The sequence below is a fragment of the Peromyscus californicus genome, unplaced genomic scaffold, assembly GCF_007827085.1.
Source record: "Peromyscus californicus insignis strain IS unplaced genomic scaffold, ASM782708v3 Scaffold_4__1_contigs__length_199733344, whole genome shotgun sequence".
NCBI lineage: Eukaryota > Metazoa > Chordata > Mammalia > Rodentia > Cricetidae > Peromyscus > Peromyscus californicus.
Window position 1 is genome coordinate 178,324,739 of NW_026294562.1, and position 72,089 is coordinate 178,396,827.

General features: G+C 41.4%; 2 pseudogenes; both read left to right on the forward strand.

The window, feature by feature from the left end:
• The first annotated feature begins 3,997 nt into the window (after window positions 1-3,997).
• Window positions 3,998-19,316, forward strand: LOC128124124 (uncharacterized protein C2orf78 homolog; annotated as a pseudogene).
• Window positions 18,039-20,601, forward strand: LOC128124125 (uncharacterized protein C2orf78 homolog; annotated as a pseudogene).
• Window positions 20,602-72,089: the final 51,488 nt, after the last annotated feature.

Consider the following 72,089-nt stretch of genomic DNA (forward strand, 5'->3'; position numbering starts at 1 on the left):
GCCACACCACCATAGGTGCCTAATCAAGGATACAGCCTGGCACCTTCCTACCAGGAGGGCAGCCAGGTCTATTACAATGACATCAACAGCCTGGGTCCTCTGATGGCTGGAGAACTCAGGCAGTGCCTGCAGGCCTGTAGCTCTGTGTCCTTTTCTGGGGATCAGTTCTCTGCCCTGCAACCAGGGATGGTGATGATGCCAAAGAGATTCAGCCAACGAATATCCAAACACCCTTCTCTACCTCTGCCATCTACTATCCCACACCTGCTCAAGACATGCCAGACAACAGTTTTCAAGTAAAGCCAGGAGGGAGGACTGAGATCAGCACTCAAAGCAGACACAGTTCGACCTTTCAGTAGTGGATGTCCTCAGGGAGAAAAAATGGGACTCCTGAGAGCTCAGCCTTGGGTGTGGCTGACCATCTCCATCTTCAGTCTCTATAATGACTCACAATTCAGTGCAATGAGTGGCACCCATCCTCCATTAAGACATGTCCAAGGACACCACAACAGACACACACATCACTGACCTAGCTTATCAGTCCCATTCACCATTACACAGCAATCACCTGCAGGAAGCCTTCCTTGGCAGTGGATGGGTTCTGCAGAGAATGTAAGGAGTCAGCAGTGAAGGAAGTGAGCCATGCCATGGTGGTTGGGAGAATCTTGTAGCCTGACTAACTAGCAGCCAGAGTGTTTTTCTTTATTTATACAGAATTTAGTTAGCAGACATTCATGATGTTCCAAAACATGGATCATATCTTTTTTGGTTTTGGACACTTCCTTTTGCTCATCTTTTAGTCATCATTTGTAAGCTATGACCAAACAGAGTTATTATTTCCAATCACTTTCCCTCAAGTTTTGACATCATTAATAAACAGAGGAATCATTCTTACTCATTAGCCCCATAGCCCTATTTTTAATAATCTAGAGGCATATGATAGTCTGTGCTCAGGCCTGTTGCTTTGGTTACTTCAAGGACACTAGACCAAAACAAAATTCTCAAACATCCTGGGCATTTTGTCATGTCCCAAGAAATGTATTAATAACTCTTAGTGGTCAGAGTGCCCAGGAGAAATCCTTAGCCTAAGATCCTGCAGTTATTATTCAAATTCTGACATAATACAATCTATGTTCACATTTATCTCCTTATAGAATTTCTCTATATGTTTAATCCTGGCATTCTGTTGTTCCTTGGTCATGTGACTTTATAGTGGCTCTACATGAGCTAACTTCTAAGACAAGGTTGTAACACCTCATACTTTCATCATCTTTCCACTCCATACTTTACTTATCAATATGTCTCTATGTAGGGCAGAGTTGTATGTCACGTAATTGTCTGAGTGTACAGTGGGAAGAGCCTTGTAATCCGAACCCTGGACAATTCCTCTAGCCCACCGAATTTTGTTGACTTTTTAAATTTTACTTTGTTTTGAATAGCTTGTTGTAGCTGGAGCTTTCCTGCCTGGCCCACAGTCAGGACAAATCTCTCTCACCCGCCAGTCCCAAGCCGCTCAAACCCGAGCAAGTAAACACAGACACTTATATTGGTTTCAAACTGTATGGCCGTGGCAGGCTTCTTGCTAACTGTTCTTACAGCTTAAATTAATCCATTTTTATTAATCTATACCTTGCCACGTGGCTTGTGGCTTACCGGTACTTTACATCTTCCTTGTCCTGATGGCGGCTGGCAGTGTCTCCCTCTCACCCAGCTTCCTGTTTTCTCTATTCTCCTCTCTGTTAGTCCCACCTATACTTCCTGCCTGGCCACTGCCAATCAGTGATTTATTCATTGACCAATCAGCAACACATTTGACATACAGACCATCCCACAGCAGCTTGTCCCTGTGTAAGTACAGGGACAGATGTTTCAAGAATATCTAATAGCCTCATGAAGAAACCTCTGGCTTCTTTATGTGTCACAACATCCAAGGTGAAAAGAAGACCTTCAAGTAGATAAGGATATCTCCCTCAAAATGTGTGTGTGGGGAACAGTATGTTCAGGCCTTCCCTGGGTAAGCTTAGAAGCAGCATGCCTGGGAGAAGGCATAAATGATTCATAAGGAATTTTCCATAGATCCAACATACCCAAATTGTACAAATATTAAAAGTGCATCATTAAAAGTGTAACAGGTGAAAACCAAAGGTGGCATGACAGCCATCATGTGGCTCAGCTGTGCTGGATCTTTGTCAAGCAGCAGTTTTAGCTTTATAAGTTCTGCCATTCCATTCAGATATGGCTGGGTCAATCACCAACTTCCTAATCTGTTTCTCAGTGCTATAGAGGACACCAAGGCATTTCTATTTGGTAGACCTTTATATTCTCTGAATTCTAACTTTAGAGCAGGGCAACTCCAAATCTGTCCTAGAAGAAGTATTACTCCCAGATTCCAAGTGCTGGCCCTGCTGTTCTCTTATAAGCATAAGTGCATTGAGAGTCCAGTATACCCAGTGTACCAGTGTACAACTGCTAAGTTGGGCAAAGCTTCTCTCTCTCTCTCTCTCTCTCTCTCTCTCTCTCTCTCTCTCTCTCTTCTCTCTCTCGATCTATCTTCTCTCTCTCTCTCAATTTCATTGGCTCTGTCTCTCTCTCTTCTTTTTTTTTGCAATGGTTATTCAGAGGTGAGCCAAGGCTATGCATGATAATTAGGATATGTTAGCTACTACACAGTCACACAAACCTAACATTTCACCTTCTTAATCCAATTTTCATATCATTAAAACAAGACTGTAAAATGTGGAGCTGGAGGAAATCCAGGGTTTTAGAAATTATTGCCTTGCAGGAGTGAGGAACTGGGTTTGGATACCTGAACCCATTTAGAAAGTCAGGCAACTGGGGGCATTTGAGTAATGCCAAGAGTTGGAAGACTCCGGCAATTTCTTGAAAATTATGGACCAGACAAGCTGCCTGATAGCAAACTTCCACCGAAATGAGGGTCACTCATAGAGAGACATGGGAAAGGAAAGGGAGGACCACACCCCAAGGGAATTCTGTCACCTCCCCATGATCACTATGCATGCACATAACACACAAACACCGAGGAAAACACAAACATCTGAGAAAACATGGTATCACATGGTTACCAGAAATAAGACAGTGGTTACAAGTCTCCCAACACAGATGCTGCCTGTGCTACTCAAGCAGAGCTCATAGGAATGCCTTCCCCACTGCTGTAGGGGTCTGAGTACTGAGGTGAACTGAAAAGTGGGGAACTGAAAAGTGCACTTACCAGGCACTGACTTCTTCCTTGACTCTTTTTCAGTGGTGAAAATGGAGACAACCCTGGGAATGACAGCTTCAGGCCAGACACTCTGCTGCAGAGTCCAGACCTCTGCAGTGCTTGCACCCAGGAAGTCCAGAAGACACCACCTGTCCATGGGGACTGGTCATTAACTGCCCCCATTGACATTTTTTTGGAATTCCTGCTCTTGCCTCCTGCTCCAAGCTTGGAACAAACAGAGAATAACGACTTGGATTTGATGACAGCTGATCTATCAACTCCTCTGGATGCCTATGAGGGCATAAAAGAAAACCAAGACCCATCACTTCTTCCTTTAACACATGCCAACATGCAGCAGGCCCTGAATTACACTGATTCAGGGAGCCTAAAACAGAAGGTTTCTCCTGACAATGCCACTTTGGGAAGCAGCAGCCTTGGTCAGGATGAGCCTGGGGTGCTGCAGAGTGTGATGGACTCCAGCATGGACTTTGCAGACATGACTACGCTGGTGGCAGATATTCACCTTCCTCTACTCTTCCACTCCCTCACTGAAATGAACCAATTCCAAGATCCCACAGCAACCCAATCCAAAGACATCAGGAGGGATCAGGACAAGGAAAGCATCATCAGTGTACAATTGGACCACGTGAAAAAGAATGGCCAGAAAGTCTTTTAGATGCTTGATGGACCTTCTCAGGCCAGAATCCATTCAAGGACCTGGTGGAGGAAGAAGAGGCTGTGGGCAGTGATGGGTCCAGTGAAGGGGCTATTGACAACATGCCCAAGCACATGGAGGGCAAAGCCCAGAAAGCCACACCTAGGATGCCCAGCAGAGCTATGGCTGAGGGGCAAGACAAGACCAAGGGTACCAGAGAAAACAACTCCACGAAAACAGAGGAGCTTAAACAGTCAAGGAAGAGTCAAGGCAGAAGAAAACACCACCAAGCCAAAGAACCAGAGGAAGAGGAATCCACCCGAGCTCTGCCATGACAGCTTTAAAAAGCCTCGAAATCACCTCGGCATTTGCATGCTAGAATCCATGCAAGTCTTTCACCCACTGGGGAAGAAGAGTGAGAAGAAAACTGACATATCCTCCTCCCAGGCTCAGCTAAACTTTAGCAGCAACAAAGATCCCAGGATAGGTCCACTCACCACATCCCTTCTGGATGTGCCATGTGATGTGCTAGGCCCTGGTAAATCCCCGAGCAATGCTCAGAGACCAGAGAGCAGTGCTCACAGGGAGTGTCCATCTCCTTCCCAGCATGAGCTGCCCCTACCTGGGAAGGTCAAGTTAGTACCTCTGCCTTTTCCAGCCCTGGAAAGTCCGCAAGCCAGTCTGGTTTCTAGAAAGCCTCTCTCCCTGGCTTCATGCAGGGCCCCCTGCCCACCGCAGTATACCCTGTGGGCCTCATTCCCACTTGGCTCAGCCTACCACACTCAAGCCATCTAAGCCAGCTCTTGCCAGCACTTCTCTGTTGGGCTCTGACAAGCAAGTTCTGCCTATTGCTACCAGTGCCACAAGAGCTAGCATAACCAACCCCATCCAGTCTTGCACTGGGCCTCAGCGATCTGCCTCTAGGCCTGGAACCTACAGGGCATCATCTCACACTTCACTATAGAGGGAGCTTGCCTCTGCTGACAAGAACAAGGCCCCATCAACTCACAAACCTCAAATCCAAAATCTGCTGCAAGATTTCAGCCATCAACCAATTCCATGTAGGAAAGTCCACATTCCAGGGCCAGTCTTCTCACAGCCCATCACAGAAGAGCAGAGACCAGACCAGGAGGCCATGAAGAGGCAGGCTCAACGGGAGAGAGAGAATGCTGCCAAGTACACCTCTCTGGGAAAACCACAGCTCTTCCTTCAGAGGCAGAAGGATAAGGAAATTTCCAGATATTTTGGCTATGTCATGAAAGGGCTGCCTTGGACTTTGGAACACAGTACTATTCAACATAGACAAGACTAGATATAGACACAGATATACAAGTATATATTGGATTTAAAGACTTGGATGTATGTGTACATATGTAGGTACATATGGAGTTAAGGAGATTAATATGTACATCCCCGGATTTATATATAAATGGTCAGACATAGTTTCTATACTTACAAATATTTGAAGACACTAAAAGTGACTGGAGAAGCTAAAGTCAGTTATATTTCACCCATGAATAATTATATATAGAGTGATTTGATGGTTTCTTCATACCTTAGCTATTATTAATTTATATTGCCAAAGTGGAAATGTTTTCCATAAGTATATCAAATGCTATCAGTCAGTGATAGTGTTTATTTAAGGTAAAAGTATCTAGCCAAAATCTGTAGTGGAATTAAAATTATTCTCCTTGACTTTTATTTTTCACTATACTGATTTGGTATGTTTCCTATAGTGTATACTGTATAGTGAACATATGCCTGCTCTTGCCACACTTACTCCCATTTGGAAACACTCACTCCAGCCCTTTAATCATCATTGGTCTGGGACTGAGCACCTCCAGGAATTTCATGATGAGATACAGGATTCCATGTATACACTATCAAGCACCCAAATTAAAGAGAAAATATACTATGTAGACTATCTTCCTGAGATTGATTTCATTTGATTACTATTTTTATCTTAAGTTGTATCCATCCTTGAAATTATCCATTTAATACTTTAATTCATTTTGTGTATGTGGGTGTGTGTTTGTGCGTTGTCCACTCGAATTTCTGTGGAACACATATGCGAGGTGCCCACAGAGGCCAGAAGAGGGCATCAGACCTCTAAGGTCTGGAACTAAGGGAGATTGAAAGCCACCAGGAGGCAAGCCTGGGGACTCTACAAGAAAAGCAAGTGTTCTTATCTACTGAGCCATCGCATGAGCTCAGTTAAATCCATATATTGCAAACAACAGGACTTCATTTTCCCTATGGCTGAAAAGACTTCACGTTCTACGAACATCCCATTTTCTTCACCCATGGCAATGCTGTTGGACACCATGCTTGGTACCCTAATGTTCTTGAAACGGTGCTGCAGTCAACACTGATGGGCAAGTACCTCTCTAATATATTGAGTTCTTTGGAAAGGCATATATGAACCATGGGGTGGGCCAGGTTTAGGCTTTTGGAGGATCCTCCACACTGACATCCAATCAGGCTGGAAATCTTTCCATCCTCTCCAGCATTGGATCGCATTCCTTTCTGTGAACTCTCTCAGTGGTGGCTGTCATTTCTTTGCTAGTTGGCCTTGGATGGCATCTAGGAGGTTCACTATGCATTTCCCTGATTCCTCCTCCATCTGAACCTTTGTATGTCCTCACTCCCCTTTTTAAGAAATCAGGGAGGACTGTCTTTCTCTTTGTACTTTACTACATGGGTTGCCTTCCTCCTTATGATTTATGTATTTTATCTAATTCTAAATAATCTAAATATTAATCTTCTCACAGGGGTAGCAATAGCAAAGATGTCTTCCTGTTCTCTAGGACCCCCTCTCAAATAACTGTTTCTTTTTTTCTATCAACAAATGCTTTACTTCCCTGAGAGACCATCTGTCAACTACAGCCAGGATTTCTTGCGTGGCTGGTGTGTTGCTCCATCCTGGACTTTCTCTGATCATTCAACACTTTCGCATACTCTGTGCTCTGATATTATCAGGATTACTCACACTGTTGCCTCTGAGGCACTTGGAATTTCTTTGAGAGGGTGACACATAGGAAATATAACTCATTGATTTCTTAATTTTCTTTTAGTTTCTTGAGACAGGTTCTCTCTCCATAACTCTGCACGTTCAGGAACTAACTATGTTGATCAGACTAGCCTTGAACTCACAAACATCAGCCTGCCTCTACCTTTGCCAATATCTCTGCTTCTGCTTATGACTCTGCCTCTGCCTCTCCAATTGCCTTGGCCATGACCCTGGCCCTGGCGCTGCCTCAAATGTGCTGAAACTAAAGGAATGCTCACACAAACTAAATGGAATCAATTCTCTTTCTGTCTATGTGGACTTCCAAGTTTGCCAGCATGATTGGATGAAGAGGCCATGTGTAAGTCAAGGTGCATTTTTGGCATCTACTCATAATCCCAAGAGACTTAACTGAATGTGTTTATAACTGGAATTCAACTCAGACTGATGTTTCTGAATATCTGCAGCTAAAGCAGAGATCCTAAGAATGTCATCCAGCTGTTGTAGAGGCCTAAGTACAGAGGTGCACTGAGAGGAGGGGACATCCCACTTACCAGGGACTGACTTCTTCCTTTACTCTTTTTCAGTGGTGCAAAGGGAGACTTCCCTGGGAATCACACATCAAGCCAGATTCTCTGTCCGCTGCAGAGCAGAACTCTGTACTCCTGCAACTTGATTAGCAGATGACGACACCACCTGTGGATGTTGGCAAGTCATTAACTGCCCCCATCCACAACCTTCAGAATTCCTAGCATTGCCACAAGATCCATGCCTGGAACAAACAGAGAATGTCAACCTGCATGAGATGGCAGCAAATCCTTCAATGCCTCTGGATGCCTATGAGTGCACGAGAGAAAACCAAGATCCATCTCTCCTCCCTTTAGCACACCCCAACATGCAGCATCCCTTGCACTTCACTGATGCTGGGAGCCTAGGGCAGAAGCTTGCTTCTGATAACACCTCCTTTGGAAGCACATTCTTGGTCAGGATGAGTCTGGAACATGCACAGTGTGTTGGCCTCCAGCATAGACTTGCAGACATGACTACACTGATGGAAGAAGTTCACCTTCCCAACTGCTCAACTCTGTCTCTGAACTAAACTAATTCCAGGTTCCCACAGTCACCCAATGCAAAGGCTCCAGGGTCTTCAGGAGCGATCAGGCCCAGTAAAGATAAGGTGTCATCAGCAAACCCTTAAACCAGGTGAGGAAGGATGAGGAGAAACGCTCTAATCTGTTTCATGGAGCTTCTCTGGCTAGAATCTAGTGTCAAGATCATGTGGAGGGAGAGATGCTGGGGCCTGAGAAGGGGATATTGACAACATGGCCAAGCAAATGGAGGGCAAAGCTCAGAAAGCCATACTCTGCAAGCCCAGCAGTCCTAGCGTTCATGGGCAAGACCAGGCCAAGAGAACTAGAGAAAACACCTCCAAGAAAGCTGAATGAACTGAAGCCATCAAGTCACAGAGTCAAGACAGAAGACAAGCCCACTATTCTCAACACCAAGTGGAAGCAGGATCTATCTGAGCTCAGTCATGGTAGCTTTTAAAAGCCTCAAACACACCTCAGCATGTACATGCTGGAGTCCATGAAGGTCTGTTATTCACTGTGAACGAAGGAAGAGAAGAAAAATGGTATCTCCTGAGCCTTCAACACTATTAGAGCACTAATCTGTGCTCTAATAGCATCAGAGATTGTCCCACTTTAGCCTCTTACGCATTTGGCATTTCTTTTCCAGGGATACATATTGTAAACAGAATTCATTTACTTATTAATTCACTTTTAGATTCTTGAGACAGGGACTCTCTCCATAGCCCAGCATGTCCTGGAACTGGCTACATTGAACAGGCAATCACTGAGCTAAAAAGTCCTGCCTGCCTCCCCCTCTGCCTCCACCTCCATCTCAGCCTCTGCTTCCACCTTTGTCTCCTCCTCCGCTGCCTCAAGAGTGCTGGGACTAAAGGATTGCTCCAAGAAGCCAAGTGCAATCAAGGCTCTTCTGTGTAGGTGAATAACAACATTTCAGTGTATGACTTCATGAGGTGGACTTGTGTACTCCAGGGTCCATTTTTTTGATCATACCTAAAATCCAAAGAGATGTGTTTACAGATGGAATGCCACGCCCACGACGGTGTCGCCCATGTGACAAATGCCTTGGATGAGGTGGCTACGTGGGAAAGGGGGGCTCACGGCCCTCGGGTCTATGCCCCCGGCGACCTCTTATCAATCTGCCCGAATCATGGTGCCAGGCTACACGGAACCACACAAAATCTGCTTGCAGAGGCTGGCTGGCATTCTGCCTTTTTTTCTCTTTGCAGCTGTGACTATTGCTGTTTCCTTGTGTATTGATTTCAGGGAGTTAGCTCTCAATGTTTCTGATGTGCCCCATAAAGAGAAAAATGATTCCTCAAAAGTGGCCTCAATACTCCCACCTATAATTCAAGCTTTTAGGCAAAAAGTTAAAGAGGCTCCTAGAAATTTGAGGGAATTTATGAATGATTTAGAGCAAAAAGAACTTATGACTCAGAGGGACAAAGATTCTAGTGAGGAGAGAATGAAAGTAAAAGTCCAGGAACTCATAAGCAATCCACACGTGCAGCCAACAGCAGCTGCAAGGAAGCAGTTACAGGAACTAACCAGTCCTACAAGAATTATCCAGGGACAAATAGAGTTTCTCATCAAGGGTCGGTGGTGGCAACCCCCTAACTTTAATCCTAGATATAATAATTATTTGGAGCCATTGCCCTTTACGGGAGCTTATGATAAACATGGGAACCAATGGGTGACTCATAATAGTATGAAAACAGAATGGCATAAGTTACAGTTCATGGAAAGAATAGCTAGGTCCCAACCCCCCTGGTGCCTTCTCACCTGCAAGCAAAGGTTAAATATTTTCACACAAATGAAACCATGGTTAGAACGATGGTGGGAAGGGTGTAATTTTGATACAAAACAAAGGTCTAATAATTACATAGAAGGAAAACTTCAGCTAGGGCCGTAATGTTCTCTATCTGGATGAGGAACCACAAAAGAGGACATAACACCTGTACTCATGAGATCTGTTAGTCATTCTGAGAAAATTGTGTGACCACATTGTTAATTCTATGTCTATCGCCCCACTGGCCGATTGCCATGTTTCCTCAAATGAATGTATAAAAAACACTGCTTGATCTGAGTAAAATTGCAGCAGTTTCACAGCATACTCTCGTGTCTGTGTCTGTCTGTCATTCGCCGAATCTCACTTATCCTGAGTACCTTCGACCTGTTCTCCCTCGGTCTGGTGTTCCTACTGAGACCCAGTCTGAGGCAATGGAACTTGACTTGGATTCATTTTTCCCTACAATCTGCCTTGTTTCATTTGTAGGTTGTACTTGCTACAATGCCTGTGAAGTTCTGACCTTATGTGATGTGTGCTTATCCTATCCTGGGTATTTTGATCTTTTTGGTAAAGTTATGTTGCTTTACTACTTCTAGGAAGTGGGGCATTTGAATTTTACTGAGGAATTGTATTCATTCTCTCCATAGAGTTTCATGGTGCACCTTTCTTCAAAATATCAAACCCCCAACTATTGTGTAGGCCCCAAATTGTTCATTCTAATAAGGGCTATGTCCAGACTGACCCAACTAGAAAATGTTAACAAACCCAGCATGAAAAGATCCTACTAACTGTATGCAATGATCCTCACAGGGACAAATTCCAGTAGAAGAGAATGATGGATAGCAATGTCTTTGGGAGGCATCAGGTTTTATCACTCTCTGTATGTGGTTTTCATTATAGATTTGGGCACTGCCATGAGACTACTATGCTTCACTTTACATCATAGGAGCAATAGAAAGACATTTGAATGTATATCTTCTAACCTTGATATTATTATTTTAATCTTTATGTTTTCAAACTAAATGTCTTGTAGAATAATCCTTATTAAACAAAGCTCAGGAAACATTTTTCATAATAAAGCAATTCACACAATGCTGTACTTGTATTGAATCCTTCCCAATAACATTAGTTCTCATTGTACTATTCATGGAACATGTTCTTTTAAAACTGTATATTGTATAGTAAGCCAGTAACTTTGTGACCAAGGCCTACCCATTCCTTAACTCTCACCAAAAATCTTAGACATTGACATCGGCTTGACATTTCCTCCCAAGTCATGAATGGAACCATGGAGATATGTGTAAACTAGGATCCATATATACAAACAGCATCCGGAGATATTTGTCTGGGACTGGATACATATGGTATAATATGATTATCACGAGTTACAAGAACTCTCCTGCAATCACCTTGACTAAATTCATCACTTCAGCTGAAATGGTTCTGTTGTGTGTAGACATCACATATTCCTTCTCCATTGCTCTGTTATTGGACAGCAAGATCAGCTAACATAGAAATTCCTGAAAAATGCTGCAATCTATACTGATGTGCAAAGCAATAACATGTTTAATTCCTTGGAATAGTATAGATGGGAATGAGATAGACCAGGTGACGGTGTTTAGAGACAGTCCATACTGAAATACAGAGAATGTAGAATACTTAACTGTATAGCCACCAATGAATTGGTATTTCCTGTGGAAGAAATACTTGGAAGTCCCCTACTTTCACTTAACACTCCACTTCTATTCCCTAGCATCAGAAAGACCATTTTCCAATGGGCCTGATGGTCAAATGCAAGTAACATCTAGAATGACAAGTCAAGATTTCATGAATCTCCATGGCTCCTTCTACTATGTACAGTAAAGCTTCACAGCCACAGACCTATCACTGCATCCATCTCTTCAATTACTTTCTAAAGTCTCCATCCATCAGAGATAATCACTGCTAATGTATCACAATGGGATGTTCCTTTGATTTTGGAGTAAATGGGCATGCTTCTCTATTCTACCCTACTGCTCTATTCTACCTTACTGCTCTAGCTCTCAATTCATTTGTACTCCTACTTGAAGGACAATCCCTGAGCTTTGGATGGACTGCTTTGTACATGATCCATTTCTGAGTACCAGCCAGCCATCTCACCACAACAGCAGCCATTAAGTCTCAGCAGCTGAAACAATTACAACTCTCTCCATCAGCAACAGAAACAAATGCCAAAGGATGGCCAGCAAGGAAGCATACTGTTACAGTTACATCTGCACCTGAAACTACATTAATCTCCTGCAAAATTGCAAAGGTTTAGAAGGGAAACGTAGAGATCCAACAATTCCAGTCAACAAAACAATAGCAGTTGTCTTCCCTCTGGGATGTAGGAACTACTCAGTCACAGAACATTTTGTGGTGGACTGCAGTACAAGGTAAGAATTCCCTTCTGTGCATGTGTACACAAATCAAATTGGAGAGTTATTGCAAATATACTTAACAACTTTCCTTTCTCTTTACCAGTATATACATTTCTTTTGAAATTTTTCTATGTGGGGGAGACATCCAACAACCTAATAGCACAATTCCTGACCATTCTCACTCAAAATGATGGACGAGCCTGCTTGGTCTATGAAAGCAGGTCAACTGGCTATCAGAAAGGGGGTTCCAGCTCCGGGCAAGTCTGAACTTTTCCTATCCTGCAAATCATTCAGTTTGGCCCTTTTCTACTTCTTGCTCATAACTTACAACAGGATCACATTTACTTTCATATTTTAGGAGGTACTAAGGACCTTCATGGCCAACATATCCTGAGGTTGAAGCCCTGCTCTGGCACTTATCATTTAGCAGGCATCTGTCTTTAGGGAGTGCCATTTTTCTACCCATGCAGGATACCATCTTTCAAATTATTTAACTTACATTAGCTTTTCTTGGAGATGCTGTCCCAAAACAATATCTTATCATATTTTTTGTTATCTTTTGAAAGCTTTTTCTTTTGTAAAGAGGGACAGAAGGTTAGTAGGTACTGAGAAGTGAGGACTCAGAAAAGAATTAGAAGGAGTACAGGGTGTGGAAACTAAGATCACTATAGGCTGTTAGAGGAAATAAGTTCATTATTACACTGAAAGAAAAGTAATATGCAAATGTTTAAAAATAAAACAACAGAAATGATAGAAATTAAACACAGAACACAGTTCTATCTACCTATCTCTCTATCTCTCTATCTATATCTATCTATCTATCTATATTCATCTATCTATCTATATTCATCTATCTATCTATTCATCTATGTCTCCTTTTGCTCCACTCTCAGAATTCTCAAAAACACATGCCAAGTAACGTTCTACTCACTTGGGTCTAGGCTGCTAAAAGAGGGTGCTTTTTTCTGTATGGAGCTACAATCAGGAGCCTGGATGAACCTTCCAACTTTCAGTCACTGCCACTTGGAATGTGTCATATTATCTGACAAGTGGTCAGTCATGAAGGAAACTGCAAGGGTGAAAGACAAAGGCAGCCTGCTGGCCTACGAAAAAGGACAGTCTTATTGCAGTGTTTTCCCAAGCACTACAAAACATGAAACAATCTGTATGCAGGAACAGTTCTACTGAGCTGGGCGTGTAGATGCAAACTACAGCAGTAGCTCAGTGTAAAAGAGGTCCCAAGGGAAAGTGCTGACAGCTCATGTGAATGCAGGAGGAGAGCTAAACAAGCTCTAGGGTCATTTTCAATGAGGACTGACAGACACTGTCATAGTAGTTCTTGTTGAGGAAGTTAAAGTAAGAAAAGTCTATAAATGCACACTACACCCATGCCATAAGAAAGTCTATGAACCCTCCAGTGAGTGAACCCTCCAGTGAGTGAACAAAGAGAATGATAACAATCAAAACCAAAATGAGAGAACACACAAGATTTACCCATATTTTAACAAAATATCATATTCCTGTCTAAGAAGATACACTGAGGTGGGAAATGGGTTGTTGTTTATTTTTTTCAAATATAAAGCAAAATTGTAGGATAAAAGAGCCAGCCAAAGAAACACACAGTGACCCTGAAAACATGGCTCTAAAAGCAGAGTCAAAAGTTTAAAAAGGGCCAGTTGGAAAAAAAAAACACACTTTGGCCCTGAAACGAGAGTCAAAGAAACACACTATGCCCCAACACACTAATCAAAAAACAACAAATCCCTGAGCATAAATTCTAACCAATTTCTAAGTTATTCTAAACTGAGGGAATGGAATCTGAGCAATTCTCACCCTGAAAAACTTCACCCTGGAAAAACTCCCCTACTAAGAAGCCCTCCATAAGCCCTGTACCTGTTGAGTTGGGAACTGCCTTTTTCCACACAGGCAAAGGCAGCCACACTCCTGGATTCTACCCTACCAATAAATCGATTGAATGAGGTTTGGGTGAGACCTTCTTTTGCCAGAACAGAGCAGATTAGAGAAGTAATATTAGCTAGAGTGGAGCAGAGCAGAGCAGAAATGTTAACACTTTCCCTGGGGAAAACCTTCCCCTAACAAAGCAGAGTTGTTACATTGGGGAAAGCTTTCCCTGGAGCAGGGATGTAACCTGCTATGCTTAAGTTCACCTTGTGCTATTCCTTGGCTATCAACTGCCAGGATCACTTTTCAACAAGCTGCAACACTTACAAAAGCAACTACATTGCATTTTCATGTAACCCACCACCACATACCAACAAATGCCTTCCTCCTCCAGGTGTTCCATCTCTATTTAGCCTTTTCTCAGGAAAAGGCATGGCAGAGAATGCTAGAAGCCTAGGATTCTGCAGAGACTGTTGCCAGGAGGAAGAAGCTTCAGTAACTGTCACACTCATTATACTTGTGGATGAACAGAGAAAGCGGCCAGACTCAGTGACTAACAACCTCAATACTGTAAGAAGGGAGGCAAGATACAAAGAATGTCCATGTGTCAGAGACCAGAGTGAGATACAAAATGAGCACCCAAACAACAGGGGTTACCCCTCAAGTGCTTGCTACAACCAGCAGCATCAAATTACAAACATCTTCACGATGGACAGAAGACCACTGCTTCTGGAAGTTCAACATGATACTTTCTACCACTTTCACCACTAGGATACAGGTTCACCCTAGTCCAAGAATCAAACCCTACGAAAAAGGGATGAAAAGCAGAGAAGGGAGATGTGAGTCCTGCCTGGGGCAACACAGATTAAGGAAGGCATCTAGGAGAAGAGAAGATTCTTGGAGTTCATCATCCAAGTTGCTTTTAATACACTCAGCCCTGTCCTTCAACACAGTCACAAAGGAACCCTTTGATCTCTTCCTTGGTTTATGGACAGACAACGACAACTCATAAATCAGATCAACTAAAAAGGTTTCTCACACCAGTTCCATCCACCCAGATGTTACTCTCCTTCCTGCACAAGACTACTTACTGTATGTACAGTGTATGATGATGGGAGACTTTCTCGTGGACGGTGACAGCTCATAGGAACCATACACACATTTTCATCAGGGAACCTTTAAGAAGCTCTGCCAATACACTGGAATAAACATCAGGGGAAGGGGGACTTCCATGGCAGGATTGCCTCCTTTCACTAGCACATACCTCAAACTCCATGGCTATTGTTGGTCTCCTGGCATCCTATCCAACTAACTCCATCTATTACCTCAGAATTGGACCTTCCCATTGGCTGCTGTCCCAATTATGACATCATTCTCAGTCCAAGACTACCACCTCCTGCTTCTTGGAGTTTCAAGGGCGATGCTGGTAAACAAATTTGCATCATCACAGGTCCCCTGTGACCAGTGACCAGTAAGTGCTGTCTGATACCGGACACACTTGCCACTCAGGTGAGCTGATCAGACAAGGACAACCAATTGTCTTGCTCAATTGTTCTGTGGATTGCTGATACTATCCCTCCAACCATTGCAGGTAAGGAAAGAAACTTTTAAACATTTCTTTGGATCACTTCTCCCCTTATTTTTATTATACTTTTAAATCTTTGTTTAGTGGGGATAACATTGATGCTGATAAAGATATCTGGAATTGAATGTCACATTTAGATTTGGTTCTTACTGGGGTTAGAATACATGGAAATAAGGAAGATACACTGCAGAGACGACCCTGATGTACACAAAGGCAGTTGCGAACTGAATGTTACAGATAACCACAGATTAAATAAAAAGACACAAGACATTGTCACATCACAACCCATTATTATGCAGCCACACTGTTGAGATTAGTCTAGGTAAAGGTTTCCTGTCACATATAGAAAACAATATCCAGCTCTAGACCCTGGCTCTTACACTCTATCCAGCCCATCTTCCACATCATCCTCCACATCTTTTGGTTGTGTTGGATGTTATCAACATGGGCTGGGTACTCCATAAACAGTTGTTCTCTGGACAAGAACTGACACACCAGTGTGTGCAGGAAATCTCACAAGGATTCCCAACTAAGAGAGTTACAAGAAATTAAAAATTACTGTGGAAATATTCATTGAAGAATCGATTTAACCAACTATTAAATTAAGAAATAATCTTATTCAGAGATGAACTCCACAATACATTTGTAGTCCCAAGACATCATATGAAACACAGGCAATCAACATGAAATGTTATCAGCAGGTTGTATTCATTTAGTCATATATGTATATAAGCTGAATGGTTATATAAAAGAGGTAATGACTTACACAAAAAGTAGTGGGGAACAGAAGGAGTTAGATGACCAAGGGATTCTTAGCTAAATACAGTGCTTAAATATGAAATTCCTGATACATCATTTCATTAAGAAAGCTCACAGTAGAGCCAAGCTTGGTGGACATGAAAAAGAACCTACAATGCCAGCACTATGGTGCAGAGGCAGGCCAGTCTGTGTGATTTCAAGGTCATACTGATCTAGGTACAGAGACTCTGTCTCTCTGCATAGAGGATGATCTGCACTGAACAGGACAAAGGCACAGGCATGAGAAGCTGTCTAAGGTTCTCCTACTTTTAACACTTCTGTTCTGAGACACAGGTGTGAGAACAAGACAAAGCAGGGCAAAGAAGCGTGTTGTCTAGTCAGAGGAAGGGTCAACATGGATCAAATAGGAAGTGCATGCCAACACAGAATAGGCAGCTCATCAAATGAGTGTTATCCTATCCATTACCAAGAATCATTCTGAACCATTTGTTTGGGATATGTGAGGAAAAATAGATCTCAGACTCTCCCAAATAGTACAAACTGCAGATAACAAAGCTCCCCATGGGAAACCACACAGATTCCCTCTCACCATTCTTCCCATTTTCCTCTTGCTTCCTACAGAAAATTTCCAAAGTGCACCTTTCTTTGGGACAGAATGTGCTCTGCAGCTCCCTGTGCCTGTGCTGAGGAATGCCATGCCCATAGTAGGAAGTGTGTGCAACTTCTCCAGGGTCTCCACCCCAGCTGTGAGTTCAGCATGGCTCCTGGCATCAGACTCCAGCACTTGTTCCCAGGAGCTCATGGAGAGTGCCTACCCCTACCTACCAGCTGGCACAACCATGGTGACTGAACTGACTGGCCAGGGCCAGAGCTCTGCCTCAGCACTCTCCTATCCAGGTGTTCTCCAGTGGGATCCCACGGGAAGCACTGACAGGAGGGGAGCTGCACTCCAGGACTTCACTGTAACTGTCATTGACCAGAATACCACATTCTCCTCCTTGTCTATGACAGCCCAGGGTGATAATATTTTAGATCCCAATGCCATAGTCCCCTCCTATCCAATACTATCTGCCAGGCTTGTTCAGGCCACACCACCACAGGTGCCAAATCAAGGATACAGCCTGGCACCTTCCTACCAGGAGGGCAGCCAGGTCTATTAAATGACCTCAACAGCTTGGGCCCTCTGAATGCTGGAGAACTGAGCCAGTGCCTGCAGGCCTGTGGCTCGGTGTCCTACTCCGGGGGTCAGGCCTCTGCTCTACAACCGGACATGGTGATGATGCCAAAGGAAATTCAGCCAACGAATGTCCAAATATCCTTCTCCACCTGTGCCATCTACTATCCCACACCTGCTCAAGACATGCCAGACACCAGTCTTTCAGGTGAGTAAAGTCAGGAGAGAAGGACTGAGATCAGGACTCAAAGCAGACACAGCTAAAACTTTCAGGAGTGAATGTCCTCAGGGACAAAAATGGGAGTCCTGAGAGCTCAGCCTTGGCCTGGCTCACCATCCCCATCTTCAGTCTCTATAATGACTGACAATGTATGGCAATGAGTGGCACCCATCCTCCATTAAGTCATGTCCAAGGACACCACCACAGACACACACATCACTGACCTAGCTTATCAGTCCCATGCACCATTACACAGCAATCACCTCCTTCCTAATCTATTCCTCAGGGCTGAGTAAGACACCAAGGCCTTTCTGTTTGAGAACACTTTATTTTCTCTGGGTTCAATTCTGACTCTAGAGCAGTGCAACTCCAAATCTGTCCTAGAAGAACTATTACTCGCAGATTACAAGTGCTGGCCCTGCTGTTCTCTTACAAGCATAAGTGCATTGAAAGTCCAGGATACCCGGTGTACCAGTGTACAACTGCTAAGTTGAGCAAAGCTTCTCTCTCTCTCTCTCTCTCTCTCTCTCTCTCTCTCTCTCTCTCTCTCCTCTCTCTGTTACTTTCTGTTTCCAGTGTATAATTGCTAAGTTGGGCAAAGATTTTTCTCTCTCTTCTCCCTCTACCATTCACCATGCCCCTCCTTCTCTCTCTCACTCTCTCTCACTCTCACTCTCTCTCTCCCTCTCCCTCTCCCTCTCTCTCCCCTTTTCTTTTGCTATGGTTATTCAGAGGTGATCCAAGGCTATACAGGATCACTAGGATATGTTCTAAACTACAAACATAACACAAGCTAAAGATTTCACCTTATGAAACCAATTTTCACATCATTAATAACAAGACTGTGAAATGTGGAGCTGGAGGAAATCCAGGGTTGTAGGATTAGGAACTTTGCAGGAGTGAGGAACTGGGTTTGGTTACCTGAACCCATTTAGAAAGTCAGGCAACTGGGGGCATTTGAGTAATGCCGAGAGTTGGAAGACAAGGGTAAGTTCTTGAAAATTGTGGAGCAGACAACCTGCCTGATAGCAAACTTCCACGGAAATGAGGGTCACTCTTACAGAGACATGGGAAAGGAAAGGGAGGACCACACCCCAAGGGAATTCTGTCACCTCCCTATGATCACTATGCATGCACACAACACACAAACCCCGAGGAAAACACAAACATCTGAGAAAACATGATATCACATGGGTACCAGAAATAAGACAGTGGTCACAAGTCTCCCAACAGAAGTGCCATGCCGCCTGTGCTGCTTAAGCAGAGCTCATAGGAATGCCTTCCCCACTGCTGTAGGGGTCTGAGTACTGAGGTGCACTGAAAAGTGGGGAGCACCTCACTTACCAGGCACTGACTTCTTCCTTGACTCTTTTTCAGTGGTGAAAATGGAGACATCCCTGGAATTGACAGCTTCAGGCCAGACACTGTCTGCTGTACAATACAGACCTCTGCAGTGCCTATAACCACGATGTCCAGAAGACACCACCTGTCCATTAGGACTGGTCATTAACTGCTCCCTTGTACAGTTTTTTGGAATTCCTGCCCTTGCCTCCTGCTTCGAACTTGGAACAAACAAAGAATAACGACTTGGATTTGATGACAGCTGATCTATCAACTCCTCTGGATGCCTATGAGGACATAAAAGAAAACCAAGACCCATCACTTCTCCCTTTAGCACATGCCAACATGCAGCAGGCCCTGGACTACACTGATTCAGGGAGCCTAAAACAGAAGCTTTCTCCTGACAATGCCACCTTGGGAAGCAGCAGCCTTGGTCAGGATGAGCCTGGGGTGCTGCAGAGTGTGATGGACTCCAGCATGGTCTTTGCAGACATGACTACACTGGTGGCAGATATTCACCTTCCCCGACTCTTCAACTCAATCACTGAAATGAACCCATTCTAAGATCCCACAGCAACCCATACCAAAGATATCAGGAGGGATCAGACGAGGAAATCATCCTCAGTGTGCCATTGGACCACATGAAAAAGAATGGCCAGAAAGTCTTGGAGATGCTTGATGGACCTTCTCAGGCCAGAATCCATTCAAGGACCTGGTAGAGGGAGAAGAGGCTGTGGGCAGTGCTGGGTCCAGTGAAGGGACTATTGACAACATGCCCAAGCACATGGAGGGCAAAGCCCAGAAAGCCACACCTAGCATGTCCTGCAGAGCTAGGGCTCAGGGGCAAGACAAGACCAAGAGAACCAGAGAAAACTACTCCAAGAAAACAGAGGAGCTGAAGCAGTCAAGGAACAGGGTCAAGGAGGAAGAAAACACCACCAAGCCAAAGAACCAGAGAAAGAGGAATCCACCTGAGCTCAGCCATGACAGCTTTAAAAAGCCTGGAACTCACCTCGGCATGTACATGCTAGAATCCGTGCCAGTCTTTCACCCACTGGGGAAGAAGAGTGAGAAGAAAACTGGCATCTCCTCCTCCCAGGCTCAGCTAAACCTCAGTAGCAACAAAGATCCCAGGACAGGCCCAGTCACCACATCCTTTCTGGATGTGCCATGTGATGGCTGAGGCCCTGGTAAATCCCCGAGCAATGCTCAGAGACCAGAGAGCAATGCTCACAGGGATTGTCCATCTCCATCCCAGTATGAGCTGCCCCCACCTGGGAAGGTCAAGTTAGTACCTCTGCCTTTTCCAGCCCTGGACAAGCTGCAAGCAAAACTGGTTTCTAGAAAGCCTCTCTCCCTGGCTTCATGCAGCGCCCTCTACCCCCTCCCCCCCCAACCCTGCAGGATACCCTGTGAGGCCTCATTCCCACTCCTCTCAGCTTTCCACACTCAAGCCATCTAAACCAGCTCCTGCCAGCACTTCTTTGATGGCCTCTGACAAGCCAGTTCTGCCTATTGCTACCAGTGCCACACGAGCTAACATAACCAACCCCATCCAGTCTTGCCCTGGGCCTCAGCCAGCTGTCTGCAGGCCAGTATCGTACAGGGCATCATCTCACACTTCACTCCAGAGGGAGCTTGCCTCTGCTGACAAGAACAGGGCCCCATCACCTCACAAACTTCAAATCCAATATTTGCTGCAAGACTTCAGCCGCCAACCAATTCCATGGAGGAAAGTCTACATTCCAGGGCCAGTCATCTCACAGCCCATCACAGAAGAGCAGAGACCAGAGTGGGAGGCCATGAAGAGGCAGGCTCAACGGGAGAGAGAGAATGCTGCCAAGTACACCTCTCTGGGAAAACCACAGCTCTTCCTTCAGAGGCAGAAGATTATGGAAATTTCCTGATAGTTTGGCTATGTCATGTAAGAGCTGGCCTAGACTTGGAACACAGTACTAGTCAACACAGAGAAGGTCAGATACAGACACAGATATACAAGTATATATTGGATTTAAAGACTTGGATGTATGTGTACATATGTAGGTACATATGAAGTCAAGGTGATTAATATGTACATCCCAGGATTTATATATAAATTGTCAGACATAATTTCTATACTTCTAAATATTTGAAGACACTAAAAGTGACTGGAGAAGCTAAAGTCAGTTATATTTCACCCATGAATAATTATATATAGAATGATTTGATGGTTTCTTCATACCTTAGCTATTATTAATTTATGTTGCCAAAATGGAAATGTTTTCCATAAGTACATCAAATGCTATAAGTCAGTGATAGTGTTTATTTAAGATAAATGTATCTAGCTAAAATCTGTAGTGGAATTAAAATTATTCTCCTTGACTTTTATTTTTCACTATACTGGTTTGGTATGTTTCCTATAGTGTATACTGTATAGTGAACATATACCTGCTCTTGCCACACTTACTCCCATTTGGAAACACTCACTCCAGGCCTTTAATCACTATTGGTCTGGGACTGAGCACCTCCAGGAATTTCATGATGAGATACAGGATTCCATGTATACACTATCAAGCACCCAACTTAAAGAGAAAATATACTACATAGACTATCTTCCTGAGATTGATTTCATTTGATTACTATTTTTATCTTAAGTTGTATCCATCCTTGAAATTATCCATTTAATACTTTAATTCATTTTGTGTATGTGTGTGTGTGTTTGTGTGTTGTCCACTCGAATTCCTGTGGAACACATATGCGAGGTGCCCACAGAGGCCAGAAGAGGGCATCAGACCTCTAAGGTCTGGAATTAAGAGAGATTGAAAGCTACCAGGATGCAAGCCTGGGGACTCTGCAAGAAAAGCAAGAGTTCTTATCTACTGAGCCATCTCATGAGCCTCAGTTGACTCTACATACTGCAAAAAACATGACTTCATTTTCTCTATCGCTGAAAAGACTTCACTTTCTACGAACATCCCATTTTCTTCACCCATGGCAATGCTGTTGGACACCATGCTTGGTTCCCTAATATTCTTGAAACGGTGCTGCAGTCAACACTGATGGGCAAGTACCTCTCTAATATATTGAGTTCTTTAGAAAGGCATATATGAACCATGGGGTGTTCCAGGTTTAGGCTTTTGGAGGATCCTCCACACTGACATCCAGTCAGGCTGGAATTCTTTCCATCCTCAGCATTGTATAGCATTCCTTTCTGTGAACTCTCTCAGTGGTGTCTGTCATTTCTTTTCTAGTTGGCCTTGGATGGCATCTTGGAGGGTCACTATGCATTTCCCTGGTTCCTCCTCCATCTGAACCTTTGTACGTCCTCACTCTCCTTTTTATGAAATAGGGGAGGATTGTCTTGCTCTTTGCACTTTACTACCTGGTTGCCTGATTTCTTATGATTTATGTATTTTATCTAATTCTATATAATCTAGATATTAATACACTTACTGAGGTAGCAATAGCAAAGATGTCCTCCTGTTCTCTAGGATCCCCTCTCAAATAACTGTTTCTTTTTTTCTGGCAACAAATGCTTTACTTCCCTGAGAGACCATCTGTCAACTACAGCCAGGATTTCTTGAGTGGCTGGTGTGTTGCTCCATTCTGGCATGTCTGTGAACATTCAACACTTTTGCATACTCTGTGCTCTAATATTATCAGGGTTACTCACAATATTGCCTCTGAGGCACTTGGCACTTCTTTGAGAGGGTGACACACAGGAAATATAACTCATTGATTTGTTAATTTGCTTTTAGATTTTTGAGACAGGTTCTCTCTCCATAACTCATTCATTCAACAAAACAATTGTCTTCCCACTAGACCTGGAACTCCTCAGTCACAGGAGATTTTCTGGTGGATTGCAGTACAAGATAAGAATTCCCTTCTGTGCATGTGTACACATATCAAATTGGAGAGTTATTGCAAATACATTTAACAACTGTCCTTTCTCTGTACCAGTGTATACATCTCTCTTGAATATTACTATGTGGGGGAGACAGCCAACAACCTAATAGCACAATTCCTGACCATTCTCAATCAAAATGATGGAAGAGCCTGCTTGGTCTATGAAAGCCAGGCAACTGGCTATCAGAAAGGGGGTTCCAGCTCCAGGCAACTCAGAAATTTTCCTATCCTGCAAATCATTCAGTTTGACCCTTTTCTACTTCTTGCTCACAACTTACAACAGGATCACAATAACTTTCATATTTTAGGAGGTACTAAGGAACTACATGGGCAACATCTCCAGAGGTTTAAGCCCTCCTCTGCCACTTATCATTTAGCAGGCATCTGTGTTAGGGAGTGCCTTTTTTGATCCATGCAAGATACCATCTTTCAAATTATTTAACTTACATTAACTTTTCTTGGAGATGCTGTCCCAAAACAATATCTTATCATATTTTTTTGTTATCTTTTGAAAGCTTTTTCTTTTGTAAAGAGGGACAGAAGGTTAGTAGGTACTGAGAAGTGAGGACTCAGAAAAGAATTAGAAGGAGTACAGGGTGTGGAAACTAAGATCTCTATAGGTTGTTTGAGGAAATAAGTTCATTGTTACAGTGAAAGAAAAATAATATGCAAATATTTAAAACTAAACACAGAAATGATGAGAATTAAATACAGAGCACAGTTCTATCTATCTATCTATCTATCTATCTATCTATCTATCTATCTATCTATCTATCTATCTTATCTATTTCTCATTTTCTCTCTCCACTATCAGAATTCAAATAACACAAACCCCGTGATGTTCTACTAACTTGGTTCTAAGCTACTATAAGAGGACACTTTTTTTTCTGATGGATCTACAACCAGAAGCCTGGATGGACCTTCCAACTTTCAGTCATTGTCACTTGGAATGTGTCACATTATCTGACAATTGGTCAGTCATGAAGGAAACGGCAAGGGTGAAAGACAAAGGCAGCCTGCTGGCCTATGAAGAAGGACAGTCTTATGGAAGAGTTTTGCCAAGCACAACAAAACATGAAACAATCTGCATGCAGGAACAGTTCTACTGAGCTGGGCGTGTAGCTGCTAGCTACGAAACTAGCTCAGTGTAAAAGAGGTCCCAAGGGAAAGTTCTCACAGCTCATGTGAATGCAGGAGGAGAGCTAAACAGGCTCCAGGGTCATTTTCAATGAGGACTGACAGACACTGTCATAGTAGTGCTTGCTGAGGCAGGTAGAGTAAGAAATGTATATAAATGCACACTACACCCATGTCATAAGACAGCCTATGAACCCTCCAGTGAATGACCAAAGAGAATGATAACAATCAAAACCAAAATGAGAGAATACACAAGATTTACTCATATTTAAACAAAATATCATATTCCTGTCTGTGAAGATACACTGAGATGGGAAATGGGTTGTTCTTTTTTCAAATATAGAGCAAAATTGTAGGATAAAAGAGTCAGTCAAAGAAACACATAGTGACCCTGAAACTTTGTTTCTTTCGCTCTGAAAGCAGAGCCAAAAGGTTAAAAGGGCCAGGGGAAGAAGCACACTTTGGCCCTGAAACCAGAGTCAAATAAACACACTCTGACCCTGACACACTCAGCACAAAAACCAACCAATCCCTGAGCAATACAACAAACCAATCCCTGACACAAAGTTTAATGAATCTCTGAGTTTGTCCAAACTCAGGGATTGGAATCTGAGAAATTCTCACCCTGAAAAGCTTCACCCTGGAAAAACTCCCCCACTAAGAAGCCCTACATTAGCCCTGTACCTGTTGAGTTGGTAACTGCCTTTTCCATCCTGGCAGAGGCAGTCACCCTCCTGGATTCTTTCCTCCCAATAAATCTCTTCAGTGAGGCTTGGGTGAGGACTTCTTTGCCAGAATGGAACAGAGTAGATCAGAGAAGTAATATAGCCAGAGAGGAGCAGAACAGAGCAGAACTGTAACACTTTTCCTGAAGAAACGTTCCCCTAACAAAGCAGAGTTGTTACACTGGGAAAAGCTTTCCCTGGAGCAGAGATGTAAGCTGCTATGCTTAAGTTGACTTTGTGCTGTTGCTTTGCTCTCAACTGCCAGGATCATTTTCCAACAAGATGCAACACTTAGAAAAACGCTGCTTTGCTTTTTTTCATGTAACCCACTACCACACACCAACAAATGCCTTCATTCCCCAGGTATTCCAGTCTCTATGTAGCCTTTTCTCAGAAAGAAGCATCACAGAGAATTCTAGAAGCCCAGGATTCTGCAGATACTGTTGCCAGGAGGAAGAAGCTTCAGTAACTGTCATACTCATTATACTTGTGGATGAACAGAGAAGGCGGCCAGACTCAATGACTAACAACCTCAATACTATAAGAGGGGAGGCAAGATACAAAGAATGCCCCTGTATCTGAGACCAGAGTGAGATACACAGTGAGTTCCTGAATAACAGGGGCTACAGAGACTTGCCTATCTCAGGAAAACAAATACCAGAAGGAGATAAAACATCCCGAGCTAGATGAGTCTGGGCAGCAAAGAGCAACAAGTTTGAAAGAGGTAATGTGAAGCCAGGTTCACCATCAGCCCCTCAAGTGCTTGCTTCTAGCACCAGCATCCCATTACAAGCATCTTCATGATGAACAGAAGACCACTGCTTCTGGAAGTTCACCATGATATTGCCCACCACTGTAAGGATACAGGTTCGCACTGGTCCAAGAATGAACCCCTACCAAAAAGGGATGAAAAGCAGAGAAGGGAGATGTGACTACTGCCTGGGGTAACACAGATTAAGGAAGGCATCTGAGAGAAGAAACCCAAAGAGAAGATTCTTGGAGTTCATCAGCCAAGGTGTGCTCAATACACTCAGCCCTGTCTTTCAACACAGTCACAATGGAGCCCTTTGATCTTTTCCTTTCGTCATAGACAGAAGCTGACAGCTCATAAATCAGATCAACTAAAACAGTTTCTCGCCTGGGGTGCCCCCAACCAAATGTTCCTCTCCTTCCTGTTCTAGCCTCCTGCCTATATGTACAGGGTATGATGGAAGGTGACACCTCATAGGAACATTAGACACAGCTTCATCGATGATCGTTATAAGAAGCTCTGCCAATACTCTGGACTAAACCTCTTGGGAAGGGGGACTTCCATGCCAGGATTGCCTCCTTTCATTAGCACACACCTTAGGCTCCATGGCTACTATTGATCTCCTGGCATCCTCTCCAACCAATCCCATCTGTTAGCTCAGAATCCGACCTTCCCATTGGCTGCTGCCCTGTTTATGACATCATTCTCCCTCCAACCCTACCACCACCTGGTAGGGTCTTGGGGTTGCCATGGAGATGCCTGTAAACAAATTTGGATCATCACAGGTCACCTGTGACCAGTGACCAGTGCTGTCTGATACCGGACACACTTGCGACTCAGGTCAGCTGATCAGACAAGGACAACCAATTCTCTTGCTTGGTTATACTGTGGATTGCTGATACTCTCCCTCCAACCATGGCAGGTAAGGGAAGAAACTTTAAAACATTTCTTTTAATCAATTCTTCCCTTATTTTATTATACTTTTAAATCTTTGTTTAGTGGGGACACCATTGATGCTGATAGAGATATCTTGAGTTGAATGTCACATTTAGGTTTGATTCTGACTAGGTATGTGAGTTTGAACAGACAGATTACTTGGCAGTGTTTTCTATCAACCTTCAGGGAGATGAGAGTATCACTAAGCTCTGTGTACTTTACTGTTGAGTCTTAAGAGGAAAGTGAACAGGAAATATATCAGGTTCTTCTTGAGGATGCTAAACTCAACAGACACAGGAACATGAACAAGAAGAGCAGAGATCTAGCACTCCTTAACAAGAATGGGACAGACTCCCTCCATTACTGTTTCCCCCTATTGTTTCAAGTTCAGGGCTGCTGTAATGTTCACACCATTACAGTGGCACACACCTGTAATCACAGCATATAGCACTGAGGGCTGTAGTTCAGTTCAAGTCTATCTTGGTCTACACTGGCCTGTCTCCACATTCACCAAATAAATATTAAAAATAGACAGAGAATGGCTGCCATATTTTGGAGTTACTTGGACTTCGCTAGGTTAAAAAAGGAAACTGGGAGAGACTTAGAGGGCTGTGGGTTCTGAGGAGGCAATTATTGTAGTGGAAGTTATATTCAGGTAGTTACATGTAAGACAGACCCACAGGAAATGGAGGAAGAAGAAAATAAAGTACAAGGGGTTAGAAAATATAGACATAGAAGAAGGCACACTGCAGAGGTGACCCTGGAGGCACACTAAAGTAGTTTGGAACAGAATGTTGCAGACAACCACAGATATTAAATCAAATAACACAAGGCATTGTCTACATTACATATTAAATATATATGAATATATATGAATATATATATATGATAGTATTATTTCCCAAGCCATGTATAGGCAGCCACACTGTTAAGATCAGTCTGAGAAAAGGTTCCATGTCAATTACAAAACAATATCCTGCTCTGTTCCCTGACATCCAGCCCAATTCTGCAGCATTCCTAGTGTCCTGTGGGCACTGATGGGTGTTGGATATTGACAACTGGGCCTGGGCACTCCCAGATCAGTTGTAGGCTGCACAACAGACAATTGACTTGTCATTGTGTGGTGGCAATTCTTTCAAGGATTCCCAACTAGAAGAGTTATAAGAAATCAACAGTTACTGAGTAACCTGTAAAGAAACATAACCAACAGTTAAATTGGAAAATAACCTTATTCAGAATGAACCCACAAACGCTTAGCAATATCAAGAAGTCACACTACACAGGTGCAAACAACAAGAAATTTTATCAGTTGGCTGTATTCAAGAATGTATGTACGTATATGTCTTTAAGGGTTATATAAATAACAAGAGGTTATTAATTATAAAAGGCTTGGGATGGAAATAGAATGAGTTAGAGGAGGAAGAGATTCTTAGCTAAATACAGTACTTATCTTTGAAATTCCTGATACATCATTACATTAATAAAGATCAGAGTAGAAACAATCCTGGTAGACAGGGCAAGTAACAATGATACCTGTACTCTGGAGGCAGAGGCAGGACAATCTGTGTGATTGACAAGGACAGACTGACCGGGGTAGAGAGACGTTTTCTCTCTACATAGAGAAAGATCTGCACAGAACAGGACAAAGGCACAGGCATGAGAAGATGTATAAGGTTCTTCTCTCTTTAAAATCTTCTGTTCTGGGACACAGGTGTGACACAGTACCACAGCAGGTATCAAAACAACACAAAGCAGGGCAAAGAAGGGTGTTGTCTAGGTCAGAGCAAGGGTCAACGTGGATCAACTAGGAAGTCCATGCCCACACAGGAAAAACAGGCAGCTCATATAATGAGTGTTATACTATTCATTACCAAGAATCATTCTGAACCATATGTTTGGGATATGTGAGGGAAAATAGGTCTCAGACTTTCCCAGACAGAACAAACTGATAACAGCTCACCACAGGAAACTAGAAGGTTTCCATCTTGCATTCTTTCCATTTTCCTCTTGCTTCCTACAGAAAATTTCCAACGTGCACCTTTCTTTGGGAGAGAAATGTGCCTTGCAGCCTTCTGCACCTGTGCTGAGGAATGCTCCACCCTTAGCAGGAAGTGTGTGCAACTTCTCCAGGGTCTCCACCCCAGCTGTGAGTTCAGCATGGCTCCTGCCATCAGACTCCAGCACTTGTTGCCAGCAGCTCATGGACAGTGCCTACCCCTACTTACCAGCTGGCACAACCATGGTGACTGTGCTGACTGACCAGGGCCAGAGCTCTGCCTCAGCACTCTCCTATCCAGGTGTTCTCCAGTGGGATCCCTCAGAAGCAATGACAGGAGGAGAAATGGATTCCGGGACTTCACTGTAACTGTCATTGACCAGAATACCACATTCTCCTCCTTGTCTATGACAGCCCAGGGTGATAATATTTTAGATCCCAATTCCTTAGTCCTCTTGTATCCAGTACTACCTGCCAGCCTTGTTTAGGCCACACCATCACAGGTGCCTAATCAAGGATACAGCCTGGCACTTTCCTACCAGGAGGGAAGCCACATCTATTACAATGTCATCAACAGCCTGGGTCTTCTGATGTCTGGAGAACTCAGGCAGTGCCTGCAGGCCCTGGGCTCTGTATCCTACTCTGGGGGTCAGGCCTCTGCTCTGCAACCAGGGATTGTTATGGTGCTAAAGAAAATTGTAGATGAAATTCTAAATGGTCTTAGTAAATATAAATGCAGAGCCAAATACAGAGTTAAAAGCCCAAGAGATCATAGCCTTTAGCTTACCACTCATCGCTGTCCTTCCTCTGTGAGAGACCTTCTTCCTGTGTCATCTTTTTAGTGCCTTTCTGTTCTGCCTTCTCAATGGCTCTAAACAAAACCACATGATTTCCTCATTACTGCCTGTCTATACAGACCTCCAGGTCTCTATGGTTGGTACTGCGATTAAAAGTTCAGTTCACCTTGCTTTGGATGTGTCCTTGACCACAGAGACTCTGCCTGCAATGTGATCAATTAAGGGTGTGTGCTATTACCACCTGACTCCTACTTATGGCTCGCTATGACTTCTGATCTCCAGGCAACTTTATTAACATACAAATAAAATCACATTTCAGCACAAATAAAATATCACCATAGGACATTTTCTTATACTTTCCTTTGCCTATTGCCAAGTGATGGAAAAATCGTTTTTTCAAACCCTTGCTATTGACATGGTGTTTTTTAATGAAATTATGAGGCTTCTAGCACATTTTGTACCAATAGCTGATGGATTTAATCATTACCTTGTGCTACAAGGCTTGTTAGACTGGAAAGTGATCTAATATGCATTATATATAAGGGATGATTTCTATTTCTGATTATTTCTTTTTTTTTTTTTGGTTTTTCAAAACAGGGTTTCTCTGTGTAGCTTTGTGCCTTTCACTGGAACTCACTTGGTAGCCCAGGCTGTCCTCAAACTCACAGAGATCCGCCTGGCTCTGCCTCCCGAGTGCTGGGATTAAAGACGTGTGCCACCACTGCCTGGCTCTGATTATTTCTTGTAGCTGAATAAGTAACAAAATCAGTTCTGTATCATCTGGAATAAATTCAGCAGTTTCAATATGTAAAACAACTCTTTCTGCATATTGAGAGTCACTAACTATATTAAAAGATTCTGGAAAATCTAATAATACCATGAGAATAACATAATTCAAACTTTTGAACAGAATTATAAGGGCTTTGAGCCACTTTATTCTAATTTCCTGACTTAAAACCATCATTTTCTGATTTGTTCACATCAGTATAGAATGTAAGGACTCTAAAAATCAGTGTTCCCCATACAGTATGAGGAAAGTTCCAATTAGTTCTGTTTATAAACTGAATTCTCTTGCTTTTGGGATATCTGTTGCTAATCTCTCCCTTGAAATTATTGCAAGCTCTTTTCCAATGTTCATTTTCTTCCCATAAAGAGGAAATTACAGCATTAGTCAAAGATACTACAATTTCTGTTGGGTCTATTCCTGCTAATTGATCAAGTCTCAAGTTTCCTTTTAGAATCAACTCAGAAAACTTTTCCACATACGTCTTAATTTTTTTACTGTTTTTGTGGTAATAATATCCATTCTAAGAAATCTTCTGTCCACATTAAAATTCCTGAAGGGAAATGCGTAGAAGGTAAAATAACCAGAAGACAATCAAGCTCTGGATCACCTTGTAAGCTTTGAAACAAATTACTCAGTTCTTAGTCATTAATCCAATTGTGGGTTGTAGCCAATTAATGTCTCTCAGCAATTTTTGAAAGTCATTAAGAATCTGCTATTGATCTCTTCTGATTTGTAACTTTTGGGGTTGAAATTTTGTAAACTCATTTTATATCCTAGGTAATTAATAGAATCTCCTATTTGTATTTTTTCAGGAGCACTTTGTAATCCCCAACAAGGCAAATTTTCTTTACTTTTTCAGACATTTCCCTAAAGTATCTACATATTAATCAGCAAGTAAGATATCATCTATATAATGGTAAATTATAGATTGAGGAAATTGTACACAAATCATTTCCAATGGCTGTTGTACAAAATATTGGCACAGGGTAGGGCTGTTTAACATCCCTTGTGGAAAAAATTTCAATTGATAGCTCTTGACAGAGTGAGAATTATTTTAAGTGGGCACCATGAAGGAAAATTTTTCTCTATCCTTTTCTTGTAAAGGTATAGTGAAGAAAGTCATTTAAATCAATAACTATAATAGCCCATCTTTTAGATAATAGAGAAGGCAGGGGAATTCCAGACTATAAAGAGCACATTGGCTGAATCACCTTATTAATACCTCTTAGATCTATTACCATTCTCCATTTTACAGATTTTTTTAATAACAAATACAGGAGAACTCCAAATACTGGTCAGTACTTCAATATGTTGAATATTTAGCTGCTCCTGTACCAGATGTTCCAAGGCCTATAAATTTTCTGATGTCAAAGGCCATTTTTTTTTTCACCCAGACAGGTTTGTCAGTTAACCATTTTAAAGTTCGGGCTATTGGTACCTTTTAAAGAACAATAGCTCTTGTGACCTGTTTTTGTACACCCTGAATGGTCAGTGACTGTTCTTTATAATACCTTTTGATATTTTCCCCAGAAACATACATTAGTTTATGGTTTGTTTCTGAGATTGGAGGAATGTTAATCTGTGTACTCCATTGCTGAAAGAAATCATGTTCCCATAAATTCATTGCTATATTTGGCACACATGGCTTTAATTTTCCTCTCTGTCCTTATGACCCCATACATTCTTTCCATCTCATGCTTTGTTTAACCTGAGATAAAGTTTCAGTCCCTAAAAGCTGAACATTTAACTCCTGAAGAGGCCAATTTGGATGCCAAAATTCTGGTGCAATTATGGTGACATCAGCACCTGTGTCTACCACACCAGATAACAAAAAAACCGTTTATTCTTATTGTTAATTTTGGTCTTTGTTCATTTATACAAGTTTGTCAAAAATTTTTCTTTATGGTTTCTCCTGAATTATCTGTTCTCTCTGTCTTAGCTGCTCCATCACCCCAAGCAGCCTGGTTTATTCCAATAGGCATTTGGTTATTTAATTGCTCTGAGTAGGGGTTTCTTCTACAATGGCAGGAAAGGTCTTAACTGGATTTGCTGTGGTGGCCTGCCTGAGGCCCCTCTGAGAGTTTCCCAACTGAGGAAAAGGATTACCTTGTCTGTCCCTTGTTGATCTACATTCATTGGTCCATTGTTTACCCTTACCACACCTTCTGCATACTCCAGAGGGAAGGGGCATTCTGTTGGCATTGTTCCTTGAAGAAACATTGTTTGTATGAATGCCCTGTTTACAGTCCGTTTTCAAATGTCCTTGCTTTCCATATCCAAAATATCTGACATTCCTCAAACCTCTTGAAATTGCTTCTGGTGCAATTATGGTTACATCAGCACCTGTGTCTACCACACCAGATAACAAAACACCGTTTATTGATCCAAGAGACTCAACATTAATCATGTCTCTAATCCAATCCTCCAAGGGTGCAGATCTTGCTTTAACAGCCTGATGTTTAATTGACTTACAGGCGATTCAGCCAATGAATGTCCAATCACCTTTCTCCACCTCTGCCATCTACGACCCCAGACCTGCTCAAGACATGCCAGACACCAGTCTTCAGGTGAGTAAACCTAGGAGGGGAGGAGTGAGATCAGCACTCAAAGCAGACACAGCTTGACCTTTCAGCAGTGGATGTGCTCAGGAATGAAAAATGGGAGTACTGAGAGGTTATCCTTGGCTCTGGCTCACCATCTCCATCTTCATTCTCTAAATTAAGAGACATTACACGATAGGGAGTGACATCCATCCTTCATTAAGACATGTCCAGGGACCACACCACAGACACACACATCACTGCCTAAGCTAATCACTCCCATGCTCCATCACACTATAATCACCTCCTTTCTACTATATTGTTGAGGGTTCTAGAAGACATCAAGAATTTTATATTTGGTTAGCACTTGATTTTCCCTGAGTTGAAATTGAACACCTGAGCAACATAACTGCAACTCTGTCTCTCTTCTCTCTCTCTCTCTCTCTCTCTCTCTCTCTCTCTCTCTCTCTCTCTCTCTCCCCTCTGTCTCTTGCTCTCATACTCTCTCTCTCCCTTGCTGTCTCTTCTCTTTATCTCTTTCTCTGCAGTTCTTCAGTGATGACCCAAGTCCATGATCATATACACATGTCTTATACAAAAAGTTACTCTTGAACCACAAAATTTCCCTGCCTTCAAGTAATTTTTCATGTCACTTATAAAAAGTCTGTGAAAAGGGGGCTCAAGGAAAATTGGGGTTCTTAAACAGTTTGCATTTCAGGACTAAAGGACTGGGTTTGCAATCCTAAACCCACATAAAAATCCAACCTTCTTGGGGGCATATGAGGAATGCCATTACCTGAAAGAAGCCAGCAGATTGGGTAAGTATTGGAAATTATGGACCAAACTGCCTAATGGCACACTTCCAAATAACTGAGAGGCACTGTTTCAAAGACAAAAGGGGGGGAAAGGAAGACCACATGCCAAGGGAATTCTGTAACCTCCCCATGACCACTGTACATGCACCCACCACAAAATCACCAAGGAACACACAAACATTTGAGAAAAAAAAATCACTTGGTCACCAGAAACAACTGAGTGTCTATAAACAGAGATGCTACACTTGCCACTCAAGCAGAGTTCATAGGAATGCCTGGCCCACTGCTGCAGGAGCCTCAGTGCTGAGGTCCACTGAAAGGAGGGGATCATCTCAATTACTAGGCACTGACTCCTTCCTTGACTCTTTTCCAGTGGTGGAAATGGAGAGGGCCCTTGGATAGACATTTTCCGGCCAGACACTCTGTCTGCTGCAGAGTCCTGACCTTTGAAATGCTGCACCCAGGATACCCAGAAGAAGACACCACCTGTTGATGGGGACAGGTCATTAACTGCCCTCATTCACAGTCCTTCAGAATTCCTGGCCTTGCCTCCAGCTCCAAGCCTGGAACAAACAGAGAATAACAATGTGGAAGAAATGATTGCTGAGCAATCAAAGCCTCTGAATGCCTATGAGGGCAGAACAGAAAACCAAGGCTCATCACTCCTCCCTCTAGCACACTCTGACATGCAGCAGCCCCTGAAATACACTGATGCTGGGAGACTAAGGCAGAAGCCAGATTCTGATAATGCCATCTTGGGAAGCTATAGCCTTGGTCTAGAAGAGACTGGGTCTTTACAGAGTGCTATGGTCTCAAGCATTGACTTAGAAGTCATGACTACAGTGCTGTCAGATATTCACCTTCCCCAAATCTTAAACTCCCTCACTGACGTAGACCACTGGGAAAATCCCACAGCAATCCATTCCAAAGACTCCACAGTCATCAGGAGGGATCAGTCCCTGGAAAGTTCCAACATCACTGGACCCTGAAAAGGTGAACAAGAAAGACCAGAAAGTATCTCATCTGCTTCACGGAGCTCTTCAGGCCCAAATCCAGCACCAGGACCTGGTGGAGGGAGCAGAGGATGGAACCAATGCTAGGGCCAGTGAATGGGGCTATTAACAACATGGACAACAAACACTTGCAGGGCAAAGCTCAGAAATCTGCACCCAGCAGGCCCATGGTTGCTAGGGTGCAGGGGCAAGACAGGACCAAGAGGACCAGAGAAAACAACTTCAGCAAAATGCAGCAGCTGAAGCCATCAAGTCACAGAGTCAAGACACAAGAGAAGCCAACCATCCCTAAGACCAAGAAGAAGAGGACTCCACCTGAGCTCAGCCACAGCATCTTTAAAAGGCCTCGAACTAACCTCAGCAAGAAGATGCTCCATGCATGTCCTTCACCCACAGGGGAAGAAGACTGAGGAGAAAACTGGCATCTTCTCCTCCCCAGCTCCACTAAACTTCAGCAGCAACAAAGATCCCAGGATAGACCAAGCCACCACATCACTACAGGATGTGCCTTTTGATGACTGAGGCCCTGTTAAGACTTTGGTCAATGCTCAGAGACCAGAGAGCATTGTTTGCAAAAATTATCTTTCTCTGTCCTACCATGAGCTGCCCACACCTGGGAAGGTCAAGTTAGTATCTCTGCTTTTCCTCGAATTGGACAAGCCTCAACCACAACTGTTTCTAGAAAGCCTCTCTCCCTGAGTTCAAGCAGGCCAACTGCAGTTTACTCTGTGAGGCCTCATTTCCATTCTGCTCAGCCTACCACAATCAAGCAATTCCAAATAGCTCCTGCCAGAACTTCTTTGATGGCCTCTGACAAGATAGTTCTGCCTGTTGTTACCAGTACTACACAACCACACATAACCAAACCAATGCAGTCTTGCTCTGGGCCTCAGCCAGCTCTCTGTAGGCCAGTATCCTACAGGGCATCATCTCACACTTCACTACAGAGGGAGCTTGCCTCTGCTGACAAAAACAAGGCCCCATCACCTCCCAAACCTCAAATCCAATATCTACTGCAAGACTTCAGCCACCAACCAATTCCATGGAGGAAAGTCCACATTCCAGGGCCAGTCATCACACAGAAGAGCAAAGGCCAGAGCAGGAGGCCATGAAGAGGCAGGCTCAACGGGAGAGAGAGAATGCTGCCAAGTACACCTCTCTGGGAAAACTGCAGCTCTTCCTTCAGAAGCAGAAGGATATGGAAATTTCTACATATTATGGCTATGTCATGTAAGGGTTGCCCTAGACGTTGGAGCACAGTAATAGTCAACATAGAGAAGATGAGATATAGAGACACATATACATGTATACATTGGATATAAAGACTTGGACATACGTGTAGATATGTAGCTACATATTGAGTGAAGCTGAACAATATGTACATCCCAGGATTTATATAAAAATGGTCAGACATAGTTTCCATACTTGTAAATATCTGAAGGCACTAAAAGTGACTAGAGAAACTAAAGTCAGTTATATTTATCCATGAGTAAATTTTATACAGACGGTTTTGATGGTTTCTTCGTACCTTTGCTGTTATTCATTTATGTTGTCTAAGTAGCAATATATGTTACATAAATACATCATATGCTATAAATCCCTGGTAGTGTATTTAAAGCAAAAGTAATTAGCCAAAACATGCAGTGGTAATAAAATTATACTCCTTGGCTTTTACTTTTAAATAAAATAAAAGTCTTTGAACTTGGTACGTTTCCTATAGTGTATACTGTTATAGTAAACACACTCCTGTTCTCTCCACACTTCCTCCCATTTTGAAACTCTAACCCCAGCCCTATTATTACTAGTCTGGGACAGAGCTCCTCCTGAAATTTCATGAAATGAAATACAGGATTCCATGTGCACACTATAAAGCACCCACCTTAAAGAGAAAATATACAAGGTTGACCAATTTCCTGAGAAGGGTTTCCTTCATAACGATGTATGTCTGAAGTTGTACCCATCTTTGAAATCATCCATTTAATACTTTAATTTATTTTGTGTGTATGTTTTTGTGTGTCATCCATCTGAATTCCTGTGGAACACATGCATGGAGTGTCCACAGTGGTCAGAAGAGACCATCAGATCTCTGGGATCTAGAATAGAGAGAGATCCAAAACCACCAGGAGGTGCTCTGAAGCAAGCCTGGGGACTCTGCAAGAACAGCAAGTGTTCTTATCTTTGAGCCATCTCATCGAGCCTCAGCTGAATCCATATACTGCAAACAACATAACTTCATTTTCCCTATGGCTGAAAAGACTTCACATTCTTCGGACATCCCATTTTCTTCACCCATGGCAATGCTGTTGGATACCATGCTTGGTTTTCTAATAAATGCAGGTGGTGCTGCAGTCAATGCTGATTGGCAAGTATCTCTCTAATATATTGAGTTCTTTGGAAAGGCATATATGGACCATGTGATGGGCCGGGTTTAGGCTTTTGGAGGATCCTCCACACTGACATCCAGTCAGGCTGGAAAACTTCCCATCCCCTCCAGCACTGTATAGCATTCCTTTCTGTGAACTCTCTCAGTGGTGGCTCTCATTTCTTTTCGAGTTGGCCTTAGATGGCATCTAGGAGGTTCACTACAAATTTACTTCATTCCTTCTCAATATGAACATTTGTATGTGCTTACTATTCTTTTGATTATAACAGAGTAGACTGTCTTTTTCTTTGTCCTTTACTACCTGTGTTGCCTTCTTTCTTATGATTTATGTATTTTATCTAATTCTAAATAATCTACATATTAATCTTCTTACTGGTGTAGCAATAGCAAAGATGTACTCCTGTTCTCTAGGACCCCCTCTCTAATAACTGTTTCTTTTTTTCTGGCAACAAATGCTTTACTTCCCTGAGAGACCATCTGTCAACTACAGCCAGGATTTCTTGAGTGGCTGGTGTGTTGCTCCATCCTGGACTATCTCTGATCATTCAACTCTTTGGCATACTCTGTGCTCTAATGTTATCAGGGTTACTCACACTATTGCCTCTAAGTCATTTGGCATTCTTTTGACAGGGTAACATGTAGGAAATACAACTCATAGATTTATTAATTTGCTTTTAGTTTCTTGAGTCAGGTTCTCTCTCCATAACCCTGCATGTTCAGAATCTAACTATGTTGATCAGGCTAGCCTTGAACTCACAAACATCAGCCTGCCTCTACCTCTGCCAATATCTCTGCTTCTGCTTATGACTCTGTCTCTGCCTCTCCAATTGCCTTGGCCATGACCCTGGCCCTGGTGCTGCCTCAAGAGTACTGAGACTAAAGGAATGCTGCCACAAATTAAATGGAATCAGGTTTCTTTCTGTCTATGTAGATATCCAGGTTTCCCAGCATGGATGGTTTAGGAGGCCATGTGTAAACCAAGGTGCATTTTTGGTACCTACCCAAAATCCCAAGAGACTTAACTGAATGTGTTTACAACTGGAACTCAACTCAGACCGATGCTTCTGAATATCAGAAGCTGTGGCAGAGATCCTAAGAATGTCATCCAGCTATTGTAGGGGCCTAAGTGCAGAGGTGCACTGAAAGGAGGGGACATCCCACTTACCTGGTACTGACTTCTTCTTTGACTCTTTTTCAGTGGTGCGAAGGGAGACTTCCCTGGGAATAACACATCAATCCAGATTCTCTGTCCGATGCAGAGCAGAACTCTGCTACTCCTGCAACTGGATTAGCAGATGAGGACACAACATGTTGATGGTGTCAAGTCATTAACTGTCCCCATCCACAAGCTTCAGAATTTCTGGCATTGCCACAAGCTCCATGCCTGGGAAAAACAGAGAATGACAACCTGCATGAGATGACAGCCTCTGGATGCCTATGAGTTCACAAGAGAAAACCAAAACCCATCTCTCCCCCCTTTAGCAAACCCCACATGCTGAAACCCCTGCACTTGACTGATGTTGGGAGCCTAGGGCAGAAGCTTGCTTCTGACACCACAACCTTGGGAAGCAGCAGTCATGGTCAGGATGAGCCTGGGCCTTCCACAGTGTGTTGGCCTCCAGCATGGACTTGCAGACATGATTACACTGGTGGCAAAAGTTCACCTTCCCAACTGCTCAACTCCCTCTCTGAACTAAACCAATTCCAGGTTCCCACAGCCACCTAATGCAAAGACTCCATGATCATCAGGAGCGATCAGACCCAGTAAAGATAAGGTATTGTCCTTAAACCAGTTGAGGACGAAGGAATAGAAAGGCTCTAATCTGCTTCATGGAGATTCTTTGGTGAGAATCTAGTGTTAGCAGTTGGTGGAAGGAGAGAGGCTGAGGCCAGTGCTGGGACCAGAGAAGGGGATATTGACAACACGGCCCAGCAAATGGAGAGTAAAACTTAGAAAGCCATACTCTGCAGGCCCAGCAGACCTAGGTAGGGTTATGGGCAAAACCAGACTAAGAGAACTAGAGAAAACAACTCCAAGAAAGCTGAAGGAGCTGAAGCCATCAAGTCACAGAGTAAAGACAGAAGAGAAGCCCACTGTCCTCAACAACAAGAGGAAATAGAATCCACCTGAGCTCAGCAATGATACCTTTAAAAAGCCTTCAAGCCACCTCACCATGCACATGCTGGAGTCTGTGAAGGTCTGTCACTCACTGTGGAAGAAGGGAGAGAAGAAAACTGGCATCTCCTGAACCTTCAACTCTTTGTGCTACTCTGTGCTCTAATAGTATCAGAGTTTGTTACACTTTGGCCTCTGAGGCATTTGGCATTATATTTTTCCAGGGTTACATACAGAAAAAAATTACTTATTTATTAACTCACTTTTAGATTATTGAGACAGGGACCCTCTCCATAGCCCAGGATGTCCTAGAACTGGCTCCATCGACCAGGCAAGCACTGAACTCACAAACATCTGCCTGCCTCCCACTGCCTGTGTTTCCATCTCAGCCTCTGTCTCCACCTCTGCCTCCTCCTCTGTCACTCCCTCAAGAGTGCTGGGAGTATAGGAATGCTCCAAGAAGCTAGGTGGAATGAAGGTTCTTTCTATACATGTGGATAAACACATTTCTGTGCATTACTTGATGAAGAGGCCATGTGTACTCCAGGGTGCTTTTTGGGTACAGATATAAAATCCAAAGAGACTAAACCGCATGTGTTGACAAAGGAACAACTAGGACTCATTTCTTCTGACAATCTGCCTTGTTTCAGTAGTAGGCTGTACTTGCTACAATGCTTGTGATGTCCTGACCTCATATGAGGCATGCTTTGCTATCCCAGATATTTTGTGTTTTTGTGGTAAAGTTATGATTGCTTTTTTACTTCTACAAAGTGGGGCATTTGAATTTTACTAAGGAATTGTTTTCACCCTGTCCATAGAGTTTCATGGTGTATCTTTCTTCACAATATCTAACCCCAAACTACTGTGCAGGCCCAAAATTGTTCATTCTAACAAGGGCTATGTCCAGTGTCATCCATCTCAAATATGTTAACAAACCCAGCATGAAAAGATCCTATTACCTGTATGCAATGATCTTCTCAGGAACAAATTTAGGTACAACAGAATGATGGAAAGCAATGAAGGTGAGGCCTCTGGTTTTATCACTCTCTGTGTGTGGCTTTAATTACAGATTTGGGCTCTGCTATGAGACTACTGTGCTTCACTTTACACCTTAGGAGCAGTAGAAACACATTCAGATGGATATCTTCTCACCTCGATATTATTATTTTAATCTTTATATTTTCAAACTAAGGATCTTGTAGAGTAATCCCTAATAAACAAAGCTCTGGAAGCATTGTTTCATATTAAAGTAATTAACACAATGCTGTACTTGTATTGAATCCTTCTCAGTGACATTTATTCCCATTATACTATTCATTGAACACGTTCTTTAAACCTATATATTGTATAGTGAGCCCAGCAATTTTGTGACCAATACCTACCATCCTTAACTCTCACCAAAAACTTAGGCATTGATCATCTACTCAAGAGCATTGCATCCAATGTCAGAAATGGAACCATGTAGATATATGTAATGTCGGATCTATCTATAGAGACAGCATCAGATATTTGTCTGGGACTGGATACATTTGGTATAATATGATTATCTTGAGTTACAAGAATTCTCCTGCAATCACCTTGACTGCATTCATCACTTTAGCTGAAATGAGTTCCATGGTGTGTGGACATCACATATTCCCTATCCATTGCTGTTACTGAACCAAGATCAGGCCCTAACATAGATATTCCTGAAAAATGCTGCAATCTACACTGATGTGCAAATCAATAACATGATCAATTTCTTGTAATAGTAAGGATGAGACATGTGGAAGACCAGGTGTTGGTGTTTAAAGCCTCTCTACACAGTAATTCATAGAAGGTAGAATACTTCACATTACACTCACCGACTTATTGGTGTTTCCTGTGGAAGCAATACATGGAAGTCCCTTACTTTCAGTTAACTCTCCACTTCTTCTATTCTCTAGCTTCCAAAAAGACCATTTTCCACCAGGACCTGGTGTTCAAATGCAAGTAACATTTAGAATGACAAGTCAAGTTATCATGACTCTCCATAGCTCCTTCTAGTATGTACAGTTAAGCTTCACAGCCACCGACCTGTCTATCACTGTATTAATCTGTTCAAGTACTTTCTAAGGTCTCCATCCATCTGAGGTAATCACTGCTAAGACATCACAATAGGATGTTCACTTGATTTTGGAATAGAAAGCCATGTTACTCTATTCTACCCCACTGCTCTAGCTCTCAATTCGATTGGGCTCCTACTTGCAAGACCATCCCTGAGCTTTGGATGGACTGCTTTGTACATGATCCATTTCTGAGTACCAGCCTGCCGTCCCATCACAACAGCAGTCACTGAGTCTCAGTAGCCTAAATGATGACAACTCTCTCCATCAGCAACAGAATCAAATGCCAAAGGAAGGCCAGCAAGGAGGCAGACTGTAACAGTTACATCTACACCTGAAACTACACTAATCTCCTGCAAAAACACAAAAATTTAGGAGAGAAACTTTGACACTCAACCATTCCATTCAACAAAACAATTGTCTTCCCTCTAGACCTGGAACTCCTCAGTCACAGGAGATTTTCTGGTGGATTGCAGTACAAGATAAGAATTCCTTTCTTTGCATGTGTACACATATCCAATTTGAGAGTTATTGCAAATATATTTAACAACTGTCCTTTCTCTGTACCAGTGTATACATTTCTCTTGAAATTTTACTATATGGGAGAGACATCCAACAACCTAATAGCACAATTCCAGACAATTCTCACTCAAAATGATGGAAGAGCCTGCTTGGTCTATGAAAGCCAGTCAACTGGTATCAGAAAGGGGGTTCCAGCTCCAGGCAACTCGGAAATTTTCCTATCCTGAAAATCATTCATTTTGACCCTTTTCTACTTCTTGTTCACAACTTACAACAAGATCACAATAACTTTCATATTTTAGGAGGTACTAAGGACCTTCATGGTCAACATCTCCTGAGGTTTAAGCCCTCCTGTAGCACTTATCATTTAGCAGGCATCTGTCTTTAGGGAGTGCCATTTTTGATCCATGCAAGATACCATCTTTCAAATTATTTAACTTACATTAACTTTTCTTGGAGATGCTGTCCCAAAACAATATCTTATCATATTTTTTTGTTATCTTTTGAAAGCTTTTTCTTTTGTAAAGAGGGACAGAAGGTTAGTAGGTACTGAGAAGTGAGGACTCAGAAAAGAATTAGAAGGAGTACAGGGTGTGGAAACTAAGATCTCTATAGGTTGTTTGAGGAAATAAGTTCATTGTTACAGTGAAAGAAAAATAATATGCAAATATTTAAAACTAAACACAGAAATGATGAGAATTAAATACAGAGCACAGTTCTATCTATCTATCTATCTATCTATCTATCTTATCTATTTCTCATTTTCTCTCTCCACTATCAGAATTCAAATAACACAAATCCCGTGATGTTCTACTCACTTGGTTCTAAGCTACTGTAAGAGGACAATTTTTTTTTTTCTGATGGATCTACAACCAGAAGCCTGGATGAACCTTCCAACTTTCAGTCATTGCCTGTGGTGGTATTTTACTTGTACTGAAATGTGATTTTAATTGTATGTTAATAAATAAAGTTGCCTGGGGGTCAGAGCTATTAGAGCCATAGCAAGTGCGTGGCGGTGGTGGCTCACGCCTTTAAGGACCTGGAGGGCGGTACATTCAGGCAGTGACGAGGCAGTCACATGTTTGGGTTTACAACCAATGAGAAGGCAGAACAGCTAGAGTATATAAAGACATACACACAGGAATTAGGTTCCTTTCGGAGAGCTCTCTTGACTGAAGAGGATCACTGAAGCATGAAGGGTAAGGCTCTTAGCTCTGACCTCTTGGCTTTCTTTTCTGAATCGGCTCTGTGTTTCTTATTTGATAAGATGGTTGGTTACATTTACATTTGGCGCCCAACGTGTCAAGAATCCATTAAAAACCACTTAACTTGACTTGGTGGCAGGTCCGGTTTCCCACAAGGGTGGCCCGCTTCCTACCCTGGGCCCAGGTCAGTTTGGCCTCAGGCTGGACTAACTTTGACCTACTTGCTTAAAGTCGGTGCTACAGATAATTCAGGCCTGCCCTGCCAAACAGGGCCCCTGCCTATAAAGCCAACGCATGTGGTTGGAGCTTAAGGTAGCCAGAGCCAAGGCTTGACTAGGCTCAAGCGGGAACACGTGGCTGGATTCAAGCTCTTAGGCAGAACTTGCGGCTAGGGTTCTTGCGTGTTCTCTCTCTCTCTCTCTCTCTCTCTCTCTCTCTCTCTCTCTCTCTCCCTCTGGATTCACACCTCGGACACTAGGTGGCTGTTTTGAAATTCCCTCGGATTGGTACTGTTCTACGAGGACTTGGTAAGTCACTTAACATATCAAATATTTTAAAGGAAACTAAAAGAGAAATTTTTTTCCCACATTAAAAAAAATGGGTTTTCTGTGTTCATTGGAAGAAAATTGGGCTTTGCTTGCAATTTTAGGCAGTCTGACAATGGAACAGCTATATGAGAAGATTAATGTTGATCGAATTATGCATTTTATTACTATGCTTATTCTCATTTTACTATTTAAAAAGAGAGTCAATTTAAGTGCCAGGGTGACATCTTTAGAAAAACTTGTTAAACCTGTAAAAACTCAGACAGAAGAAACTAACAGTGAAGTTGCTTCAAGATGGGATCATAGGGTTACAGAAAGAAAGCCTGTTTTCACACAGTCACCCTTAGTTTGTCCAGTAACCGTACAGCAGTTGCCTGATCAAATGACTACACAAAATATTTGGGGTCCAATTGAAATGTTAGATTTACGAAGGTTTAAGGAGGCAATAGTATCTTATAGCATGCATTCCCCATATGTAAAGCAAATGTTAATCTCTTGGTCAACATATAATAGGATTGTACCACAGGACTGGCGGGAGCTGGCACAAGCTGTTCTTGAACCCAGTCAAAGGCTTCAGTGGCTAACTTGGTTCAAGGATGAAGCTAAAAACATAGAAAAACAATGGAGGGATAAAGGAATATAAGTCTGCCAGGATCAGATTATTGGAGAAGGTCAATATGCTTCAGCACAAACACAATGTTTATATGATGTCCAAACCCTAATTTTATGTCGAACAGCAGCCTTGAATGCATGGGACAGAGTTGAGGAACCAGGAAAAAAAAACTGAGTCATTTACAAAGGTTGTACAAGGCCCAAAAGAATCTTTCACAGATTTTTTACAAAGACTGGCTTCAGCAGTAAAGAGAATGGTCCCGGATTCAGAAGCTAGTAAGATAATAATTGAATCTTTGGCCTTTGAGAATGCAAATGCAGCATGCGAAACAATAATCAGGCCGTTAAAGGCAAGATCTGCACCTTTGGAAGATTGGATTAGAGACACAGTTAATGTTGAAGCTTATGAGCATGATGATCCGTGGGTAGGAGAAGCAATTTCAAAAGGTTTGAGGAATGTTAGATGTTTTGGATGTGGAAAGCAAGCACATTTGAAAAGGGACTGTAAACAGGTCATTCCTAGAAACAATGTTACTTCAAGGAACAATGGCAACAAAATGCCCCTTCCTTCTGGAGTATGCAGAAGGTGTGGTAAGAGAAAACACTGGACAAACGAGTGTAGATCAACAAGGGACAGACAGGGTAATCCTTTGCCTCAGTCTTCGGGAAACTCCCAGAGGGGCTTCATGCAGGCCCCAATAGCAAATCCAGTTCAAAACTTTCCTGCAGTTGTAGAGGAAACCCCTACTCAGAGCAAATTAAATAACCAAATGCCTATTGGAATAAGTCATGCTGGTCAGGATGATGAAACAGAGAGAATAGAAAATTCAGGAGAAAACATAAAGAAAATTTTTTGGCAATCTTCTATTAATGAACAAAGACCAAAATAATCGATAAAAATAAATGGTATTTTGTTGTCTGGTCTGGTAGACACAGGTGCGGACATTACCATAATTGCACCAGAATTTTGGCATCCAACTTGGCCTCTTCAGGAGGTAAACGTTCAACTATTAGGAATTGGGACATTATCTCAGGTGAAACAGAGTGCAAGATGGCTTGAATGTATAGGTCCAGAAGGACAGAGAGGAAAATTAAAACCATATGTGGCTAACATAGCTATGAACCTGTGGTGTCGAGACTTGTTGCAACAATGGAATACTCAGATTAACATCCCTTCAATCTCAGAAACAAATCATAAACTAGCACATGTTTCTGAGAGAAATATTAGAAGGCATTATTCTGAGTGGTCACCAGCCATCCATATTATACAAGAACAGGGCACAACAACTGATGATCTTCCAAAAATAACAATAGCTCTACCTTTAAAATGGTTAACAGACAAGCCTGTATGGGTCCAGCAATGGCCTTTAACAACAGAGAAACTCCAGGCTTTAGAAGAGCTGGTAGAAGAACAGTTAAATGCTCAGCATATTGAGGAACAGACCTTAGAGCAATTAACAAAGTAATTCAGCCAATGGGCTCTCTACAATCTGGAATTCCTTTGCCTACTCTGTTACCAAAAGGATGGCGTCTCATAGTTATTGATTTAAAAGACTGTTTCTTTTCAATACCCTTACAAGAAAAAGACAGAGAAAGATTTGCTTTCACAGTGCCTACTTATAATAATTCTCAACCGGTTAAAAGATTTCAGTGGAGGGTCCTCCCACAGGGAATGTTGAATAGCCCAACTCTGTGCCAATATTTTGTACAACAGCCATTGGAAGTCATACGTAAAAAATTTCCTAAATCTATAATTTATCATTATATGGATGATATTTTACTAGCTGACTCAAATGCAGATACTTTAGAAAGAATGTTTGAAGAAGTAAAGAAAATTTTGCCTTGCTGGGGATTACAAATTGCTCCTGAAAAGATACAAAGAGGAGATTCTATTAATTATTTAGGATATAAAATAGAGCTACCAAAAATTAGACCCCAAAAGGTGCAAATTAGGAGAGATAGACTACAGACTCTTAATGACTTTCAAAGATTATTTGGAGATATTTCTCATCTACGAACTATTGTTGGGGCAAAAAATGATGAACTGCATAATTTGTTCAAAATCTTAGAAGGTGACAAGGACTTAAATAGTCCAAGAGAATTATCACCTGAAGCTGAGAAAGAATTGGCCTTGGTAGAAAAGAAAGTACATGAAGGCACGTGGATTGCATTGATCCAAAGCTGGATTGCATTTTGGTTATTTTACCTTCTAGGCATTCTCCTACAGGAATATTAATGCAGAGGGAAGATATTATATTAGAATGGATATATTTACCAAATAAACCAAATAAAAAATAAAAAACTTATGTGGAAAAAAATCTCTGACTTGATTTGGAAAGGAAAATTGAGACTTCGTCAATTAGCAGGAATAGACCCAGCAGAAATTGTCGTACCTTTAACTAAGGAGGACATTGAAAAATTATGGACAGAAAGTGAACCTTGGCAAAGAGCTTGCAGTAATTTTTTGGGAGAAATCAACAGCAAATTTCCCAAAAGTGATAGAATTGATCTTATAAAGAGTGCTGATTGGATCTTGCCTCGAATTGTATGAGAAAAACCCATATCTGGAGTTCGTACATTTTATACAGATGCCAACAAACAAGGAAAGGCAGGTTACAAATCAGAAAATTTAAGTAAAGTGGTTCAAAGTCCTTATAATTCAGTTCAGAAATCAGAATTGTATGCTATTCTGTTGGTATTAATGGATTTTTCAGAACCTCTCAACATAGTAACTGACTCTCAGTATGCTGAAAGAGTAGTATTACATATTGAGACTGCAGAATTTATCCCTGATGCTTCAGAATTAACTTCACTATTTATTCAATTACAAGATACAATCAGGAAAAGGAGTCATCCTTTATATATAACTCACATTCGATCCCATACTGGTCTGCCAGGCCCTTTAGCACAAGGCAATGATGAGATTGATAAATTGTTGATAGGAAATGTGCTGGAGGCCTCAGAATTTCATAAAAAACATCATGTCAATAGTAAAGGCTTAAAAAGGGATTTTTCCATAACCTGGCAACAAGCCAAAGAAATAGTAAAGAAATGTCCCACTTGTTCCTTCTACAATCAAATGCCATTACCAGCTGGATGTAACCCAAAAGGTACTCAAAGGAATGAAATCTAGCAGATGGATGTGTTTCACTTTGCAGAATTTGGAAAACTGAAAAATGTACACCACACTATCTATACTTATTCAGGATTTCAGTGGGCAACTGCTTTGAGTTCTGAAAAAAGCTGATTCTGTAAACACTCATTTGCTAGAAGTTATGGCCATCATGGGTATACCTGCACAAATCAAAACTGATTATACTCCATAATATGTCTCTGTTAAAATGAAACAGTTTTTTTGCTTATTACAATATAAAGCATATTACAGGCATACCACATAATCCTACAGGTCAAGCAGTTATAGAAAGATCAAACAGAACTCTAAAGGATATGCTAAATAAACAGAAAGGGGTAACAAAACCCCCAGAAACAGACTGCATAATGCTCTATTATCTTTGAACTTTCTTAATGCCAATGAGAAAGGAACAACAGCTGCAGAGAGACATTGGATAATAGAAAAAACTACAGAATTAAATCAGCCTATATACTTTAAGGATGTGATGACCTCAGAATGGAAACCAGGGTATGTGTTACGTTGGGGACGAGGTTTTGCTTTTATTTCTACAGGAGAAGATAAGTTGTGGGTACCATCAAAATTGATAAAGGTTCGATTTGAACAAGAGAAACCTCTTAATTAGAGGAGGTGATAGTTCTTCAACCAGCATGAACATCCAATTAAAACTAACTTATACCAGTAACACATGTCTTTTCATTTAATCAGATAATAACTTGCCAAAAAGGAACATCCCCAAAATTAGTCTTGGGGAAAGGTTTTTGTTTTTGTCTTTTAGGAGAATGAAGGTTAAGGAATCTGAAGAACACTGGACAAATGAGACAACTGAAGAAAAGGGACAAATCATCTATCCTAGGAAACAGAGTGAAACGGCGTATGGATATATATTATCTAAAAAATTTTATGTCTTCCTAAATGTTTGTTTCTGCTTTTCTCTAAAGATTTAACACTATTGGTCTTCTAATAGTCCCAGTTCAATTAAAAATTAAAGCTGACTTTGGAGTTGGAGAACGGCTCTCTCCTTCTTGAAACTCATGCATGTTGTTAAAAGGAAAATGCAATCTCCCTGTATCATGCCAGAATAAAAGAGCCATCTTCTGCTATGGGACAGGAGAAAAGCCAAATTAATTAAGGGACTATTCTATTACTAATCTCAAATCTTTGATTCTATTCTGATTCTTTAAAACTTTTCTTAAAGTATAAATTTTATATCAAAATTTACAAGATTAATATATATAGATATATAGTTATATATACATTTTAAACTTTAAGATATGAATGGTCATATACAGTACTAATTAATTCCAGAAAAAAGGCTTCAATTAGCTGCATATATATGTCTTTGTGTTCGAGTCTCTTATCAGTTTTCTGCAGGAAATCACGGCCAGGCCTAACATCAACTGAAGTCTCCAGGAAGAAGTTGGGGCCCCACAACAACAACAATTCCACGTGGACAATAATAACATCATTAAGTTGACAAACATCATCTACAGATCAGCTTTGAACTACAAGGTGCTCAGAGCAATTTTGAGATGACTAGCTGAGATGATCCAGTCTCAAAGACTACTTGAATAAGGACTTGAGATAAACCCTGAACTTTGGCATTATACACAGACTGGATAATGAAGGACATAGTTACCTTTCTTAGAATTTGACAATTAACCTAAAATTTTTCTTTCAGGATAAAGATACCTTCGCCCATACCCAGCAGGAAGCAATTTTAAGAATACGACGCCCACATTCCCAAGGAGGTGGTGTGGGGCGGGTGTTTTTTTGGTCTTTTTAATGGGTTTTGGGTCTGGGATAATTTTCATTGTTTAGGGGGGTTGGTTACAAGTTGTTGTCAAGGGTTAGGAAAAAGGCTAAGCAAAGGAGATTAGATTTAAGGTTCTTGTTTTAAAAAAAGAGAGAAAGAAAGAAAGAAGAAGAGAAAGACAATTACTAGTTTTAAATACTTTACATTGGATTGGATTGTTTTATATTGTATACAAATTATATATATTGAAATTGATATTGTTAGAAAGTGCTATATGTATATTTTTAATTGTACTTATACGGTTCATTTAACAATGCAATTTTCTGATCCTTGAATGTTATTATTACCAACTATTAGGATATAAAGAAATGAAAGTTAGTAGTTAGACATTACATTAGAACTTGTAGTCATATTAGATATGTTTAAAAATTGAGCAGATATATTTTAGACAGGTCATCTTCAAACACTTCAGAGATCTACAGAATATGGCATTTAAAATGTTTTAATAACTTAGAAAATTTTTCTTTTTTGTTATGACTATGAGACATGTTGGCTCCTGGCAGTACCAATCTACTTCAGAGAAAATATGGGCATTGAAGAAACTGCATATGGAGTTAACTTTCATTGTGGCAAAAGTTAGCCACTGGACAACAAATTATCCTTGAATCAACTGCTGACAAAATGGACAGACAGGACATGAAACAAAGGATTACTGATTCTTGCCAAAACAAGTGTGGTTATGGCTTTATCAAAAGGCATCTTGTGAGGCCAGGACAATATGGCACCATCCCTGAAGTGGCCTTCGCAATTCGGAAAAGGTACAGTGCCCTTTTCTTCAAAGGCAGCTGAACAGCCAGTGGGCCGATGGCTTCTGATGTGCAATGGAACAGAAGCTGAAACAGTTATTCTTGAAGAGTAACTAAGTTCATGCCTCACAATAGTAGACTGGCATTTGATAGAGGGATGTGGAGAAGAATGGGATGCTGGGATGAAGCCATATATACACAGCCAAGAAGAATGGACAGTTGAATTAAAAAACCATCAACAATTTCCAGAATTTAAAATCCTGAATCATGACATGACACTAGTGGAATTCAGGTGTTTCTGGTACATGGACTGCTTTCACCCAATGTGAGGTTGAACCGTTGACCTTGTGTACATCCTACTTCACAAATGAGTCTGTTAGATATTCTAAGTTTATAGGCTGAAGATGATGCCCCAGCATTGTGGAGAAACCTCAGGTGACTGTCTAGGCAGCTGGCTGTTTCTGTCAACTCAAAATTTTTTGGAAGTTGCTTGCATGCACTTTCTGTTTTTATTTTTGTTAGCTAATATTATTTCCTTCTTGGGTCTCTGAGGGAGTTGAAGATTAGTTAGTTATAGTTGAAGGTTAGTTAGTTATAGTTGAAGATTAATTAGGATAGAAAGTGAATTAGATACATTTTGGACTTAACAAAATAGGATAATGAAATTATTTTCTCTGAATTTGTCAAATACAAATGGACTAGACATTGTTTAGACATTTATTACTTGTATATATTGTATATAGTCATTGTACTTTTGTATATAGTTTTTCTTTTGTTAGTTATAACCTTCTTTTTTTCCTTTTTATTAAAATAGAAAAGGGGAAATGTGGTGGTATTTTACTTGTACTGAAATGTGATTTTAATTGTATGTTAATAAATAAAATATTCTCGGGGTCAGAGCTATTAGAGCCATAGCAAGTGCATGGCGGCGGTGGCGCACGCTTTAAGGACCTGGAGGGCTATACATTCAGGCAGTGACGAGAGAGACACGAGTTTGGGTTTACAACCAATGAGAAGGCAGAACAGCTAGACTATATAAAGACATACACACAGGAAGTAGGCCCTTTTTGGAGAGCTCTCTTGGCTGAAGAGGATCGCTGAATCAGGAAGGGTGAGGCCCTTAGCTCTGACCTCTTGGCTTTCTTCTCTGAATTGGCTCTGTTTCTTATTTAATAAGACAGTTGGTTATATCTACATCATTCCAAAATAAATCTGTTTCTTAAAAGAGTCTTGGGTAAAGATCTTCATTAGCCTGCACAGAACAGAAGAACCTTGCCAAGAGAATTCCTTAGGAGGACTGAGCCAAAAAAAATCCTTGCTGAGACATTCCCTTAGGTGAGTTGAGCAACACTGAGCAGAAAAAAGTAACAATTTTTCATTTTAGCCAGAGGAGATGGCTACATTTCTACAGGGGTTTCCCCTTTAGCAGAGTGAAGCAGAAGAAGCAACATCTTGGGCCAGAGAGAAGAAGCAGAGCTCTTAAGTGAAGGCAGAGCAAGGCTCATCTGTGAAGGCTCTCTCTCGGAGAGGAGCAGGATTGCTACATCCTGCAGGGAGACCATGTCCCATCCCTCCCCATCTTCAGTTATCTCCTGACTTACTGACAAGTCAGGATACCTCTCCCTCCAGAGCTGTCCTATGGCAGCTCTAGGTGTAGCCTGGCTTCCTGACAAATCAGGATACCTTTCCCTCCAGAGCTGAGCTGTCCTATTGTGGCTCCAGCCTTCAGAGCTTTCCTATTACAGATTCACCCTCCAGAACTGTCCTATTGCAGCTCCAGGTATAGCCTGATTTCTGGACAAGTCAGGATACTTTCCCCTCCAGAGCTGTAACACTCACAAGCTGTCTTATCTACAATTTGTAGTGTCTGGGAGAGTCTAAAGCCTATGTTCCCTCACATATTCCAAACAATATGGTTCAGAATGATTCTTGGTATGGGATAGGATGGCTCTCATTGGATGAACTGCCTGTTCTTCCTGTGTGGGCATGCACTTCCTAGTTGATCCACGTTGACCCTTGCTCTGACCTAGACAACACCCTTCTTTGCCCTGCATTGTCTTGTTCTTGTACTTACTGTGGCACTGCCTCACACCTGTGTCCCAGAACAGAAGTGTTTAAAGTAGAACCTTAAACAGCTTCTCAAGCATGTGCCTTTGTTCTGTTCTGTGGATATCTTACAGTACTTATCTCTACTCAAGGAAGATACAGATTCTATCTAGATCAGTCTGGCCTTGAAATCTCACAGGTAGGCCTGACTCTGCATCCAGAGTGCTGGATCATAGGTATTTGCCATGTCCACCAAGCTTATCTCTACTCTGAGCTTCCTTTTTTATTTTAATTTCATTTTACATACCAACCACAGTTAACCTCCATACCCTCTTCCTGCTCCTTACTCCCCCACCCCCATCCACACTTCAGAGAGCTTAAATAAAGCCTCCCTTGGGGAGTCAACAAAATCTAGCATATCAAGTTGAGGCTTGCCTGTGTTTTATGTGACATCTTGGGATTACTAATGTAGTATAGGGTTCATCTCTGAGATTGTCTCTTAATTTAATAATTGGTTAAATTGATTCTTAAATGAATACTTCCTCAGGAACTATTAATTTCTTGTTACTGTTTTAGTTGGAAATTATTGTGAGAATTTCCCTACACATTGGTGTGTCACATCTTGTCCAGAGAACTACTCACTATGGAGTACCCAGCCTCTGCTGATAAGATCCAACACAACCAGTGCTCATAAGATGTAGGGAATGCTGTGAAAGATGGGCAGGACACATTTTAAGAGCCAGGGATCAGAAGAGGATATGGTTTCCTATATTTGACAGGGAACCTTTACCTAGACTGATCTCAACAGTGTGGTTGCCTAAAAATGGCTTGGGATATGATGTCTTGTATCTTTTTATTTAAAATCTGTGGTTATCTGAAACATTCAGTTTCAAACTACCTCTAGAGTCATCTCTTCCATTTGTCTTCTTTTATTTCCATATTTTCTAACTGTTGTTAAAACCAAAACTAAATATAACAATCAACTGGAGATATCAACATCAATAGAATCCCCATTAAACAAAGATTTAAAAGCATTGTAAAAAATAAGGGAGAAGTCATCAAAAGAAATGTGTTAAAGTTTCTTTCCTTACCTGCCATGGTTGGAGGGAGAGTATCAGCAATCCACAGTACAATGGAGAAAGAGAATTGGTTGTTCTTGTCTGATCAGCTGACCTGAGTGGCAAGTGTGTCCGGTATCAGACAGCACTTACTGGTCACTGGGCACAGGTGACCTGTGATGATCCAAATTTGTTTACTGGTATCACCATGGAAATCCCAAGAACCTACCAGGTGGTGGTGGGGTTGGAGGGGAAATGATGTCATAAATGGGGCAGCAACCATTGGGAAGGTTTGATTCCGAGCTAAAAGTTGAAATTGGTTGAAGAGGATGCCAGGAGACCAACAGTAGTCATAGAAGCTGAGGTGTGCACTAGTGAATGGAGGCAATCCTGGTATGAAAGTACCCCTTCCCATGAGGTCTGTCCAGGGTATTGGCATTGCTACTTATAATAAGCTGTATCTAGTGATCCTATGAGATGTCATCTTCCAGCTGAAAGTGTCCTATCAGCATTCACTGTATATAGAGTCAGTAGCCTTGGACAGGAAGGAGAGGAACACCTAGGTGGAGGAAACTTGGATGAGAAACCATTTCAGTTGATCTTTTTTATGAGCTGTCAGCATCTGTCCATGAGCCAAGGAAGAGATCAAAGGGCTCCTTTGTGACTGTGTTGAAGGACAGGGCTGAGTGTATTGTGTGCACCTTGGATGATGAACTCCAAGAATCTTTTCTTTTGGTGTCTTCTCCTAGAGGCCTTCCTTAGTCTGTGTTTCCCCAGGCAGGACTCACATCTTCCTTCTCTGCTTTTCATCCCTTTTTGGTAGGGTTTGATTCTTGGGCCAGCATGACCCTCTGTCCTTAAAGTGGTGGGCAGTATCATGGTGAACTTGTAGAAGCAGTGGTCTTCTGTTCATCGTGAAGATGCTTGTAATTGGATGCTGCTGCTAGAAGCAAGCACTTGAGGGGCTGATGGTGAGCCTTCCTGCACATGTTACCTCTTTCAAACTTGTTGCTATTTGCTGCCCAGACCTGTCTACCTCTGGATGTTTTCTCTCCTTCTTGTCTTTTGTTTTCCTGAGATAGGCAAGTCTCTGTAGTCCCTGTTTTTCAGAAGCTCACAGTGTATCTCACGTTGGCCTCAGACACATGGGCATTCTTTTTATCTTGCCTCCCTTCTTATAATATTGAGGTTGTTTTGAGGTATTTCCCCTTAGTTGCTGGCCATCCCTGGGTGGGGCCAGCTTATAGCTTTTCTTGGATCCAGGTCATGCCTGCCAGTAAACTCAGGCATACTTTTTAGCTGGTTTTTATTAAGCTTGTCATGGCAACGGCCCCAGGCCCCATACCCCCCCTTCACAAGTACCAATGACAGGACTCAATCATGAGTCCTATCTGTCCTGGGGCTCAAGTGTATTGGGAACTAAGAACTATTAGCTAACAGATTTTTCTAGAGCAGTGACATTTTCATCTATTACCATTCTTAATGCCCTGTAGTTCTAATCTTTGCATACAACCAGATTATAATCCTGAATGACTTATATAGAAATAATAATTTCTTAAGGCCATATAATACCTCTTTGTTTCTGCACAAAGAAGGTCAAATGTCTTATTTACTGCAGAATTATTTTAATTAATGAACCCATCAATTGACAAATCTGAGCCCATTTTCCTGGTATGTCAATAAGCATAATAGTTAGCAATTTTGTTCTCTATGCCAGGGAGTTTCTTTTTGACTCAGTATTTCAACATATTGACAGGGAGTACAGGACAATGTATTCTCCTCTGTAACTGCTTCCAGCTGATACAGAGGCATACTTGTCAGGGCCCAAAAAGGCTGAAAGACTAGTCAAAATCTGGAAGGCTTGTCAAAATCTGGACAGTCTATGTGGTTATCTGACCCAGTAGTAGAGACAGAGAACAATCACATTGGTTGAGCTGGTCCACATTAACTTTCAGCACGTCCAGAGCTAGTAGTTAGCAACAGATGCTTGGATGTTTCTGTCAGACAAGTGGAAACCTCTTGAGACAAATTTAAAGTAGGAGTAAAAGTTAAAATTTATGAACTTTTTGGAACTTTTAAATGTAGTAAGTGGAAAGGGGAGGAGTTCTAAGACCAGGAGAGACAAAAATACTATCCTCAAGAATAGACAGATAGGGAAAATTTAGGCTATACTTATCTGGAGTCCTTTTGATTTCTGTGAAGTAGATCTTAGTATTATGACTTTTTGGTCCTCTGAAGCCTATACAAATTCTTTACAAAGGACATAAAAGTTTTAGATATATTAGTATTACCAATCTATACCAAAATCCATATCATAGACAAAGCAGATAATGAGTATCTGTAAAACAGCAGGAATGGACTCATATCTTAGAGTTCTAATAAAAACTACAAATTTGGGTTAAAAGCATGTATACTTTCCTTCTGTCCTGACAGCCAGGTATAGATTGGACAGGGTGGTCTTAGAAGCACCTTTAAGTTTATATTTAGTTGACAACCAAAATATATCTAAAAATCTTGAGCTTTTGACTGAACAGTAAATAGTCACTGCTCTACCACCTTCTCAGAACTCTATTAAATGTTAATCTCCAAACTTTTATACCATAGAAAGAGAAAGCAATCTAAAACATTTCTCATATCTTAAATCACGCATTTATATCTTTATAACATGCATTTACATCTTAAATCATTTTCTAAGACCCTCAAACCTTATGAGCTTTCATATCCTCAGACCTTCATATATCTTAACATTCTTAGGCACTCAAAATTTTCATAGACTTTCATATCCTAGAACATTTTTTTAACAAAAGACATAGTAGGTTTAGAAAAAGCAAGCCTTGATTTTTATATATAAAATGAGCTAACAAGCTGGCTATAGCCTTGTGTTTAATGCTATTTAATGCTGCCAAGCTGACAAAGTCATAGCTAACCTAGCTGTCAATACTATCCAAGAACTGAGAATGATAAATTATACCTGAGTGCAGACCAAGCAGCTTCCTAATCTATTAAAAAATGACAGGGACCAGTCCATTCCCATTTAGCTATACCCAGGTCTCCATAGCATTGGAAGCAGAAGTATCAGAACAGCATCAGTCTTCATCAGGCCCATAAGGTGAAAGTTTTTTCCTGTAGAAAAGGTACATGGGGAAGACTGATCTTACTTTGTTTAGGTAAAAGTGGTACACTCAGTTCTTCAGTGTCCTGCTGCTTGTCCACAGTCTGGACTGGGTCTTGGCATCAGGTGTTGCATCAAGGCATCTTTCCCAGTGGTCAGCATTGTCACAATCCAGGTATAGACATTTTGGTCCCCTGTAATCTTCTTTGGAGATCTTGAGTCACTGCTAGGATCTGAGAGTCTCTGTCTGATATAATAAGCTTTTTAATCAACATTTCAAATGCCATATCCTACAGCTCTCTGAAGTATTTGAGAGCTTCCTGAATAGACAACTTTCTTTCTAGTTACTTGTTTTAAGTTTAACACTGAAAACGTATACAGGGGAATAAGTAAGGCTTGTCCCTGTAATTAATTATATCAGTACTTAGCATAACTACAATTAAATAACTTGATCATTCATAAGATGACTGACTATTAACTTGTGTTCCCTAACAGTCTGAAATAAGTAAGCAACTTTTCTAAGACTAGGACTTTACATTCCATTCCTGTAAGGTTTAGCCATAAAAACAATGATTTTTTAATTGAACCTTTTAATCATAGATAATGGGCTCAGTAAAGAAACCAAAACAAAATAGCCATTCCATGGGTAAAAACAAAACAAGTTTGTACCAAGCTGTTAAGACTGTCTTGTGGACAGGCAAGGAAAAATGACAAGAGAAAAGGCCCAGAGCAAAATGGGAACAGAGGGAAGCCTAGGGGCTAGCATTGCCCTTGACAAGTTGTTAGGCATCACAGCCATAGGTTAGTGGAAGGGCCACAAGTTCTTTATATCAGAGATAAGGAGGGTGACTCCCTTTTTAGCAAGCAAGAACTTTCTCCAGTCCCCTGAGGAAATGGGAGCCTGACCTTGGGAAAAGGACTTTGTAATTTTATCTGTGTTAAGTATGAGCCTTAAAAAGAACAATTTCTCACTTGAAGCTCCTTTGAGTATCAATACAAAACATTTATTTGACTCAGTTTATCCAAATAGCTTAAGCTTAACAAAGTTAGCAAAGACAAAGAGGTTAGCCTGACCTTGAGTAGGGAGAAACATTCTCTAAGCCACTGGTTCTCAACTTTTCCACGCTTTGATGTTTCAATATAGTTCACCATGTTGTAACCCCCAGCTACAAAATTTTTCCCATGGCTACTTCACAACTGCAATTTTGCCATTGTTGTGAATCTCAATGCAAACATCTGACATGCAGGTGGTCCTAGGGTACCCCTGTAAAAAGGTTTTTCAATCCCCCAAAGGCCAAGACTCATGGTCTCAGAAGCTGCTTCAACCACTTTGACAGACTGCTTAGTTATTGTATTGCTGCATCACAAGAAATGAGCACCACAGTTTCTGGTAAGTGTTTGGTGATTATGGCCGTGACCCTAATTTTTAGCCTTTTATTTTAAGTCCAAATATTAACAATGCAAAACATTTCATAAACATAAAATATCCCATAGCCTTATAAATGTAAATATAAGTTTTAAAAAAAGGTTTGAAATCTCTCAAATTTCTGTCTGCATATCAAAAATAAAGTACCTTCTTTTGTTTTAAGAAGGATAAAGTATGGCATAATCATAATTTGTATAAGGCAAAACCAAGCTCCAATAGTGCAAACAATTCCAATGTTCAATATCTGGGATTCATTCACAATCTTTTTTGAGAGGTTTGGATCTTCTCTTAGGCCCCACCCTCAGCAGCATATACATAGCCTGCCTTCTAGATCTCAGCCTGCTCCATTTCATTGTGGCTGGTGCTTCTGGTGATTATCACCTGACACTGGCATTTCCAAAACTGTTAAGGTCCACTATTGCAACTGAACTCTCTTTGGAATTCTAACCTTGCCATACATTTGCAACCCTCAGCTGTTCTCTATGATCCCCTAATGTCCATAAAGCTGTTATCACCTGGGTGACTTTTAAATTATGAAGTTTAGCCAAACCAAGGTACATTCTTGTGTATAAAAGCATTGGGGTACAGATTTAATATCTTATTAAAGAAACATTGTTTTTAAATCCTATGTTCTGTAAATCTTGTTTTCAGGACAGGACATGAATTATCATACAAAAATCCACCGAAATCCAACATATCTTGGAAAATTGTTGTTGACTCCTTAGTAGGCCCACTCCACGTGGTCATTAATCAAGATGGTAGTGAAATCATGTGATATTCATCTTCTCTAACCCTAGCAAAGATGGCTGTCAGACATGTGACTGATTGCCCAAAGATGGGAAAGTCAAATGATGTCCACCATCTCTAACTCTAGGAAGACAGTAAATAGCCATGTGACTAAATAAAAGTGGTGGCAATCCAAAAGGGAATCATGCCATATGGTTCCTTTCAATTTACCCATGCAAAGATTTTTAATTATCAATTCTCAGAGTTACTAGATGGAAAGACCAATCTTGAGGTTGAAATAAAGTTTCTTTATTTTTACATATGTGATTCAGTCTCCATGGTGGTCATTTGGGGGTGTCTGAGATCTAGGCATAACAGTTCAGGTGCAGAGCACAGGATTAGCAGAGGTCCTGGCCTTCATCTCCAGCATCAACAGATGAATCAGTACAAAACCCTCCAAGGGTTGTTTGAACTTTGGATTTGTGGGCAAGGTCAGGTACAGTTATCTCAGAAGATTCAAAAGTACCTGCTTAGAGCAGTGCTAACCATGCTAAAACTCAGAGTGTCTCCAGAAAGGGTGCAGTTTTCAGAACTCCAGGGGCAGGCTGTTTTGGTACCTCCTTCCTGCCTTTTAGTTATTCATTGGAGAGATGGTGACTGAAAGGACACTAGCCCACTAGAGCATGTGTCTCTGACAGGCCTTGCCCTTCTCCCCTATTCCTTCTTCCTTGCTAAAAATCCTTAGATTACATTCCTAAAGGGAACCATCAAGGTCTAGTGTCCTATTTGGCCACTTCTTCCTCCTGAGGCTGACAACCAAAGTCCAGCCATCAGAAGCCCCCTTTGGCTCACCTAATTAACATGTTCAATTAAAATTAAACAACTCAGAATAACACCTTTATAATCAGGCATTTGGCTATGTTCCATGTCTGTCTCCTTTCTATCCAGAGACAGTATTTTGTCCTTCTGGGATAAATATCCCTGTCCCATCTCCCTTCTCCCCTTCCCCATCTCTGTCATAATCTATCCCCTTTATGAATGCATCTTAGCTAGCTCATTGTAACACAAACCTTTCCTTTTGTCTTCTTAAGGGACACCTGCAAGGTCATTTGATGCTGTTTTTCTGCCTGAGTCAGAGCAGCCACTTTGACATTTCTTCCCAGCTTAATAGACTATCTCTCTGTGAAAACCAGTGTTTGAGTGTGCTTTGTGCCTAATCCAGGGTCTGGAAGGGAGCCCTTGCTGTATGGGAGTCCCCTTCAATGACATTGACAGGTAGAGACCTCGAACAGCCCTGGGACCAAGACCCAGCCAAGCATTTCTTCTGTCCCTTTTATGGACAGGCTGCTGTATTCATAGATGTCTCCTGGGAGCCAGAGGGGCAGGAGCCTCTCTCTGGAGTTCAAAACATAGCAAGCACCTGCAGCCTGTTTGACTCCACAGCCAAGTAGAACCTGGGAACCTCACGGGAGATATATATCTGACACCCTAGGGACAAAACACACACCTTTCAGATTGTCTTCTTTGGTGATGGACTTGGAAGACATGCCTTGTCTCCTGCAGAAGGATTCCTGTGACACCCCCCCAATAAGAGGGTCACTTGGATTTTATAACTGTAAAGGAGAAAAAAATTGAGGGTAAGGCCTGGGTAGTTCTGGCAGTCACAGCCTGGCCTTAGGGACTGGTAGCCTGATCCTTCACAGCTGAGGAAGAGAGTCTCCAGAAGATAGTGCCTTTGTAGCCTGGCAATGATCAAGCCAGCAAGAGCCAAGGCACCCCAACTCCTTGTCCTGGGCTTTGCAATCTCCGGGCTGTTCTTAAGTGTCCTTTGGGCTTTAGCCAGGGTTCTGAAGCCAACAGGTCATACATAGAACCAACAAAGCCCAGTCTTGTTGCCTTGGTGGAGCAATTGCCATTGGTAGGACACCCACCATTCATTTTTAGGCCTCTTGAACTGTTCCTGGAATGTAGTTCTTTTATAGAGCTGCCCAGCACTAAGGGGTGAGCCCCCTCACAGGCAGGCCCCTGCCCACTTCCATGTAGTAAACATTTGTAGCAAACTATGTGCCTAGGGTGCTAGGTGGGTGCTGAGGTAGGACACTGAATGATATGACCTATATCCTGCTCCTGTGGAGCTGAAGTTCTCATGAAGGACAGTGCATAACAACACCTGGGCAATTCTATTTCTTGATAGTGATAATGGCTGTAAGGAAAATAGTAACAGAATAATTTGAGTAGAGGGGAAAACTTTAGGAGTGGTAGACTCTCAGGAAGTGACATCAGAAAGGTGACCTAAGTTACAGCAGGAATCAATACACAAAACCTGCAGAGTACCCTTATTAAGAGAAGGACCTAAGCAAAGGCACCTGATGTGCAAGTCACACAGAGGTCAGCCACAGACACTGAAAATTTTTACTCTGACTGGATGGGAAGCTGCTAAAGAGAAAGCAAATGGCAGTTGGTAGTCTGATGTCTGATAACAGCCTTCATTTTGGGAATTTAATCTGGTGTGTATGTGGAAAAAAACAGTATGTGAGCTGGGGGAAACCTTCTATACCAACTTGAGGGAGCTGGAGGTAAGTTAGATTCAAAAACAAGGTGTTAATTGACTTGAGGTGGAGGATTAGGAAAGAGGTGATGTGTGTGTTTCTAGGTTTCTAGGCTGAACAAATTGTATACAGAGATGTGTCATTTTCGGAGATGAGGAATTCAGGTCAGAGAGAGCTGTCCTAAACAGAGACCAAGGGTTCTGTGTGAGATAGGTAGTTTGAGGTACCTCCTGGATGTCCAGGTAGCTCTTGGGTGCAATGAGGTAAATGAGTCTGGCAATCACAGGAAAGATCTGCACTGGTGATGGCACCCTGGAAACCATGATGAGAGAGAATCTGCCCCCAAGAGTCTCAGATAGAGGCTAGGTTCCAACAGTGTGAGCCAATGACATGCAGAGAGCACTTAGTGTGTTTAACAAGGTTCCAGGATGACTCAGGTCACAACCATCTTAGATCTTCACTGTAACTTAGAGATACCTCAGGGATACCAAGTGACAGATGACAAGCAGAATACTGCCACTGAGTAACAGTCCTCAGATGAACATATGCTCTCATAGAAATCACCTGAGATAATAGCACTATGAAGATTTGCCTTTACATGCTTGGCCTGAATCATCTGCAGCTGCCTAGGTGGTGAAAAGAGCCCACAAAGACGCGTTGGTAACAAAGCAAACAGGATCACAAACACCCACAGCCAGATGGTTTCTCAGGCTGCATCTCTAGTGCTCTCAATACTTGAGGGTCTAATCCCATGGCAGGCTTCAGAAATAAAACTCATGTGTCTCGCTTGAGCTCACTGCATAGATCATAGATGTACTGCTTCCAGAGTTCATGCAGAGGGAGGAAGAGACTCTATCTGTCATAAAGTCAGAAACAGGTACAAAGTCAGAAACATGAGCTTGGGATTTCCCGTGTTCAGGGAGACAGCTGGGCTCAGGGCTGAGAATGAGCATGAGGGAGCACTTGAGACTTTGTGTAAGCCCTAGGATCCCCAATGACAATGTGGCCAAGGCCGAGTGCATTCCCCTCCTTGAACCTCAATTTCTTCCCTGTCAGAACCTTCTCAAGGCTAAATTTCTGCTTTTGAGAAGGGAAGAGGGAGCCCTTTGCTTTGATTCTCTTCATGCTGGCCAGTTGTAGATGTGATGGTGGAACCCCTGGCTCAGACTAGGAATAGGATCTGAAGGTGGAGATATAACATCAGCCGTAACAATCCAGGTGCTGTTCACTCAATGTCTTTTTTCCAAGAGAAACTGTGGAGTATTGGATGTGTGTTCATGGGGGATCAAAGAAAGAAGGCACAGAGCACTCTAAGAATGATTTTAGACTTTATCACCTTCAGAGGGGGTGCATCTCTCTGGACTGAAACACTGTAGATAAGCAAAGAACCCTTTTATTGTTATGCAATTCACAACTTTAGCAGTCAATTCCATATACCTCTTATCTAAGTCCCTCAATGAGACAATGCCAAATGCAAATTCTCAGTAAAGGAATACTACAGTTTTCTGGGTTGTCCCTAAACCAAGTTTTCATAGGCTTTGAACTCCTAGCAAACTCTCAGATAAGACTTCAAACAGGAGATAATGGAGACAGGAGGTAGCAATCACAAAAGGCAGATCAAAGCTAGGTGCTAACACTCAGGAATCAAACCAGCTGCAGTTCTGCAGAAATTCTCCCAACATATGCCCCTTTTTACATGCAACAATTATTTTGGAGGTTATGGAGCTTCACTGCAAATACAGCCTTTTCTCTATCTTTGTGTTTTACAATCTTATATAAGTAAATCAAAACACATCTTAAAGCCAATAAGGTTACTGTTGCTAGCAAAAGAGTAACACTTGCTAAAACAAGAAATCTATTCAAGTGATGTACAGGGCTGAATGAGGCTTTCCATAACATCCATTCTTGTCATATCAGGTAACTTTAAAAAAAATCTTACATTCTTGCTGTAAATCATAAATCATTTGAGAAGAGTTAGGGTGACCCATCAAATGCATCTTAATCTTTTCCCAAACATACTTGCTTTCATTAAAATTTAAAGGAGTAATACAATAACATTCCAATCACATTTTAACTTTATTTGCTCCTTTGATAGTTCTAACTGATCTCTCAACAATATACCAGCTAGTCTCAAATCAGCTAATTCATTAACTGTCTCATTATCTATTTTATTTTGTTCAGTCCAAAGTTTTGTAGAATGCTTATGCCAGTTTCTAATAAACCCAGTAGTTGGAATTTCTTTATGAAGCACCACTCTGGCTGTTGCACCAGTAGCAGTCAATGCAATAATTCTCATAATATCTGCAATAATCAATCCAACCATTTGATGTATTCTTCTTAATATTCTTTCATCTAGCTTCTGTACGAGGTTCATCAAATGTGTGTGCCTTGACATGACATCGACAACTTCACTGGTATCCAGATTGTTGTCCTTGCTCTAAGAATATATAAACTTTGAAATAGTAAGTTTAAAGACATACTAGAATTAACACAGGTATGAAGGGTACAGCATTCACAAGTGATGCAGTAACTATTCGGGTACAATTGTACAGGCCCATTTAGTAGCTAGTAAGGTAATGGTACATAAGCCATAAAAGGATGGCTTTCAATCAGTCTAAAAAACAAAGCATACTTACCATCCATAATGTGTAACTTTTCTTCCCATACTTGAAGAGGATGGGAGGTAACCAGGCCTGTATGCCCACCCTGCACCAATTGGGAACAGGTGAGGCCCGAGTCTCCAGACTGCTCAGCCCCCCCTAGGCTCTGAAGGCACATTCAGTGCCACTCCCCCCACCAAGTGCAGTTCCAGAGACTGGGAATCAGCCTCCTCCTACCCCCACCTCGGGTCAACCATCCTGTTAGGCACCAGTGACCACCAGAGCCATATGCCTTATCCTGGACCAATTGGGAAGAAGAGCAACCACAGGACCTAGAGGGTCCACCTGCACCAATTGAAAGAAGAGTGATCTGGAGCTCCACTTGTTTATATTAAAGGAAGAAATGGGTAGACTGCAGTGTAAGAAAACATTAAACAACATAAAGAGCAATGCAGTACCATCAGAACCTAGTAATCCTAAAACAGCCAAACCTGAACATCCCAAAGCAGATGTTCCGGAAAAAAATGACCTTAAAAACAACTTCATGAAGATGATAGAGGCACTAAAATAGGAAATGAAAAATTCCCTTAAAGAAATAGAGGAAAAGACAAACAAAAAGTTGGAGGAAATCAATAAATCTCTTAAAATGAACAGACCCAAGAAATAACAACCAAACAAGTGAAGGAAACAGTTCAAGACTTGAAAATGAAATAGAGGCAATAAAGAAACTCAAACTTAGGGAATTCAGGAAAAGGAAAATCTGAATAAATGAACAGAAACTACAGAGGCAAGCATTACCAACAGAATAAAAGAAATGGAAGAGAGAATATCAGGCACTGAGGATACTATAGAGGAAATAGATTCATTGGTCAAAGAAAATGTTGAAATCCAGCAAATTTTTAACACAAAACATCCAGGAAATCTAGGACACCATGAAAAGACCAAACCTAAGAATAATAGGGATAGAAGAAGGAGAAGAATTCCAGCTCAAAGGTACAGAAAATATATTCAACAAAATTACAGAAAAAAACTTTCCCAACCTAAAGACAGACATGCCTATGAAGGTACAAGAAGCATATGGAACACCTAATAAACTGGACCACAAAAAAGTTCCAATGCCACATAATAGTCAAAACACTATACATACAGAATAAAAAAGAATATTAAGAGCAACAAAGGAAAAAGGTCAAATAACATATAAAGGCAGACCTATCAGAATTATACCTGAGTTCTCAATGGAAACTCTGGAAGCCAGAAGGTCCTGGACAGATGTTAGGCAGATACTAAGAGAGCCCAGATTCCAGCCCAGACTATTATACCCACCAAAGCTTTCAATCACTGTAGATGGAGAAAACAAGATATTCCATGATAAAACCAGATTTAAACATTACATATCCACACATCCACAGAAAGTACTAGAAGGAAAACTCCAACCCAGGGCAGTTACTGGAACTAACAAAACACTGGCAATAGATAAAGTTACACCAGCAAATCCCAAAGAAGGGAAACACACACACTACCACCACCAAAACAAACAATAAACAAAAAAACAAGAATTAACAGTCACTGGTCATTAATATCCCTTAATATCAATGGATTCAATTCACCTGTAAAAACACAAAGGCTAACAGAATGGATACAAAAACAGGATCCATCTTCCTGCTGCATACAAGAAACATACCTCAACCTCAAAGACAGACAGAGTCAAAAAAGGCTAGGAAAAAATATCCAATCAAATGGACCTAAGGAACAAGTGGGTTTAGTTATCCTAATATCTAACACAATAGACTTCAAATGAAAATCAAACAAAACAGATGAAAAAGGGCATTTCATATTCATCACAGGAAAAAGCCATTAAGATGAAGTCTCAGTTTTGAACATTTATGCCCCTATTACAAGGGCACCTACATTTGTAAAAGAAACATTACTAAAGTGCAGCTGGAGTTATCTCCAGTCCCACCTGGACCCGGAGCCACTCAGACCCAAAGAAACACACATAGACTTATATTACTTATAAACTGTATGGCCATGGCAGGTTTCTTGCTATCTAGTTCTTATATCTTAAATTAACCCATTTCTATTAATCTATACCTTGCCACATGGCTCATGACTTACCAGTATCTTTACATGTTGCTTCTTCTGGTGGTGGCTAGCAGTATCTCCTGACTCAGCCTTCCACTTCACACAATTCTCCTTGTTTGTTTATCCTGCCTATACTTCCAGCCTGGCTATTGGTCAATCAGCATTTTATTTATCAACCAATCAGAGCAACACATCCACAGCATACAGAACATCCCACAGCACTAAAGCTCAAATCACACATCAAACACCACACCCTAATAGTGGGAGACTTCAACACCCTACTGTCACCACTGGACAGGTCGGCCATACAGAAATTTAACAAGGAAATAAGGAAACTAATAGATGTTACGACTCAAATGAACATAACAGACATCTATAGAACATTTCACCCAAACACAAAAGAATATACATTCTTTTAAGCACCCCATGGAACCTTCTCCAAAATTGACAACATACTTGGTAACAAAACAAATTTCAACAGATACAAAAAAATTGGAGAAACCCTCTGTATCTTATCAGACCACCATGTCTTAAAGTTAGAAATCAACAACAATACAAAATGCAGAAAGCTACAAACTCATGGAAACTGAACAATGCTCAACTGAATCACCAATGGGTCAAGGAAGAAATAAAGAAAGAAATTAAAGACTTCCACAAATTCAATGAAAATGAATGCACAACATACCCAAACTTATGGGACACTATGAAAGCAGTGCTAAGAGGAAAATTCATAACACTAAATGCCCACATAAAGAAGTTGGAGAAATCTCACACTAGTGACTTAACAGCACACCTGAAAGCTCTAGAACAAAAACAAGCAAACTCACCCAGGAGTAGTAGAAGACAAGAAATAATCAAACTGAGGGCTGAAATCAATAAAAAAAAAAACAAAGAGAATAAGATAAAGAATCAATTAAACAAAAAGTTAGTTCTTTGAGAAAATAAACAAGATAGGCAAACCCTTATCCAAACTAACCAAAAAGCAGAGAGAGAATATCCAAATTAACAAAATTAGAAATGAAAAGGGGGACATAATAAGAGACACTGAAGAAATCGAGAGAATCATTAGATTATACTTTGAAAACCTGTACTCCAAAAATTGGAAAATGTAAAAGAAATGGACAATTTTTTGGACAGGTACCATATATCAAAATTAAAACAAGATCAGATAAACCATTTGAATAGACCTATAACCCCTAAGGAAATAGAAGCAGCCATCAAAATCTCCCAACCAAAAAAAAAAGCCCAAGGCAAGATCGTTTCAGCACAGAACTCTACCAGAATTCAAAAAGGGCTGATATCAATACTCCTAAAACTGTTCCAAATGATAGAAACAGAAGGAATATTGCCAAACTCTTTTTACGAAGCTACAGTTACCCTCATACCCAAACCACACAACTAGGAAAGAGAATTACAGACCAATCTCCCTCATGAACATTGATGCAAAAATTCCCAATAAAATATTAGCAAACCAAATCCAAGAACACATCAAAAAATCATCCATCATGATCAAGTAGGCTTTATCCCCAAGATGCAGTGATGGTTCAACATATGAAAATCTGTCAATGTAATACACCATATAAACAAACTGAAAGGAAAAAAAACCCATATCATCATCTCATTAGATGCTAAAAAAGCCTTTGATAAAATCCAACACCTCTTCATAATAAAGGTCTTGGAGAGATCAGGGATACAAGGAACATACCTAAACATAATAAAGGCAATACACAGCAAGTCAACAGCCAACATCAAACTAAATGGTGAGAAATTCAAAGCAATTCCACTAAAATCAGGAATAAGACAAGGATGTCCACTCTTCCCATATCTATTCAATATAGCACTTGAAGTTCTAGCTAGAACAATAAGACAACAAAAGGAGATCAAGGGGATACAAATTGGAAAAGAAGTCAAACTTCCACTATCTGCAGATGATATAATAGTATGCAGCTGATAAACAGCTTCAGTACCAGTAACGTGGCAGGATATAAGATTAACTCCAAAAAAACAGGAGCCCTCCTATATACAAATGATAAATGGGCTGATAAAGAAATCAGAGAAGCATCACCCTTTTCAATAGCCACAAATAACATAAAATATCTTTGAGTAACTCTAAACAAACAAATGAAAGATCTGTATGACAAGAACTTTAAGTCTTCGAAGAAAGAAACTGAAGAAGGTATCAGAAAATGGAAAGATTCCCCCATGTTATGGCATATGGAGGATCAAAATAGTAAAAGTGGCAATCTTACCAAAAGCAATCTATAGATTCAATGCAATCCCCATCAAAATCCCAAAGAAATTCTTCACAGAACTTTAAACAACATTACTCAACATCACATGGAAAAGCAAAAAACCCAGGATAGCCAAAACAATCCTATGCAATAAAGAAACTTCCAGAGGCATCACCATCCCTGACTTCAAGCTCTACTATATAGTTATAATAATAAAGACAGCTTGATATTTGCATAAAAACAGACATGTTGATCAATGGAATCAAATTGAAGACCCTGACATTAATCCACACACCTGTGAACACCTCAATTTTGTCAAAGAAGCCAAAATTATACAGTGCAAAAAAAAATGTCTTCAACAAATGTTGCTGGCATAACTGGGTATCTACATATAGAAGAATGCAAATAGATCCAAATCTATTACCATGTACAAAACTCAAATCCAAGTGAATTAATAAATCCAGTTACACTGAACCTGATAGAAGAGAAAGTAGGAAATAGTCTTGAATGCATTGGCACAGGAGACCACTTCCTAAATATAATACCAGTAGCATAAACACTGAGTGCAAATATTAATAAATGGAACCTACTCAAACTGAGAAGTTTCTTTAATGTAAAGGACACTGTCAATAAGACAAAAGGCAGCATACAGAATGGGAAAAGATCTTTACCAACCCCACATCTGACAGAGGGCTGATTTCTAAAACATATAAAGAATTCAAGAAACTAGACAGCAAAATATCAAACAATCCAATAAAAAAAATTGGCTACAGAGCTAACAGGGAATCCTCAAGAGAAGACTCTCAAATGGCCAAAAGACATTTAAGGAAATGTTCAACATCCTTAGCCATCAGGGAAATGCAAACTAAAACAACTCTGAGATACCATCTTACACCTGTTACAATGGTTAAGATAAAAAACAATGATGACAGCTTGTGTTGGAGAGGATGTAGAGAAAGGGGAACACTCCTCCAATGCTGGTGGGAATGCAATCTTGTACAGCCACTCTGGAAATCAGTATGGCAGTATCTCAGAAAATTGGGAATCCACCTACTTCAAGATCCAGCAATACCACTTCTGGGCATATACCCAGAAAGATGTTCAAGGACACCACAAGGACATTTGTTCCACTATGTTCATAGCAGCATTATTTATAATAGCTAGAACCCGGAAACAACCTAGATGCCTTTCAACTGAAGAATGGATAAAGAAATTTGTGTATTACGCAGTGGCAAAAAAAAATGTCATCATGAATTCTGTAGGCAAATGGATAGAACAAGAAAATATAATCCTGAGTGAGGTAACCAGTGAGACCTGAGTGAGACCCAGAAAGACCAACACAGTAATATACTCACTCATAAGTGAATATTAGATGCAAAGCAAAGGATAACCTGGCTACAATCCACAACCCTAGAGAAGCTATGTAAAGAGGACACCAAGAGGGACACATGTGGATTGCCCCAGGAATGGGAAAGGGTCAAGTTCTCCTGGGTAAACTGGGAGTGGGAAATAGAGGGAGGGGATGGAAGGTGGGAACACGAGTACTTGAGATGGCCGAGTTTGGGGAGAGATAGGGAGGGAGAGCAATGAAAGAGATATCTTGACAGAAAGTTCCATGAAGGGGATGGGGAGAAATCTGCAGCTATGGAAAACCCCAGAAACTCACAAGATTGTCCCCAGCTAAGACTCGTAGCATTGGTGGAGAGGGTGCTTGAACTAGCTTTCCCCTGCACTGAGATTGGTGTCTACCCTAACTGTCATCATTGAACCTACATCTGAACCTACATCCAGTGACTGATGGAAGCAGATGCAGAGACCGATAGCCAAGCAATTGGCCAAGATCATGGATTTCAGTTGACTAGAGGGAGGAAGGATTAGAGGAGCAAGGGGGTGGGAGGTCAGGATTATGATGGAAAAAATCTCAGAGATAGCTGACCCAAGCTAGTGGGAGCTCATGGACTCTGGACTGACAACCGGGGAGCCTGCATTGGACCACACTAAGCCCTCTGAATGGGGGTGAAAGTTGTGTGGCTTGATGTCTTTGTGTGTCCCCTGGCAATGGGACCAGGACTTATCCTGGGTACATGAACTGGCTTTTAGAGCACATTCCCTGTGGTGAGATATCTTACTCAGCCCTTATGCAGTAGGGAGGGGCTAGGTCCAGCCCCAACTTGGTATGCCAGCCTGTGTTGATTACCCAAGGGAGGCCTTACCCTCTATGAGGAGATGGGGTGGGATGGGGGCGGGGAAGTGGGGAGAAGTAGGAGAAGGGGAGGAAGGGGAAACAGGTTGGTATGTAAAATGAAAGAAAAATTTTTTTTTTTTTAATTCTTTTTTTTTTTATTTTAATTTATTTTGCAATACAATTCAGTTCTACATATCGGTCACGGATTCCCTTGTTCTCCCCCCTCCCGTCCCCCTCACCTTCCCCCCAGAGTCCCCCCCCCCATTCCCATCTCCTCCAGGGCAAAGCCTTCCCCACAGACTGAGGTCAACCTGGTAGACTCATTCCAGGTAGGTCTAGTCCCCTCCTCCCAGGCCAAGCCAAACAATCCTGTGAATTAATAAATCCAGCTACTCTGAACCTGCTAGAAGAGAAAGTAGGAAGTAGTCTTGAACGCATTGGCATTGGAGACTACTTCCTAAATAGAACACCAGTAGCACAGACTCTGAGAGAAACAATCAATCAATGGGACCTTTTGAAACTGAGAAGCTTTTGTAGAGCAAAGGATACGGTCAACAAGGCAAAGCGACAGCCTACAGAATGGGAAAAGATCTTCACCAACCCCACATCTGACAGAGGACTGATATCCAGAATATATAAGGAACTCAAGAAATTAGACATCAAAATGCCCAACAGTCCAATTAAGAAATGGGCTATAGAACTAAACAGAGAATTCTCAACAGAGGAAACTCAAATGGCCGAAAGACATTTAAGGAATTGCTCATCATCCCTAATCATCAGGGAAATGCAAATCAAAACAAGAAAAAATTTTTTTAAGTAAAATAATTATAAAAAAAAAGAGGGTGGGAGGCACTTGATAACTTTCACAAGTTAGTACAAATTGAATTGTCAAATTGCAGGAGACAACTTGACATTCCAACTCCATGCTATTGGATAGGTTCATTAACATAAGAACTAATTTCTATAGTTCCACTCAAACTATACCACTTCAATTTTAATTCTAAGTGAGAATATTTTCCTTGAGGGGAGCCATAAGGGCTCCAATCAGTGACGTCTCCACAGGACATATTAATTAGCACTCGGTTTCTTAATCTTGCACTGTTGCCAATGTATCCAGTCAGATTCCTGGTTGGTAACCCTCATCTCACAGAATGGTAGATTTATGGATCTAGTAGCATTAATCACCTGTCCTTTAAAACTGATGCATGAAGTATGTAAAACTTACTATGATAATCTTAGGTAGCACTGTGGATAGTCATACTTGAGAGGTTATATTTAGACACTGAATTCCATTTCCCATATGAATAGGAATTCCTTATGCTCCCACAGTATAATTTTTAATTTCTTTACCCTCCTCCATTGGCTGAGCAGGGCCTCAGTTATCATAAGGACCAGATAGCCTAGAAGATTTACTAACTACCACAGGAATATCCATATTTCCCCACCTTACAGGTAAATTAATTGGAGGATTAGGAGTAAAGTCCAAGTAACTATGATCAGTCCCTTTTATTTTTTTTTGTTTTTTGGTTTTTTCGAGACAGGGTTTCTCTGTGTAGCTTTGTGCCTTTCCTGAAACTCACTTCGTAGCCCAGGCTGGCCTTGAACTCACAGAGATCCGCCTGGCTCTGCCTCCCGAGTGCTGGGATTAAAGGCGTGCGCCACCACCGCCTGGCTCATCAGTCACTTTTACCTGTAAAGTTATAATAGGTAGCATAAAAAGTAATAGATTTGTGGAATTCAAAGGTTTCTGAGTCATAGGAATTACCACCTCCCCTTTGTCATACAAATTCGTAAGCTGTCCCCAAGTAGGAGGATTAGCTGTCTGCTCCAAAGGCATTCCTGTGTTTTTTCCTTCCCAGATGCATCTCAGTAACAGGAAGCATCCAGGAGACTTCTCTTGCTCATGTCTAAGCTTTATTAATTTTGATGGTATCCAAAACTTCTAATCTCCTCCAGAAACATAAGCATAACCTCAACCCCATCATACCACCTTTCCCATTTTCCATACTGATGTAAAGGCAACCTTTCAGTACACAGGAGTTTTTGTATCGTCCAATGCCTGTCAGTAGCTGTTGTTACTGTTTCATTAGCAATTAAAAAATTTAAGGTAAGTAAAGCATTGTGCAGTCTATCCCTAGGGGTCCTCATATCATCCTTCTGTTTGACAAGCATCTCCTTTAGAGTGTTATTAGGTCTTTCAACAATTGCTTGTCTGGTAAGATTATATAGTATCTCTGTAATGTGTTTTATGTTGTAACCTGTAAAAAAAAAAGTGTCATTTTGCAGGAGATATATGCTGAGGTGTTATCATTTTTATTTTGTATTGCTATATCCATTACAGACTTTGTTTCTAATGAAAGTGTAATTATAGAATCAGACTTTTCAGAACTTAAT